The following is a 72,089-nucleotide window of genomic DNA, read 5'->3' as shown; positions in this document are numbered from 1 at the left end:
AATGAAGTATCTTTCACCATTTCTTGTCATTGTCCTAAAAGGTCCACATACATCCCAATGTATGATACCTAATAAGTCTTTCGCCCTTCATTTGTTCCATTAAAGGGTTCTTTGGTCATCTTTCCCAATAAACAAGATTCACATTCATCAAATGAATCAACATTTGATTTCAAAAGACCATTCTTTCGAAGTGTATGAATACGATTCTTGTTTATGTGACCAAGACGACAATGCCAAAGAAAAGTATTACTCAAATCCATTTTGAGTCTTTTGGTGTTAGCTTGGTACAACGAGTTATCAATGTATGAGTCATCATGAATTAATTCATAAATGCCATAAAACGACATCGCTTTAAAATAAAAGACATTATCCATGAAAACATAAATACCATTATCAACAAACTTAAAGTCATAACCAGATTGTCTTAATACAGAAACAGAGATAATATTCCTAGTCAAACTAGGGGAATATAAAATGTTTTTCAAAACAATTTCCAAACCATTTGGAAGCTTTAAAACATAATCTCCTCGGGCTTGGACGTCAACCTTTGCTCCATTGCCCATGAAGAGACTTATATCTCCTTTCTTCACCTCATTTCTTCTTTTGAACCCCTGCAATGAATTGCATATGTGAGTTCCACATCCGGTATCTAATACCCATGTGTTAGAAGAAATAATACTAAGATCAATGTGAATCATGAAAGTTGTACCTGAGGTTTGCCCCGCATCCCTCTTAGCTTTCAACTCCTTGAGATAGGTCGGACAGTTTCTCATCCAATGACCTATCTCACCACAACCAAAGCACGGATCCTCAGCGCTAACCTTTAGCTTCTTTGGCTTTGGCTCCGCCTTTGCCTTTCCCTTGAACCCCTTCTTGACTTGCCCCTTACCAACGACAACCTTTGTTTTTGGTTCCGGGTGATGCCTTTTCTTTGAGCCACCCTCATTGATCGCAAGAACGGGTAAAACCTTTTTACCCATGCCGGCCTCGGCTGTCTTAAGAATTGCGTGAAGCTCACCAATGCTTTTGTCCCATCCATTCATGTTGTAGTTCATGACGAATGTCTCAAACCTTTTAGTTATGCCATTTAGGATTAAATCCGTGGCTAACTCTTTTGAGACGGGACAGTTAAGCCGTTCAAGCCGATCAATGTGGATCTTCATCTTAAGTACATAAGATGAAACAGATTGGGTTTCTTCGATATGACATGCATGAAGCGCTCGAACCGTTTCGAATCGCTCAACCCGAGCTTGAGTAAGGAACATTTCCTTAAGTTGGGTTATCATGTCATACGCCCCATGATTCTCGAAATCCTTTTGGATCTCGGGAATCATTGTTCCCAACATGAGGCAAGAAACTTGCACCGAATCCTCGGTGTATTTTAACCAATCCGCATAGGCATCCAAGTTATTGACATCGGGTTCATCGGGAATAGGATCGTCTAAAATTCTCAGACTTCTTTTCTTGCTTGAGAACAATTCTCAAGTTTCGATACCAATTCATGAAGTTGTTAAAGTTTAGACGATCCTTATCCAGAATGGATCTTAGTGATAGATTATGCACGTGTGGGATAATTGCGTTCGGTGCGTTGTTTGCGGCCATCTAAAAGAATTTTAACAAAGTTCAAATTAGTATTTTCGATATTAATAAAATTTTTATCTTTAATACCCTTTAAATGTCTCCAAGACAATTATTGATTAAAATCTAGAACCCAACGTTTCATTCAAATAGTAGTTAGGTGACCTTTATCCTACTATTCGAATTAACAAGGTAGTCAACGTTTGACAATTGAAACCCTTTGCAACTTCTAGTTTTATGGGATCGGTTAAACATCATATGTTTAGTTGGTATGTTAAATCCCATCAACACCTTTGAACGCCATGTTAAGGTGATCCTATAGTCATGGTTTCAAATCAAGTCGTCCTACTTATACACACGTGTGAGTTTACTCATACAAGTGGTTAGGTGATCCTAATGCCAAAAGTACTTGTAAAATCACCTTAAGATCACAAGTTTTCTTAAAAGTGCTTAGGTGATCCTAACTCACTTTCAAGTCTACAAGTGACTTAAGTGTCGTATAAAAGGATGGTGTTTAACTTGTTTTAAAAAGGGATTTTAGTTTTCTAAATTCTAGATTGGAAAACTATTTATTGTACCTTTCATTTGCATGCATTCAAATGTATGGTACTTAGTTGAAAAACCCATTTTCAAAGTTCCAATTAATAAAACCCATTTTTATTATGAAATCATTAGTTATTAATAAAACCAATTTTTATTACCTAACGATTTCTAAGGAACCAATTTTATGCTAGTTGATTTTAAGTTGTTAAGCAAACCATATTGCAAATAATAAGTAAATCAACCATGCAAGCATAAAATATACACAACCACAAGTTCATAACCATAGCCTCCTAATATTGACCACACTTGTTGACCGAAGACAAGTGTGTCAAAAAGTCTCTCCTAAGGGACCCAAAAGAACATGCACTTGTGTTGGTGAACTCCCACTTGATTCCGCATCCATATGCTCCAAGTGTTTACTCCCGGTGTTGCGGTTTTCATCATTTTATTTGGGCTTCCATCCATGCATCTTCTTTTACAAAATATATCCTAATACATTTTTCTAGTAAAAGAAATACATCTAATCTACTTATTATTACACGCCATATGAATGAATAAATAGATTACATACCCAAATAAATATTACAACCAAATCGAATGAACAAACAACCAACACAATCATTCAACCAAACACAAGGCCATGGCTAGGTTATGAACATCTATTACACATCCAAATATGCAATAATACAATACCAAAATGGTTCCCCTTTTTGCCTCAAAACTTTCGGCCAAAGCTTAAGCAAACCGAAAGTTTCGGGTTTTGTCCAAACAAACTAAACAATCATCCAAATGACTTAGTTTTTCAAGATTACCAAATGCATGTAAAGTATAACCTTGAAAAACCATGGGGTAACCAAAACCCCAAAAAGTTTCGGCCAAATGGTGAAACCCACAATAAACCCGAAAAATTTTGGGTCTAATGAAACATGCATTCGTATAAGCGGCTCTGATACCACTGTTGAGTTTTAACAAGATTATCAAAGTGATAAAATCCCTTTTTTACCAAAAACGCAGCGGATATAAAAGTTTTAAATCTTGTTAATATGATATGTATAAAACCAATTTTAAACATGCAAAACCCAAACCTGGATCCAAATACGAATTACACACTATCAAATACATGCATGTCACTATAAGTCCATGCATGTTACTAATACCTTTCAATATGACAAAACCGGGTGAAAGAGATGATGATTGAAAGGTAAGAACTTGAATATGGAAGCTCCTCAAGCTAGCATACCCCAAGCTTCAGCAACATACCACTTCTAGCTAGGATTTGCACTTGAAATTTTCTTCTTCTTTTCTTATGTTGGATGAAAATACCCAAGAGAGGAAGAGAGAAAAGTTTACTTGAAAATTATGTGTGTTATGAAAGAATGAAAGAGAAAGGCTTGGTTTTATTTAAAAGGCATCTTTCTCTCCACCAATAATAACCATTGCATGTCTCCACTCACCTTGCATGTCTCCACTCAAACATATAATAATATTACATTTGAAAGAGTTATTATCTTTTTCTTTTATAAGACTTTAAACATATATATATATATCCATACATATATACTTTTATAAGTTTATAACTTATAACTTATAAAACCTATTATATGTTAAGAGACATGCTTGGTTATTATTATTCATATATTGTTATTTAACCAACTTAAATAACACTATGTAATGTTCTTTCATAAAACATAAATCATCCATATGATTTGTTTATTACACAAGTACATTTTATTTAGAAACCCCTTTCCAAATAACTCAAGTGTTAATATTCATTTGTTATGATCACATCATATATGAACGAATATTATCAGTGTTTGTCTAGCTTGTTATTGGGTATGACCCGACTTGGATCATAACGTACTAGCCACATCAATTTAATATGTCTCTTGGGCAGACCGAGTCCAACACAAAATTTTTTATAGGGACCTTTTTCGTATTATTTTGATAATTCGTATCAGCAACCTCAGCAAAACCTAGGAGCAGTGTAATGATCAATTTTCTAAAAGCCTTTCTGATGAGGATGTAGCTGCTATGGATAAGATAGAAAAGATGTTGGTCCAATACATGGCTACAGATACCCAAAATATGTTCGTTGAGCATGATACCATCTTCAAAAATCACCAAGATATTATTAAAGATCTCCAATGTCAAGTAGAAAAAATTTCTAGGAGACTGGATGAAGAAGATGAAATGGAGAGGTTGAGATCCTTGGAATATGTTGAGTAGTCAGATGAGAAGATCACTCAAGTAACGGAGACAAAAATGGATGTTGAAGTCCAACCTCCGGTTTCACATGCTATTATTGATTTTTGGAGTGACTCTGATGGTGAGATAAACGAAGAAGAATGGGTTGCTTATCAGATGTCGTTAATGAAGAAAGAAGAGATAGTGGATGAAGTGGATTTGGTAGATTCACTTGAGTTAATGTTTGGTGTTGAGGATATGGTTAAGGTTGATAATGAGCTTAATTAGGAAGATGAATTCTTGAATCTGGAGTTGGATGGATTGTCGGATTATGACGGGGGAGACACATTGGATACATTGGACGTTAATTAAGGTATGATTTGGACGCATTTTTGATCACTTAATGTTTATACAAAGTCAATTCCGTGATTCCAGGCCTTAAATCGTGGGTAATGAAGCAAAAGAAAAGTGTTGGCCGATGGTGGGAGGGAAGAAGAGAAAAAAATAATAAAAAAAATTAAACGAGTCGGGTTTTCGGGTCCGAAAATTGACGAATGTTACAGGATTCACAAATTTTGGAAATTTCGTCCCGAAATTAAATAAAACATAACATAAAGAAAGAAAGTGAGAGTCTAAGAAAGAAATGATTTTTTTATTTATATAAAAAAATAACACAGATCTTCAGGTGACCCAAATAACGCTACAAACAGAAGGCATGATAAGGACACTTATATATAGGATGTATCAGTGGTGTATCCATCATGCCCTTATAAGTTCCATGCGATATTTGTACCGTTAGCCAAAATCACCCTCGGTTCTGAGTTATGCCACACAACCGTATTCACTATGAGTTCCATGCGAGGACTTTGATAATTATGCGTGCACTCATAATTATTTAGGTCGTCACATGATGCACATAGTTCGTCCCGTTTTGCGGGTTTGAAAATGTGGGTAAAAGGAAATTTTTAAATCGATATCATTTGATCAAGATCAATGAACTAAAATTGATGAACATAATTAACTAGGAAAATAATCCAAAAATGACGAAATAGTTGAAGTTAACCATCGAGAGTAATAACAACAAAATGAAATAAATAGATATAGGAAAATTTCGAAGTATATAAGTAACTTAAACATACGATGTAAAGAAAATACTTGAGATGACGACAAAATTCACGCAATAATAAATAGGTTCACACAATAAACGAATCACGTGACTTATGAATACAATAATATATAAGGTTTGAAACCAAGATTATAAGATCGATGAGATGAGGTTAGAATGTGGTGAGTTTGGGGGGTAGTCATGTATTAAAATATCGAAATAAAATTTGTACATATGACTCCTATTAGATAAATATGTACAACACATGTTCATAGTCCCAATTTCCAGAACATTTGTAGGAAATCAGTCATAGGCAGTTTATGATACAAATACGATACTATTTGATAACTATGAACATCACCATGCACATAGTCCCGGTAAGTAACCGGTCATATACCACTTAAATCATGAAAATAAATTGTGTAACAATAAATAGTGCAATAACGACAAGATAGGATTAAATAAGAGATTGAATACCATTATAAATAACCATAATTCTCATTCATAACAAAACTGGAGATTTAAGGAAGTTAATACATTAGATTTAAAAGAAAAGAACTAAATAAAATAAATGTCTTTTGCGTAGTATGTCTTCATTAAGGGTTAGGCTTATACTTGGGAACCATTGATGTAACACACTTTCCCTTGAGTAGCTTGGTCACTTGAGGCTGGTTGGTTGATTGGGGTTTGGTTGACTTGAATTGGTTGAATGGGTTGGACTTGAATTGCTTGGATGGGTTGAGCTTGGATTGGTTGAAGTTGATTTATTTGGGCTTGGTAGGCTTGATATTGAGCGGTTTGAGTTTGGTAGGATTGAATTTAGTTCATGTGTGTGAGTCTTGGGCATGCATTGCGAAAATGGCTAGGGTCTCCACAATTGTAACAAGCTCTAATATTTGAGGGTGCTTGAGTAAACGTTTGAGTATAAGGTAAGGGTTGGATAAGAGGTGAGGTAAATGGTTGCACCAAAGGTTGGTTGCGTTCACGACATGTGGTAACGAGGTGACCAAATCGATTGCAATGGGTGCATTGTCGACACTTTAGGTTAGGCGAATGGTGAAAGTTACACGTATCACATAATGAGTGGGGTCCTGTGTAGGGCTTCTTGGTGGGCTGGGCTTGCGATTGGGCCAGAACATAGTTTTGGGAATTGGACTTTCTTTTGTTGTTGCGATAATGAGGAGAGTTGCTGTGCTTGAAGGATTCGGGCTTAGGATTCTTGGGTTTGGGAGATTCGGGCTTGGGTTCTTTGGTGGGCTCAGATGCAGACTTATCATTGGGCTTCTTGGAATTTTTCCGCGTCAAGGTCCCGGCCTTAACGTGGTTCTCGGTGAGGGTACCGGCTAGGGTGATGGCATCATGGAGCGTTTGAGGGTCACGACTTAAAACAGAGTCTTGGATTTCCATAGGCAAACCCGAGATGTACTTGTCGATTGCACGCTCAAGTGGAGTGACCATGTGGGGAATGAGAAGGCTCAGTTCATGGAAACGATCATTGTAGGCGATGTCATTACCACTTTCTTGTTTCAAATTTCAAAATTCCTCTTCCAACTTCCGAATCTCATGTTTCGGGCAGAACTTCTTGAGCATAAGTTTCTTGAGGTCATCCAATGGCAAGGCCATGGCAACCTCAGCGCCAAGCGTGCGCTTCTCACCATTCCACCAATTGAGGGCATTTTTCTTAAGCTTGCTCAAGGCGTAATTGGTTTTCTTGTCCTCGGGACATTCACATTGGAGGAATATGCTCTCCATTTCTTCAAACCATTGGAGGAGAACGGTAGCACCGTCGATACCGTGGTATTAGGGCGGGTTGGCACTCTTGAATTGTTTGAGGGGGTAAGAAATTGGGTTCGGAGTAGTGGATGATGAAGAAGCATTCATAGTTTGCAATTGAGAGATGATTGTTGGGAGGGCTTCCACAATTCCCTTGGCGATGTGGGATGACATGATACGGCCCGAGTTTTTGGTGCGACGGTTACGGTTGATAAGGCGGGAAGAAGACATGCTACAATGACGACACGTGAAAAATTTATTAAGTTTTTGGAAAAAAGAAAAATTGTATAACTTGTGAAATTTCGAGTTTTGTGAAAATTCACGAGAATACAAAATAAAATTTTAATGACTTAACTTAGGGTATTAATGAAATTGATAATTTGAGAAAAAAAAGTTTCATTCTTAACAAAATAACAAAAAAATTAGGGAAAAATCTCACAATTGATTTAAGAGTGTGATCGTCACATGACCACGTTTGATACAATGAGGGTAGCAGATTCGGGTACGTTTGGTGTGATATGCTTTGGCCTAATAAGTTTCACACCCTTACCGAACACTCCAGGAAGGCAACCCGGTCTCGCGGTTGATTGAGATTTATACGCATTGCACTTCCTTAGGTTCGCAAGCCTTGGTGTCAAGGGTTCGGTAAACAAGTGTGTCCCTCTTACAGTTACTACATATCCGTCCCACGAATCATCCTCAAGGAGAGGGGAATGAAAAGCCGGGATTTCTTAAGGAATTTCCCTTTTTTTTTTTCGTCCTAAAGTTTTTGAAAACAATTTTGAGAGTGAGGCATAGCCTCGGATTAAGTGTGTGATTTTGTGTACAAGAATAATGTTAAATCATTAAATAATATTTAAGCTACTGCAATCAATAATATAATTCAGGGTGCAAACACGTAAAGGCATATCACGTATAGGGACCCTAAGCATGCTACTAGACCGTTATATCTAACCACCTATCTTATAGAACCTGGCTCTGATACCAATCTGTCACACCCCAACCAAAGGCGGAACATGTAGGGGCGTAACGTATTTATTGGACAGTAGCTCGAAAGACACTAATTAAAGTGACAATAATTATTTAATTCATTAATATATAAACAAGTACACAAATTCAATAAACAGAACAACAATTACATCATGTTTTGTATTTTAAATATATCCTAAGGTAAAACTAAATTCTTCGATCTTGAACAATGTAAATTACTTGTACCTGTAGCATGTATAAAAATAGAGTTTGTCAACACGAATGTTGGTGAGAATACATAAGTTTTAGTTGAGATACATATATAGATAAAAACCACAATTCATATGTAAATGATGAGTATTACTATTTCTATGAAAATGTAAACAACTAAATAGAATGGACCTGTTCTTATTGATACGAAATCAATGTACTTGGGTAATGTATGATCATACTAGATGAGGATAGATGAGGATGAGATACCAACCACCAAACATAAAATAAACAATTAAGCACATAGAGCATTATCATAGAGCATGCAATAGTCACATATAAACATATATCGAATTGTGTTTTGAATAGATGTGGAAAAAAAAAATGTGTAATGTAAACATGGTATACATGCCACCCCCAAAACGTAAAAGAGAAAAAAAGGGGGATATGTAAACTCACCTTAGACAATAAGCAACCAAATAATATACGTTAAGATTGGTAGGAGAATAAGCGTCGCACTCGAGAGGTAGCAAAGTCAAAGCCTAACAAGTGTAATAATGGAAAAATACTACAAATTAACAATTGGACTAACAGAGAAACAAGACACGAACGGGTATAGAGAGTATAGCATATTGTATTTAGAGTTTATGATTAATAAAGATTACTTAAAAATTAGTATTTGTATAAAATATAATTGTTTATAAAATATTCGTACTTATATTATTAAAGTGGTAACAATATATATTTACAAAAATGCCATTTGTTTATAAATTACTTAGCCAAATTATTATGTAAATAATTATTATATCCTTAATTTACGTATTCTAAATAAACAAAATCTTTCTAAATATTCATTACAAAAACTCTTATAAACTTTTAATAACTATTATACATATGTTTATATATACATAGATATATGTATATACTAGTTTTAAACGAGATTCGGAAAACAACGAGTTAATATGTTGGTTTTAAAAAGATATAAATTATTTATCATTTATTTAGGTTTTAAAATGATTGAAATTGATTATTGTAACAAAATACCCAAAAAAAGAAGGCAAAACAGGGTGGCAGGGGGTCGAACCCGCGACCTCCACCCCGGGATTCAAGTGTCTTAACCAGCTGAGCCATCCCACATCTTGCAACAATACCCAGAACCCAAATAATATAAACATAAGCAAACATCAACAGATTTGGCTAAGAACCCTAACGAATTCAATTGATCCAAATCTGTTAATGTTTTTCCAATAAACCTTAGGGCTTTTAATCAACACTGGATCGCGATTCTAACCATGTATAAAATTACCTCTAACAACGATCAGAGGTGGGTGAACGAGATCAAGCAGCGCCGACAGTTTAGGGATGAATGAACGAGTTATAACGAGTGAACTGATCTAATTAAGTATAGGGGTTTAGGTTGTGATAGCTTGACTGAGTTGTGGACGAGTTAAATTTAAATATAAACGAGTTTATATAGGGATTTAGGAATCTAATGGTCCGCGGTTCGTTTTTGGCATTGAGCTATCAATTGGTTGTTGATTAAGACAATTAAGGTATGATTTGGACGCGTTTTTGATCACTTAACGTTTATACAAAGTCAATTCCGTGATTCCATGCCTTAAATCATGGGTAATGAAGCAAAAGAAAAGTGTTGGCCGATGGCGGGAGGGAAGAAGAGAAAAAGAAAAATAAATAAATAAATAATAATAAAAAAATTAAACGAGTCGGGTTTTCGGGTCCGAAAATTGACGAATGTTACATTATAAGTTTTAAAATTTTGAATACGTTATAATATGATGCTTGGGTAGGTTTAACGTTAGAGTATGTCGTGTAGCCTGTGATATAAATCTTAAACTGCTAGTTAGTGTTTTACACATCACTGGCGTATGGTTTTATAACCTTAAATCTTGTATTGATGGGATGCTTCGGGTCCGGAGACCATGGGTCTGTATGCAATCTATTCATCTGGGTATTCATGATTCCTAAGTGGGGTTGTGTATATTTAAATATAGCTAAAAAGAGCAAACCCTTATAAGTCTATAAACCATGATCACAAAAGTACAAAAGTACAAATACACTACAGACTTGATCATCCACACTGTTAGCCATGTGGTCAATGAATTCGTGTAACACTGTTAGCCATGATGACCGTCGTTTGAGTCAATCAAAAACCTAATTATTCTAAATAGTTAGAGCAAGTAGGGTATCGTATCACAAGGAGTATGTGGTCAATGAATTAGTGTAACAGATTTCTAATTATGAAGCACTGATTTTTAGTTCTGATCACACAAGCAAATTTAGTGAAAGTAGAGAACTAAGCAACGAACAAATAAACAAGTTGTAAACAGTTAACAAAGCAAATCACACCCGGGAATTCAAGTAAGCAACCAAACAGTATCTCATGCAACCTAATAGGTTGATTATCAACGATTAACTGAAAACTGGTCAACCAGACAAAACCTTAGACGTCAACAATTACTTTACACACGGCTGGTTATCAAACAGTCCTTGCCAGTGTGACTCAGTTAAGGGTAATTGTATGTTTTATCGTATTCAATCTAACCAAACAGTTATATGACTAATTATCTAGCAACTAGTAACAGATCGTTCAGACCAACGTAAACCTAAACCGACCAAACACACAGAAATACTAAATATCAATAATCATATATCAATCATCAATAACAAAACATAAGTATTCTTAACCACAAGAGAAAAAACTGCAAGAGTTACAAACTATACATCCCGGATGCGATTCTAGGCGATTAGCCGAGCCTAGACATAATCGAATCTTCAATATAGATGATATGGATCATATGTATGATCTTCAAACGAGCTAGGATGGTGGAAATCGCCTATATGAACTGCTGGAATCGCCTCTTGGTCGTCAAAAACGAAGTTAGGGTTGTTTAGAATGAAAATTATGCTTAAAACCTAATTTTCCCGTCTTTTGTGTCCATCGTGTATCGCGATGGCCATATGACCATCCCATCGCGTACAGCGACATAAGAAAACCTCATTTTCAGATTCCTCTCGTTGAGAAACCCATAATTCATATATTATGGCTCCCGTAACTCATTTTCTAGCTCAGGATATGCTCGTTTTACTTCAAGGTCGCATTTTGTCAACCCATCTTGTTCAGTTTTAGCATCGACTTATGATCACTCATCTATACTCTTCCCAAATCCTTGAAACACTTCCCAAGACATCAAATAATGCTTCGGTCTTCCCGAGATTTCATTCCATGCTCGTACAAGTCTCCAACTTAGAATCTTTAACGATCAATTACCTGAAATACAAAAGCACGTATGAAGTACCAAAGTTCTAACAATATATTCAATAAAACTACATAATTAATACGCTAATATATATACAAAATACCCGAACATCACATCCCCACACTTATCTTTTGCTTGCCCTCAAGCAAACTCTAAAGCAAACATCAACCACCATAATAGGTATGTAGATTATCGCCATTAATACTAGTAAGGTTTAAGGTCATACCCAGTTTCCCAGACTGACACTTTTTAGATTGACATCCCACAAATAAGGTTAATTGATATTATAAAAACAATAGAGCCGCCCAGACGAGTATAATTTGTTTCCAGTTAAGGCATACATGTTCATACCCCTCACACTATCAACACTCCTCTCGGTTTAATATCTGGACTAGCAAAAGATGTGCCAATATATGTCTCTGCCCTCAAATACCAAATATGAGTTACAACTTAATAAGCTTGCAGGTCAGTCTTATCTCCATCCATTACCCACCGGTTGCATAAAGACTCGGACTAGGGTTTTGCTGAGGCTTAGGTTGGGTGCGGAATAGGCATATTTAGTGACTAAGGTGAATGAAACCCAGTTTACAAATACACAAACAATTAATCAAAAATACAGACTGCTAATTACATAACTGAATAAGAACTGACTTTTTTTTAAACGAACTTCATCGAACTACAGAATACATAACTGAATATAAACATACATCTTTTTTGTCATTTTCTCCATTATTTTTACTAATAGACAATACACTGAAGCATATAATTATACAACTCTGACAAACATATATTTACAAACTAAACCGAGACATACGTACATTGTGTACTATGCTCAACAACTGACTATATACAACTTGATAACAAACTGGATTTCATCACACATGGTTAAAATATAATGAAGGCCAAGGCTGAAATGGTGTGTAAGGTCTGGTTTAGCAAATAAACAGGAATGAGGTCCAAATGGGCTCCTAGGGGGATATTGTCGGGTAAGGAAATTTATTTAGTGGAGGAGAAGTGTATGTAAAGGTTTTCTAAAGTCTTAATCTCCATACAGGTGGTGGTATTAAGATCTTGATAAGCATGTGACAAGCAAGTTCTAACTCTGTAAAACATACCGGTTTCCCTCAATCAATGGTGTAAAACATGTTTTATATCTATTATATAATATGTGTATTAAGTATAGGGGGCCAACTCACAATATGTCTGGAATAATGGGCTGCCGATATGAAACATGTATACCCGTCCCCTTGACTCGTTAGTCCCGCCTAAACGACCCCATTTTCAACTTCTCTTTTTTGAAAACATTTGTGAGTAAGACTAATGAGAAGCTGACAAACCAACCATGACCAGAAACCTATAACTTGGCATTAATGACAATAATTAATAGTTAGCAACTTTGGTTTCTGAACATTCTTCGAGGTACTATCGGACTAAAATTTTTCAAATTTCCCCCATCCCCACACTTGAGGTTTACATTGTCCTAAATGTAAGAACACTTAACATTGTCCTCAAAGTTAAAATTGATAAAACAACTAATGAACATTTGAGGGACGGGGTTGAAATTGAATTTTTGTCTCTTAAGCAATTTTAAAATTTCGGGGCTTATGTGTGGCGGTTCTACTAACAATTATACAATTACACTTTTAACGTTTAAAGCAATAAAAACAAAAATAAATTATGAAACTGAAATCACCTGATATCAATGTGACTGGAGAAGGATCAGTCGGCTCGTGAACTCTCATAACACTCGTATACTCTCGTCCCATCCAATTACCAAACTGACAATCTAACCTGCAAAATCTCGAGACGTGTAGAAGCAAGCTTCTCACAAGTGTAAGACAAAGGTCTTTTAAGAGTTATGAAAATGAATATTTGTTAAATTTATTAAAACAATTACCGAGCCAAATTAAGTCGTTTCATAATAAATTCTGTTAAATTAGTTAAAAACGTTAAAAGACCTAACTCACTTTCGTAGGAATCACGATTGCATTTAGCGTATGCAACAAGCCCTGTAAACCCCCTGGTAGTCCGGGAGGACGAGTGGGGTCTCGTGAGGGTTTATAGTGAACTACACCCACAAAGTTCCAAATACAACAAAATTTACACGTACCTGGATTAACCACAGCGAAAAGAACATGAAAGCACTCTGGATAGCTTAACTGAAACTTCGTTTTCTGATGGTGCGGTATCCCCACACTTAGCTTTTGCTATGTTGGTACGCTTGAAATACAATTAGTAAAATAAAAACTAAAACAAAATGAAAACTAAAAATATACAAAATGTACAATTACCACCCTTGTGAAACTTGTATGCCATTCAAGGTGGGCGTCTGGCCCACTTCCGTGCAACCTTCTCATTATAAGCACGCTTTTCTTCAATCATTTGTTGCCAGTCTTCCGAGAGGCCAGAATCTGTCCCGAACATCCTCAATCTCCATTCTCGATCATTTTGGTTGGGTGGCGGTCTCACTTTCTTCTTCCTTGGTCGGTTACCTTTCTCTTCCACCTACTCACTCTGTAGTTTCTCAAATCCCTTCTTATCTATCCTGTCAATCACAAAACATTCCTCTTTTCTGCGATCCTTGTCCAAGGATACACGCTTATCAACAAGAGGGTTAGTAGAATTTTCAAACAATAATAACCGTTTATCACGGTCTCCACACTTGATTCCCAAAACCCCCTTAGCACAATCAATTACCGCATGTGTTGTGGCTGGCCTACCCAATATGACTTGTGGGTGTGTATTATTCCCACGTTTAGCATAGTCAAGTACAAGAAAGTCAACTGGGTAGAAAAATTCTTCCACCTGAACCATTACATTAGTCACCATGCCCTGGGGAATTAGTCACCTGAACCATTACATGAGTTTGGTCTGCCAACACCACGGTGGTGTTTACCATTTCTAATGGGCCAAATTCATGCTGATCATATAAACTACCGGGCATGATACTAACACATGCTCCAAGATCTAGAGTGCCCGATCAGTTTTAAATTTCCCGATTTGAATTGACAAAAGCGGCACTCCTGGGTCTGGAAGTTTACTTGAGGTGGTATTATTTTCCACCTCCTCATCTCTCGTGTTGGTCAATTTACCATTTAAACATTTTTCACATGTGCAATTTTCACAAAAAGACATTTCATATGTTTTTGGTTCTGATTCATTTTGGAAAATTGATTCATTTTGACCGACACAATCACTCTCACCACTAATATCTTCCACCACCTCCTCTAAAAAATGTGGTGGTGAATCCACTTCAACACTAGAAATTTCAAAATGAGGTAAAAGACTTACAGCATTGATGTGCACATTGTTTCCCTTCTTGGAGTTTGAGCAGTAATGGTTTGGGTTGACTGTAGTATCACTCAGGAGTTGACCTGCACTCTTTTGCAACTTTGCCATATCTGCTGCGAGCTGACCAATTTGCTTTGACATTGCCCCTACTGACTTATCATGTAACTCAAACTGTTTCTTCGTTTCAACCTTATGATCTGTCATAAACTTCATCAATGCATCCAACTTTGAGTGCACCGACTCATCCGCATTTACCGAGGAACCCCTCTGCTGGTCCTGATTACCCGATGAATTTCCACCCCGGTTATCGTCTCTTTTATACCCCCGATTCTGGTCATACGAACCTTGCTGCTGCTGATAACCGCCCTGGCGGTAATTACCCTGCGACCTGTTCTGGCTCGACCCCTGAAAGTTCGGGTTCAACTGTGTAGACGCGTTCCCGTAATGAAAGTTCGGGTGATTCCTCAGGCCCGGGTGATATGTGTTCGAATTGAACCCTTGGCCTTTGGAATCCCCGTGAGTGTAATTAACTTCCTCGGTGTCATCCTCCTCTTCATCACAATACTCGGGGCAATTTTCTGCCTTATGCCCGAGTTCACCACAATCTTCACAAACCGGGAATTTAACACCAACTTTCCTCACTTCTTTCTTCTTACCCTTTCTATACCCAGCCAGTTCACATTCTAACTCAGCAATTCTTTCAGATTCACTCGTGACTGACTTAACTGACCTGGAAGAATTACCACGTCTTCGTCTTTCAGCTGCTGCTTCTGCCTTGGAATCTTCACACATAAATTCCAAAAAATCCCAATCATTTTCCTCAGGCTGATTCAGCAACAGACCATTACACGAGGCCTTAAGATGCTTTCGGTCCTCGTATGTCAACCCATCAACAAAGCACTTAACCAGTTCCCACAGTTCGATCTGGTGATATGGGCATTTCCTGATCATGTCTTTATATCTGGTAAAGGCTTCGTGAAATAACTCACCAGGTAACTGTGAAAAGTGACGAATGTCAGAACGGGCCTCGGTAGTCTTCGACTGTGAATAAAACTCGTTTAGAAAAACTTGTTGCATCTCGGCCCAGTTTCTGTTATTGTGCATCGGTAGCGAGTTAAACCAAAGTTTCGCTTTGTCTTTTAGGGAAAATAGGAATAACCGCAACCGGACTTCGTCTTGATCAAACGTACCGTCACCAATAGACCCGCAAATAGCTGAAAAATCAGTTAAGTGTGAATACGGGTCTTCCGAAGCCATCCCGTTGAAGTGAGGAACGATGTTGATGTAGGATGGCCGTGACTTGAAAGTTTGTCGTCCCTGCACTCGTTCCTGTAGAACCAACGGGGATGCTCCGTCTGAGATAGCCGGTCTGAACCGACTGTTAACACCATGAGTCGGGGCTATGTAATTTCTCCTCTGCCCCCCGGGGTTTCCCATACCGCCCCGGTTAACCGGAATACCACGGACTTTTTCGGGTCGTTCCGCCCGATTCACTCTTTCTCGACCCCTTCCGTTTCTGTCAACTGGTTCAGCCCGTCTTCTATTAACCGGCTCCTCCACCTCATCTTCATAACTATTATTACCCTCAATCTCTGGTTCACCAACCTCGTTCTCGGGCACAACCACCCGATTCCTTCTAACCCATCAATCTACCTCATCATTAGTTGCCCGAAAACCTTCGTTTCTATTATTATCTTCCCCCTCATCCTCATCTTCAGTCGGAACACTCGGTTGAACATCATCAATATTTATCCGAACTCGGCGGTTGGGGTTATTGTTTGGTGCGGATGGTCCGGCTTGGTCAAAGTTTAGGTTTAAGTTTCGGTTAAGGTTTCCGTTTCGGTTTTGATTTCGGGTTCTGGATGCACGAGCTGAGTTATTTTGGGCGTTTTGGTTATTTTGCTCGTTTTGGTTATTGAAATTGAGTGGTGGAAGTATGTTATCTGGGTGAAACTGGTTATTCTGTGGGAGTGGGTATTGGTTTTGGTTCTGGTTTTCATTTTGGTTCTAACTTTGGTTTTGGTCTTCCATCTCAGAATTTCTGTTTTGTACTCGGTTCTGCCGAGCTAACCTCTCGATTTCGGGCTCGTAAATTAATGGAGACTGTCGGCCCGAATGGCGAGTGCGCATAAACCTTTAATCTGCATACTAACACAACCCGCGTAAAATACAGATAAATAAAAATTAAAAGCTAAAATAAAAACTATATTAAACGCAAAAATCAATTAACACAAAAGACACTAAGCGCACTAACTCCCCGACAACGGTGCCATTTTGATGACCGTCGTTTGAGTCAATCAAAAACCTAATTATTCTAAATAGTTATAGCAAGTAGGGTATCGTATCACAAGGAGTATGTGGTCAATGAATTCATGTAACAGATTTCTAATTATGAAGTCATTGATTTTTAGTGCTGATCACACAAGCAAATTTAGTGAAAGTAGAGAACTAAGCAACGAACAAATAAACGAGTTGTAAACAGTTAACAAAGCAAATCACACCCGGGAATTCAAGTAAGAAACCAAACAGTATCTCATGCAACCCAACAGATTGATTATCAACGATTAACTGAAAACTGGTCAACCAGACAAAACCTTAGACGTCAACAATTACTTTACATACGGCACTGGTTATCATACAGTCCTTGCCAGTGTGACTCAGTTAAGGGTAATTGTATGTTTTATCGTATTCAATCTAACCAAACAGTTATATGACTAATTATCTAGCAACTGGTAACAGATCGTTCAGACCAACGTAAACTTAAACCGACCAAACACACAGAAATACTAAATATCAATAATCATATATCAATCATCAATAACAAAACATAAGTATTCTTAACCACAAGAGAAAAAACTGTAAGAGTTACAAACTATTCATCCCGGGTGCGATTCTAGGCGATTAGCCGAGCCTAGACATAATCGAATATTCAATATAGATGATATGGATCATATGTATGATCTTCACACTAGCTAGGATGGTGCAAATCGCCTATATGAACTGCTGGAATCGCCTCTTGGTCGTCAAAAACGAAGTTAGGGTTGTTTAGAATGAAAAATATGCTTAAAACCTAATTTTTCCGTCTTTTGTGTCCATCGTGTATCGCGATGGCCATATGACCATCCCATCGCGTATCGCGACATAAGAAAACCTCATTTTCAGATTCCTCTCGTCGAGAAACCCATAATTCATATATTATGGCTCCCGTAACTCATTTTCTAGCTCAGGATATGCTCGTTTTACTTCAAGGTCGCATTTTGTCAACCCATCTTGTTCAGTTTTAGCATCGGCTTATGATCACTCACCTATACTCTTCCTGAATCCTTGAAACACTTCCCAAGACATTAAATAATGCTTCGGTCTTCCCGAGATATCATTCCATGCTCGTACAGGTCTCCAACTTAGAATCTTTAACGATCAATTACCTGAAATATAAAAGCACGTATGAAGTACCAAAGTTCTAACAATATATTCAATAAAACTACATAATTAATACGATAATATATATACAAAATACCCGAACATCACTAAACCTCATAAACTACCTAGGTCGTTATGAACCTTAGTTCGGTTTGATTTTGTTGGGATTTCTTTTCGTTATGGATTTTATGTTTTAAGTAAAGTGTTGAGTTTGAGTTAATTGATGCGCATGTTTGCTTGGTTTTATTTACTTGGAATTATTGTTTCACATTACCCTTGGTGATTGTTTCATAGGATAGGGTTTTGTTAGGTCATTTACTGTGTGTTCTTGACTAGTTTATGATTGATATGCATTAAGATCATAGAAACAATAAAACTAATTAAATAGATAAAAGTGAGCTGCTAGCCTAGAAAGCTGTAAGGTGATAGGTTATTGATAGATCTTTGTTGGTCAGGATTGCTAGATTTAGTTCTTCGTAAGGAGTCCGTCTAGGTTTGATCGTCAACTTAGTCTATTAAGTCAATTGAGTCTTCTTAACAATCTTTGATTTCCGCGCTGTAAGGTAGGATTTTGTCATAAAGATACTTAGACATAAATTATTAAATAACCGTAATGAAGTTTAATTCATAAAACTGGTGAATCTTAAAACTTGTTAGAAATCCTTAGGTGTCTTCTTGAAGGTCAAGGGTCATGTTCGGATTTTCTGTCAAGGGTCTATTTTATGATCCCAGTTCCATAACTTAAGTTTCTCATTTGACTGATTGCCGTAACATTGGGGATTCTAGCCTAGGTAGTTATTTTCATCATCTGAGTTAATCTAAGTGTTTTATTAGTTTATTATATTTTAATTAATTAGGGTTAAGTTTATAATATTTAATTAATTAGGTTTTAAGTAATGATTATGTTTTATTATATTTTAATCAATTAGGGTTAGGTTTAGTTAATTAATAATTAGTTTAAAACCCCCTTCAAATAATATTATTAATGTGACAATCGTCAATTTCAGGTTAACTCCGTTAACTCAACTCCGTCAATTCAAACTTTAGATCACTGAATCTATAACGCACACCTCATTACATTTAAACTAGGGTTTAAATGACGCTTGACACTTACTACATGTGTAGTCTTTCGGGAATTGCACCGAAACGCAAACGAGTTGACGCAAACGATTGGTGAATAAACGAAAAACGTCAAAACACTAATTATGTGATAATTATGTGTTAGGATTATGTGTTATGTGATAACATGTTATATAATGTTAACTCAATGTGCAAAACTAAGTTAATTAAGCTAGAGATGTAACATTTGGAAGTTTAGGGACTAAAGTGTAACATGTTATTAAATAATATTATTATAAACCCTAACTCCCGTCCCTCTTTCCCTCACATAGCCGATGGCCAAACCCCCCCTCTCCTCACAATCGGATCATACACACACACATACCTCTTGGATTTTGATCTTGTCTTTCACAATTGAAGCATCCTACATCCGTTTCTAGCCATTCTCTACCTTCCTATTGCTTGTATTGGTGTTTTTGAAGGTATAATTGCAAACCCTAGGTCCGATTTTTCCTATGTATGGTGTTCATATGATTCTTGTTGATTTGATGGTGTATTGATGATGATTTGATAACTAGTTTTGATATTATTGCATGTTAATTGTTGTGTCTTTGAGTTTGAGATCAAATAAAACCCTAACTATGTATGTATGGTGTAATTGATATGCATGGATAGTAGTTATGGTATCTAGAATGTTATATGAATGATTTGTGGTCCATAGATAGTTAAATTGTTGAGTTTGGATGCAAACAGTTTCTGGACAGATTGTGTTGTTGATGTTTGATTGACTGTAACGGGGTGTAAAAGTGAAAATTGATTGAGATAATTGATACTACAGTAAACTAGGTTGAGTCTAGTTTCTAAATAATATAAATTTGCAATTTTTGGACGTGTAAAAGTTAATTGTTATGTTTTGACCAATTTGCCCCTGCGGGGAATACTTGCTAAATAGTTGTCGTGTTTTGACCAAATTGCCCTTGCGGGGAATAATTGCTAATTGATTGTCATGATTTGACCAAATTGCCCTAGTGGGGAATAATTGCTAGTTAATTGTTATGTGTGACCAAATTGCCCTTACGGGGAGTAATTGCTAGTGATGTACATTATTAATACATGACACGTAAATAATTGCTCACACACGTATCGTATCACAAATGTACTTGTTAAGTCACACACGATTCACAAACAAACACGAAACGTATCTTGTGATTAGGAATTATGTGCCGGGTCTAGAGACTCGATATTAGTTCCGATACTTAGAAAATCTCCTTGTTGTTTTAGAACACTAGAGAGAGTTTTCTGTGATGCGCATCACTTGGTGATTTATTTTGGGAATTCTTCGCAAACAGTGAGTTCACTTACCCCTTTTTAAACTGTTTTCAAACGCTTTTCACTTGGGGGAGATAACATACTCCGAAAACACATTTAAGATTTTGTTAATATAGATTATATATCACTTGTAAAGACTAAGTGGCAAACGCAATAACTAAAGTCGTTCATTCACATCGAACCGTTTAATATTGGATAATAGCGAGTCATTGTTGAGTAGTACTACTGGGTTTGACAAACCCCACCCAACGCTAAACTCGACTGGAGGTCGAGTGGGTGTAATCTTGGCTAAACACATACCATGGTCGGGATAGACCTGGTGGCAAGGCAAATGATAAACAGTCAGCTTCGGTGTCGAACACTTAGTAATACTTGTTTTATAGGCTAGCTACCTATAGATATATAATTGACATAACACTATCTGGTAACGCAAAACGCTGAACGCAAAACACTGAACGCAAACGCTAAACGCTTTATTTTATATAAACTTGTGAACTCACCAACCCCGTGTTGACACTTTTAGTATGTTATTCTCAGGTAGCCGAGGCGGGCGCGTGGTTTAGGATCATGCATTGCTTGAAACACTTTTAATTATGCAAACTTATTTTAAACTGTTATCATTGGGTTTTTAAGTCGTCCTGCGTGATGAAACATTGGTTTCTATGGTTTTACGCTTCCGCACTTATTTTCATTTAAACGTTTTTATGGTTTGATTATAACTAATGATTCCGATCCTGTTAGTTCACACCCTCTGACGGTAAAACTCCGTTAGTGGATTTTGAGGGTGTGACAATTAAATAGTCGTGTCGGTTAGTTGAGTCTAATTAGCTAGTTTACGTAATTTATAGAGTCTCGTGGGTTCGATATTCGGACTTACTTAGCTGTACTAGAGTCGACCGGTACACTTGCCGGTTAGTAGTTATAGTTAAGTTAAGAGTCTAGAATTATTATTTAATGTCTAGATTAGCTTATTTTTAGTTAAAAATTATTTGACTACTTTTAACGCATCAGCCACCTCAATCCACCACATTCCATCACTAGTGATGGAATTTAGTGAGGTGGTGGTAGTGTGATGGGTTTTAATATACATATATATATATAGGTTTTTGTGTGAGTGTGATGGGTTTTAATATATATATATATATATTTTTAATATATATATATATATATGTAATTGTGATTCGGTCATATATCTAGCGTGACGGCTATCACGCTGGATCCCTCATCACGCGTGATGGGGGCACCGGTGGCGGTGTTGATGGGTATATCTAGCGTGATGGTTGGCTATCTAGCTCCACCCCGTCCCCCCTAATGAGTTAATACTTTATAGTAACACTTGGAAACCATGAATTTTCAATGGTAGAGTAACTAATTTTCTTTTACATCTATGAATGTATAAGTTTTTTTCTTAAACCAAGCAGTATAAAAAGAATAGGACGATTAAGTAACTTAAATAATCTATCAAATAAAATAAATAAATCTACTTTCTTTTCTTTTTCTTTTTTCACTAGATTAGTAAACAATGAACACTTGTTAAATTTCAATCCTTACTTTGCATTCTAATATACTATTCCAATTTCTAAGTCTAAAGGCCACTGTCATTAGTAATCACTTTAATGGGTTTTCGGCTTAGTTTTACCAAAGTTAAAACAGAAAAACTTTGCATATTAATATACTATTCCAATTTCCAAGTCTATAGGCAAAATGGGCTTTTGGGCTTAATATTTCCGAAGTTAAAACAGCCATGTTGGGTTCTTTTTCTTCATGCAAAAATAGCAGCGGCACCTATACACACGTCGCTGGAAAAATAGAAGTCTAGGCACTGACTTATTGTCAACTAATCATATACTAAAGCCTACATATAAATACGACTCTCTGGCAGGCGGACGGTGGACACCTGCCCATCAGAGGAAAGCCTTAAATCCGCCTTAGCATACAGATACATATATATGTATACTGAGAAGAGTTCAAATAAAAAAAATAGTTTCCTAATTAAGAAGGGTAAGAAGTGCATAAAACGTGAAATTAGAAAACTATGTGGGCTTGAAACTATGTAGGTATGGGTTAATTAACGTGGTGTTATTTTCTAAAAAAGGTCTGTGTCGCGAAGACTATGCGTAGACATTGTCATTTGCAGACTGTTTGTTTATTCGAAGACGTTTCATTAAAAAACGTACGCACAAACTCATATTGGTGCAGACTTAGCTCATCCAGTTCTAAGATCTTCTAAGTTTTGTAGATGGTTAAACACAACCACCTACCAACATCCATTGTCCACCACCACCACCCACCGTCCGCCACCACCACCATCCACCACCTACCACCACCGTCCGCAACCACCACCCACCACCATTGTCCCCTGTCACACCCCAACCTAAGACGGAAATGTCGGGGCGTGAGCTAATTGCTCACAGCTCTCAAGGTAGCATCATGCAATAATTAAAAGGTGGCAACATTATTACATTTAATTAAATATTCAAATAAATTTCAAACAACAAAGTACATAAATTAAAAGAAAAGGCAACAATGTTTTTTCTAACATAAGCAATCCTAAGTCTTCACCAATCATGAATCTATTCAAACATTAACCTGCATATGCGTATTAAATAAAATAGTTTTGTCAACACAAGGTTGAGTGAGTAGAACACCAGTTAGTTTAAGATACAATATAATATAAAAATGCAAAATTATTCCTGTGAGATAAACAATTAAGCCAATGAGCAAATAATGAGTGTCGGTAAAACCGTTGTCTTGCGAAGTGGGCATTGGCTACTATGACGGTCGTATGATCATACTATTACTGCGATTATGATGGACCTCTCCGAATGCGGACAATTAAGCAAATAAACATATAGCAAGTTAGGAAAATAATCGTTATGCACACAAGGTTAACAGTTTGCTAATGCGGATATAAAATAATAGGTAAATATATTACGATACACATGTAAGGTCCTGGTGCCCTACTTTGGACGTTGGATTTATTCATAAACAAAGTTCTAAATATCATAGTTAATTAAAACTTTTTGCGAAATATAAACTTCAACCAAAATATTACATATCATTTAATATTTGTCTTATCACCTCGTGTCTTTCAACATTAAAACATTTTAATAAAAACATCACAGGTCTTCAGATGCCAGCTTCTTATTCTTCTACCATGTGTCCTCCTCAAACTAGCTGCCTCATCCTACTCACCTGTGTGCATACTAAAAGGCAGCTACACTGAGTGAGTTCTAGTTAATTAGGCAACATTCATTACATTCACATACTTACATAAATACGTATCCGAAGATACATATTTTCATCTTTCCTTACATATTTACATACTTTCATTCTCTCTTTAATACTTACATACATACATACTTTCATCCATACATATATGTTTTAAAGAGCATTTCGCTCTATAACATTCGCATATATTATGAAGGTCTGTTCCCTACATTCGTAGATATTATTAGGGTTTGTTCCCTACATTTGTAGGTATTATTAGGGTATGTTCCCTACATTCGCAGATATTATTAGGGTCTGTTGCCTACATCTGCATATATTATTAGGGTCTGTTCCCTTTTTAACCATACATACCTTTATTTATATAAACATAATTTCGTACTAACTCATTTCATTATGTACTTTCATACATACATATTTCATACTAGACATACTACACAATACCTTCCCTGACGATACGTGCAATATCTGAATATCGTTCACGCACCGAAAAGCATTCATTCATGACATTCATACATACTATCACATCAATAATCATAGAATACACTTACCATTTAAGGTAAGTGTATTAACATTCACATTGAGTATGGACACAGCCCCGGAAACATAACAAGGAAGTGGGGCTAGAAACTCACCTGGGTCATGTTTCTTTTTGAATTTATAGTAAAATCCTTTCTTTAACTGGGCTCGGCTAACTATATAACAGTTACAAGTATAAATTAACTAGTTCTATCCACATCATATTTCTATTTATATAAACCCTCAACAAATGGAGGTCTGGGGGCAGCGCCCCTGGTAGCGAGGTCTAGGGGCGGCAGCCCCTAGCAGGGTCCAAGGGGCAGAGCCCTTGGCTAGGGCCGAGCTGCCTTAACACAATTTTCATGAGAATTCTTGAATTGTTATTTTATTCGCTCTCACATTCGTTACAACGAATGGTCTCTGATTAAGCCTCATTCGCTATCGCATTCGTTATGACGAATGGTTCCTTTCGTTATAACGAATGGTTAGATTTGTTATATCCTTAAGGCAGATGATGAATAACGAATGAGTAGTCTCTATTAGATGAATGAAGGGTTCATTCGTTATAAAGGCATGCGAGTGTATCTTATAGTGAATGACATTGATTCGTTGTCTTATCATGGAGAATGGATAGGAAACGAATGAATATATCATTCGTGACTTCCATAGGACTTGAGGCTCATCCGTTACCGGACATATGAGTGTGACTCATTCGTTATGAAAGTTCAGCGAATGGCCAGCCATTCGCTTATTATAGCAAATGAGCATCAGTCATATCCAACTTTGACCTGATTCGTCAAGGTCAAAATTGATAAGAACATCAAACAGTCAACCATGCACCAGATTTTCAATTGAACCTCAAAAATCACGATGAAACAGAACGAAACTTGCATCAATTGATTCGTATATCCAGCGCCTTTGAACCCCAATCATCCAAACACTTAAACATTTCGTATAAATGGTGCAGTTAATCGATACATTCATGTGGTTCATCATTCGGCCCATTAACATATCAAACGTTAACGAATTTCAGCAAGAATCATTACGTTTGATTCGTCTTTACCATTTGTATTTAGATCTAGGAATACTACACGATCCGAACAAGTTTTCGTTATAGAACGTACCTTTAAACGAATCGGTTTACTCACGCGATCTAGTCTTGATATCGGTCTTGTCTCGTTACGTTGCTCTAACGCTATCAAGCTCGGGTTCTCACCTTCGGTTCTTGGTTCGGGATATAGGAGGGTGTTTGTGTGTGTTTTTTAAGGTGTAGGCTATGGTATAGAGATGGATAAAAATGGAAAGGATTAAAGTTTAAGGGATATTTATACTCCCTTAAGCCATGGTACTAAGGTCCATTACCATCTCTTATTCTATCTTTTAATATCCAAGTCCACCCTCTTATAGTTTACTTATCCAAACTGAATAACGAAACACTATTAAATAAACGAAATTTATTTTATTTATTCTTTTCAAAAGTAGGTTGTTACAACACATATGTCCCCCAAAATGGTTAAAAATAAGTAAAAAAGGGGAGTGAATACTCACCTTATAAATACGCAAAGTGATAATGATTTGATAAGAAATAGGGGTAGATCAAGCTCTTCGGGAATTATCGACGATAAATCCTAATAAATAATAGTTGCGGAAATAAATATAAATGTATAGTGGATTTATGACTAGATAGAGATTCAGAAATTTGATGGTCAGATATATTCTTACGAGAATTATTTATTACTTTAATTTATTATTAATTTTATTATTTTGGATCATTACTTTTATTTATCAAGATTATAATAAATAGTATATTTTTAATTATATAAACTTATATTTCTAAAATACTTTAAATAAATAGATATTTATAATTTTTGATGAATTAAATAAAGAGATTTGTTTTAAATATTTATTTTAAATTAAAAAATACATTATATTTATATACATTTATATTTGTTTAAAATTCTTGATTAAATCTATTACACACACACATATATATATATAATTATAAACACATAAACATACATATATTTTATGAAAACGTGGCAAGAACGACAATTTAACGATGTCAGTTTAATAAAATAAAGTTTATTTATCATTTATACCAATTATTATATAAACCAAAACCTTCTAAATCCTTAATTTTTAAATCATTAACAATTATTAATAACTATTATACATTCACACACACACACACACACAGGTTGCTAGCGAGGCAATGCTAACTCTACTCGAACTTTACACCAAGCCGACTCAGCCCGGCTCCAAATTAAAGTTGAAATCTTAAAGTCGACTTCTTCTTGATTATTTTGATATTTATGTAATTTAAATATTAGTCATATTTTTGTAAAACATAAACAATGAAAACAAAAAAAAAATAAAAAATAAAGTTGAGTAGTATTTCGATATACACGATGGCTCAAAGCTTTACATTAAATAGTGGAGTAGAATATATTGATAAATGGTGAGAAACTTTTTTAATTGTGACAAGTTTATTATGTTTATATCACATAGATAAAGAGTTAGATGTGTAACTAACAGGAACATCAAATTATAAACATTTAGTATTTAAAAAACTTGTACATTCATGCAGTAATAACTTGTATATTTCAAACCGTCCATCTGATTTGAAAAAAATTTATATCGAACCATCGACAAAAATGAACCCGTTTAAATGGGTATGCTCGGATTTTTTTTAATCATAATTTCATAAAACATATAAGATTAAAATAAAAAAGAATAAAGTTGAGTTAAAAGTGGCTAAACATGAGGGTTCAAAGTTGTAACTATTTCTTAAGTTAACAAATATTGAGTAAAGTTGAGGTACCATCATTGTAATTACATTTGTTGAAATCAAATGAACGTTGGTGAATTGTGTTTAAAAGACAACTTTGCCCCTTTATACACATGTACCTTATGCATTAAAAGTTGTAAATCTCTTAAAATAAACGTCTTAATTTGCCCTTTAGTTATGTATTATATATAGTATACACACACACACACATATATGGTTTTAACAACGATTCGAAAAATGACTAGTTTATATGTCGGTTTTTGGTAAAATATTGATTATCTGTTATCTTTATAATATTAATAATATAACTTAAGTGATTAAATATCCTAATATATTAACTTTAATAAACTATTACAAAAAAAAAGAACAAAAACGAGCTTGGGTTGGCTCGAACCCATGCCCCCAACCAAAGCAGACTCTAACCCACAAATGCACCAGCTGCGCTACCATACCAGTTGGTAATTACTTAAAACTAATTAATTATATCCTGCAGACCAAATACCCAGATCATACAACAAACCACAACAAGATCTGTTGGCCAAATCGTTAATCGTTTGGCCGATTAACCTTGGGCTATTGAAATTAACATCAAGACGAACTAACCAGTGCATTTAGTTACCTTAAACAATGAAAGAACAATGGCTAATTAGGATGACGAATAGCCGACAAGAACCCGATGCAAATATAATACTAACAGGTAACGAAAACTAAATTTACCATAGGGGTATTATTGGTGATGATCATAAGTACGTGCAGGCAGGATTAATTTGATTATAATGGTCTCTAGATGAATAATATCATTTATGCCTAATGATGGGTTAATGTGTTAGCCAATACGTATCGACGAGATACTAATTTCCTAATTGTAACATCCTAAAATTTATAATGTTGAATAAAGAAAGTTACGTTTAGTGATTTCGCGTTATTAATTATTTAATATCTAGTAAGGAGCGGATCATGGACTTAGATTAATTGAGATGGATTAAATGAGAATGGGCCTTAGGTCCATGGGCTTTAAGGGATATAAATATCCCCTAAACCCTAAACTATCATTCATTCCATCTTATCCTCTAACACTCCAAAACACACACACCACACGCCACACGCCACACGCACCGCCGGCGGCCGAGGGAGAGGAACGAACAAGATCCGAGAGAGAGTGAGCGATTAGTTGTGGCTAACAAGTTAAACGAGATCCAAACGAGCACAAAAAGGTATGATTCTTGATCTTTAAAGTTTAAAGATCCAAGCTTTATAGTATATATACGACCGAAAACGGTTGGGGAACGTAGTGGGTGATGTCGAACCATAACAAGAGTGTTAAAATCGCCAAAATGGTTGATAGAAACCAAACAGTGGCTGAACTGGGCAACTTCGCCGCGAACTGGGAAACTTCGCCTTCAAAGCGATAACTTCGCCTTCAAAGCGATAACCTCGCCTGTGGCCAAGTTCGCCTAATTGATAACTTCGCTTACGGCCAAGTTCGCCTAACTGGTAACTTCGCCTGAGGCCAAGTTCGCCTAATTGATAACTTCGCTTACGGCCAAGTTCGCCTAACTGGTAACTTCGCCTGAGGCCAAGTTCGCCTAATTGATAACTTCGCTTACGGCTAAGTTCGCCTGATGACAACTTCGCCTGCAAAGCTAAGTTCGCCTAAGGTTTAACTTCGCCTAAAGCTAAGTTCGCCTGATGACTGCCCCCGGACCCCCGTTCGTTGTGGGTAGTAATTAAGATTAGAAAGATGATATAAGTAGTGATAGTTAATTGATACGTATACTTGTTATACAGTCAGCCGTGCACAACTGAAGAAAGGGATTACGATTAACGGTGAACGTAACCGTGTTCAGGTGAGTTTCTAGCCCCATTCCTTGTTATGTTTTCGGGGCTGTGTGCATACTCGATGTGTTGTTAATACATTTATCCTAAGTGATAAGTGTATGCCATATGTGATGTATGTGATATGTATGAATGATTGCTTGATAGTACGTGAACGATCTTCGGATATTGCACGTACTGTCAGGTTGTAACGCTATGTATAAGGTAAGTATGATATGTATGCTTATGTGTATGAACATGATAAAGTTAATAAAAGAATGAAAGGATGGTTGTATGGTTACGAAGAGGGTACCGGGCCCTAATAATACTCGAGGTATGATGTATGGTTGTATGGTAACGAAGAGGGAATCGAACCCTACTAATATTCGAGAACTAGGGAACCGAACCCTACTAATATTCGAGGAAAGAGGGACCAGACCCTTATAATATCTGTGATGTTAGGGACCAGACCCTTATAATATCTGTGATGTTAGGGACCGGACCCTTATAATATCTGTGATGTTAGGGACCAGACCCTTATAATAACTGTGATGTTAGGGACCAGACCCTTATAATATCTGTGATGTTAGGGACCAGACCCTTATAATATCTGTGATGTTAGGGACCAGACCCTTATAATATTTGTGATGTTAGGGACCAGACCCTTATAATATCTGTGAAGTTAGGGACCAGACCCTTATAATATCTGTGATGTTAGGGACAAGACCCTTATAATATCTGTGATGTTAGGGACCAGACCCTTATAATATCAGTGATGTTAGGGACCAGACCCTTATAATATCTGTGAGGTTATAGGGCGAAAGGCTCTTTAAAACGTATGATTATGTATGTAAAGAAAGTATGAAAGTATGAAAGTATGAATGAAAGAATATAAGTTTATGTGTATTGTATAGTGTATGATTAACTAGAACTCACTCAGCGTAGCTGACTTTTAGTATGCACGCAGGTGAGTAGGATGAGGCAGCTCGCTTGAGGAGACACGTGGCACTGAATAAGAGGCTGGCATCGGAAGACTCAAGACATTTAAGTTTAATGTTTGTTTATTTTGAAAGACAAAATGATGTTTTAAGACAAGATGTGTTTTGTTATGAAATGTTTTATGAAAGCTTTTATATTCAGCGAAGGTTTTAATTAACTCTGATATTTAGAACTGCGTTTATGAGTAAATCCAACACGAAAGTAGGGCTACCGGTAACGGGGCCTTACAAGTTGGTATCAGAGCAAAGTTCGAGAGATTTAAGCATCCTACGTGCTTAGACTCGAACAGAGAATGGGATTTAAGTAAGAAAGGAAAGAAGATGCCAGTTCAAGAATGCCATGTGTCGCTCAAGCAAGATCAGTAAAGGTAAAGTGTATGATTAAATGATACATGTTAATGAGAAAGAAAAGATATGTGAACGACAGGGATAGGAATAATTGATTGTTTGATTTGACTAACTGCTTAAGTTGAACCAGCACAAAGAGACTCATATAGGGAAGTGTATAGGACACGGAAAGCAACGTGATCAGCTAGTCACAGCTGGCCACTGTTATTACCTGTTAGCCTTGCTATCCTTGTACTAAATAGTTCCTTGAGTGATGATGTTTGTGTTTTCCCTTTTGAATACGATGGCTGGAGCTGGAGACATTGTTGGAGATGGAGGTCGCACTGGACGACGCGGCAGGCCTTGTCGTGTCCAGCAAACTTTGGTTGAGACAGCTTCCAACACCGAAGCTGAAGGAAGCGCAGCTGGAAGGAACCCCAAAACAATGAAGGAGTTCAACTGGATCCCGCAATTCAAGCAGCTATTGTTCAAGCTGTAGCCACTGCTGTGAAGAATATTACTCCGAGAGGGTCTGCTGGAAGCCGTGAAAGAACTGTTGAAGGGGCAGGTGGTAATGGTAGGAAAGATGATGAGAGGGAAAAAGGTGATTCAAGTGAGGTGAGGTCTGTGAAAGTTGATGATAGGAAGAGGGGCCGAGGCGGTTGCAATTATAAGTCCTTCAAAGGTTGCGACCCGCCTAAGCTGACTGGTTTAGGAGACACAATGAACCAGAGCCTATATGCTGACCCAGGAACAAGCGAGACAGATTCCTGATGTTGTGACTGGTACGTTCTTAGTAAACGGCATTTCTGCTTCCGTATTATTTGATTCTGGTGCGAATAGAAGTTTTGTAGCTACGACATTTAGTAAACTAGCTAAAATGAAAGGCTGTCGAGTGTCTGAAACTTTTGTAGTAGAAACCGCCAGTGACACTTCGGTTAAAATAACAAAAAGGGCTAAGAATTGTAAGATAGAGTTAGAGGGACATGAGTTCCCTGTTACTTTGTATGTTATGACCTTAGGAGGGTTCGATGTAGTTTTGGGGATGGATTGGTTGTCTGAGTTTGAGGCTCAGATAGTATGTAAGAGTAGGATAATAAGGTTAAAGTCCTTGGATGGTAGTGCGGTGACGGTTTATGGTGATAAGGAAAGTTCTGGGCTTAATGTCATTTCGATGATAAAAGACAAGGGTTTGCTAAGGCGAGGGTGTTGTGCCTACCTGGCGTATGTCGTCAACGCTACGGCCGAGACGAAAGAAATGAAAGATGTTCCTATTATGCGCGACTACCCAGAAGTATTCCCTGAGGATCTTCCGGGGTTGCCACCAGAGCGAGAGATAGAATTTCAGATAGATTTAATACCAGGAGCCCAACCTATCGCGAAAGCGCCTTACCGTCTAGCACCGTCCGAGATGAAGGAATTGATGTCCCAACTGCAAGAACTCCTCGACAAGGGTTTTATCAGACCGAGTGTTTCTCCGTGGGGCGCACCGGTTTTGTTTGTGAAGAAGAAGGATGAGAGTATGAGAATGTGCATAGACGATCGTGAGTTGAATAAGCTTACGGTAAAAAATAGATATCCTTTGCCAAGAATTGATGATCTGTTTGACCAACTGCAAGGTTCAAGTTGGTTCTCACGAATAGATCTCAGATCAGGCTACCATCAGCTGAAGGTGAAGGAGGCAGACATCCCTAAGACAGCGTTCCGAACGTGGTATGGACACTACGAATTCCTCGTAATGTCATTCGGTCTAACAAATGCTCCTGCAGCATTTATGGACATGATGAATAGGGTGTGTCGACCTATGTTGGATAAGTCGGTTATCGTCTTCATTGATGATATATTAATTTATTCAAAGAGCGAGTCTGACCATGCTGAGCATCTGAGGGAGGTATTGGAGACTCTGAAGAAAGAGAGGTTGTATGCCAAGTTTTCGAAGTGCGCGTTCTGGTTAAGAGAAGTGCAATTTTTAGGTCACGTGATTAATCCAGAAGGGATTACTGTGGACCCAGCTAAGATTGAAGCAATAACGAATTGGAAGACTCCGCAGAATCCGACTGATATACGAAGCTTCCTAGGGTTAGCTGGCTACTATAGGAAATTCATCGAAGGTTTCTCCAAGATAGCCGCACCGCTGACCGGTATGACCCGAAAGTCGATAGTATTAAGTTGGGGAAAGTTTCAAGAAGAAACCTTTGAAGAATTAAAGAGGAGACTCACGCAAGCTCCAATCCTTACTCTACCCGATGGTAACGAGGATTTCGTTGTTTGTGCTGATGCCTCACATCAAAGGTTAGGTTGCGTGTTGATGCAACGAGGGAAGGTGATAGCTTACGCGTCTAGACAGTTGAAGGTCCATGAGAGTACTTATCCGACGCATGATTTGGAGTTAGCAGCTGTAGTGCATGCTCTTAAGATTTGGAGGCATTATCTGTACGGTACTAAGTGTACTATCTATACAGATCATAGGAGTTTAAAGTACTTCTTCGAGCAGAAAGAATTGAACATGAGGCAAAGAAGATGGTTAGAATTGATAAAGGATTATGACTGTGAGATTAAGTATTACCCCGGTAAAGCTAACGTGGTCGCTGATGCGTTAAGTCGTAAGAATGAGGAAGTCCTTACAACAGTGAAGTCATACAAGTTGATCATGAACCCAAGTCTTTTTGAAGAAATCATCAAAGTGCAGTCAGAAGTGTTAGTAGATGAAGGGTTAGTAAAGAAAGAAAGGATTTATGGCCAGCAAGATGAGTTGATGGAAAACACTCATGGAGTTAAGACTAGGTTCGACCGTATGTGGATCCCACGCCATGGTGATCTTAGAAGTCGAATCTTAGATGAAGCTCATAAGTCAAGGTACTCAATCCATCCTGGAGCTACAAAGATGTACCAAGACTTGAAAAGAGATTACTGGTGGCCAGGAATGAAAAAAAAAATGTAGTGGATTATGTTAGTAAGTGCTTAACTTGCTTACAGGTCAAAGCCGAACACCAAAAGCCTTATGGGAAGATGCAACCGCTAGAGATACCTGAGTGGAAATGGGAACACATCACCCTGGATTTCATAACTAAGCTACCTCGTACAGCTAAGCAACATGATACCATCTGGGTGATTGTGGACCGTTTGACCAAGAGTGCTCACTTTCTGCCCATACGAGAAGCCATCTCGTCAGAAACGTTAGCAAGCTTGTTCATTAAAGAAGTTGTAACCAAGCATGGAGTACCGTTATCGATCGTGTCTGATAGAGATACACGGTTTACTTCGAGGTTCTGGAAGAAATTCCATGAAGCTATGGGGACGAGGTTGAACATCGGTACGGCGTATCATCCTCAAACCGATGGACAGTCTGGAAGGACGATCCAAACCCTTGAGGATATGCTACGTGCTTGTGTTTTAGATTTTGGTGGAAGTTGGGATGATCATCTGCATCTGGCAGAGTTCTCCTATAACAACAGTTACCATTCAAGTATTGGTATGCCACCGTTTGAGATGCTTTACGGTAGGCGATGTAGAACCCCGGTGTGTTGGGGTGAGATTGGTCAGAAAGAAATGGGAAGCCTAGAAGTGGTACAAGAAACGTCTTCAAAGTTCGATCAGATCAAAGCAAGAATGAAAGCCGCTCAAGACAGACAAAAGTCTTATGCAGATAAGCGGCGGCGACCAATTGAGTTTAACGTTGGCGACAATGTGATGCTTAAGGTCTCGCCTTGGAAAGGAATTATCCGTTTTAGAAAGAGGGGGAAGTTGAGTCCGAGGTACATTGGACCGTTCAAGATTGTAGATCGTGTGGGTGAAGTAGCTTATAAACTGGATTTACCCGATAAGTTAGAAGGAATTCATTCAACCTTCCATGTTTCTCATCTGAGGAAGTGTCTAGCTGATGACACGTCTCACGTGCCATTGATGGACATTGAGGTTGATGAACAATTGAACTACATCGAGCAACCGATAGAGATCGTTGATCGCAAGGAGAAGCAGCTTCGTCACAAGATTATACCTTTGGTAAAAATGATACGGAAACATCGCAAGGGATCAGATGCTACTTGGGAAGCCGAGGATGAGATGCGCAAGTTTTACCCTAGTTTGTTTATGTAATAGTTGGGTTTCGGGGACGAAACCTCTTTAAGGGGGGAAGACTTGTAACATCCTAAAATTTATAATGTTGAATAAAGAAAGTTACGTTTAGTGATTTCGCGTTATTAATTATTTAATATCTAGTAAGGAGCGGATCATGGACTTAGATTAATTGAGATGGGTTAAATGAGAATGGGCCTTAGGTCCATGGGCTTTAAGGGATATAAATATCCCCTAAACCCTAAACTATCATTCATTCCATCTTATCCTCCAACACTCCAAAACACACACACCACACGCCACACGCACCGCCGGCGGCCGAGGGAGAGGAACGAACAAGATCCGAGAGAGAGTGAGCGATTAGTTGTGGCTAACAAGTTAAACGAGATCCAAACGAGCACAAAAAGGTATGATTCTTGATCTTTAAAGTTTAAAGATCCAAGCTTTATAGTATATATACGACCGAAAACGGTTGGGGAACGTAGTGGGTGATGTCGAACCATAACAAGGGTGTTAAAATCGCCAAAATGGTTGATAGAAACCAAACAGTGGCTGAACTGGGCAACTTCGCCGCGAACTGGGAAACTTCGCCTTCAAAGCGATAACTTCGCCTTCAAAGCGATTACTTCGCCTTCAAAGCGATAACCTCGCCTGAGGCCAAGTTCGCCTACTTGATAACTTCGCTTACGGCCAAGTTCGCCTAACTGGTAACTTCGCCTGAGGCCAAGTTCGCCTAATTGATAACTTCGCTTACGGCCAAGTTCGCCTAACTGGTAACTTCGCCTGAGGCCAAGTTCGCCTAATTGATAACTTCGCTTACGGCTAAGTTCGCCTGATGACAACTTCGCCTGCAAAGCTAAGTTCGCCTAAGGTTTAACTTCGCCTAAAGCTAAGTTCGCCTGATGACTGCCCCCGGACCCCCGTTCGTTGTGGGTAGTAATTAAGATTAGAAAGATGATATAAGTAGTGATAGTTAATTGATATGTATACTTGTTATACAGTCAGCCGTGCACAACTGAAGAAAGGGATTACGATTAACGGTGAACGTAACCGTGTTCAGGTGAGTTTCTAGCCCCATTCCTTGTTATGTTTTCGGGGCTGTGTGCATACTCGATGTGTTGTTAATACATTTATCCTAAGTGATAAGTGTATGCCATATGTGATGTATGTGATATGTATGAATGATTGCTTGATGGTACATGAACGATCTTCGGATATTGCACGTACTGCCAGGTTGTAACGCTATGTATAAGGTAAGTATGATATGTATGCTTATGTGTATGAACATGATAAAGTTAATAAAAGAATGAAAGGATGGTTGTATGGTTACGAAGAGGGTACCGGGCCCTAATAATACTCGAGGTATGATGTATGGTTGTATGGTAACGAATAGGGAATCGAACCCTACTAATATTCGAGAACTAGGGAACCGAACCCTACTAATATTCGAGGAAAGAGGGACCAGACCCTTATAATATCTGTGATGTTAGGGACCAGACCCTTATAATATCTGTGATGTTAGGGACCGGACCCTTATAATATCTGTGATGTTAGGGACCAGACCCTTATAATATCTGTGATGTTAGGGACCAGACCCTTATAATATCTGTGATGTTAGGGACCAGACCCTTATAATATCTGTGATGTTAGGGACCAGACCCTTATAATATCTGTGAAGTTAGGGACCAGACCCTTATAATATCTGTGATGTTAGGGACCAGACCCTTATAATATCTGTGATGTTAGGGACCAGACCCTTATAATATCTGTGATGTTAGGGACCAGACCCTTATAATATCTGTGAGGTTATAGGGCGAAAGGCTCTTTAAAACGTATGATTATGTATGTAAAGAAAGTATGAAAGTATGAAAGTATGAATGAAAGAATATAAGTTTATGTGTATTGTATAGTGTATGATTAACTAGAACTCACTCAGCGTAGCTGACTTTTAGTATGCACGCAGGTGAGTAGGATGAGGCAGCTCGCTTGAGGAGACACGTGGCACTGAATAAGAGGCTGGCATCGGAAGACTCAAGACGTTTAAGTTTAATGTTTGTTTATTTTGAAAGACAAAATGATGTTTTAAGACAAGATGTGTTTTGTTATGAAATGTTTTATGAAAGCTTTTATATTCCGCGAAGGTTTTAATTAACTCTGATATTTAGAACTGCGTTTATGAGTAAATCCAACACGAAAGTAGGGCTACCGGTAACGGGGCCTTACACTAATTCACATCGTCGGTGGACTCGTTTAGGCAAGAAGCATAATAATGTCCAATCAATTCCAAGATTAGAACGAGAATTAAGGTTCAAGAAAGCTAAATGGGTCGCTGATAAGGGTATACAGGTTAATGGGATGGCGGGTTTCTAAGTTAATATGATAACTTATACAAATTTTGCAGATTGGTCCTTATATTATAAGGGTGGGACACAAAGGGGTTAAAGTAGTTTTAGGGTTAAAATTGTATATAGTTCAAATTTATTATATATATTAAGTAAATATAATAAACAAATATTAATAGAATAATAAATACTCAATAGACACGATATTTTATGGATAAAAATTTCCCGAACATTGAAGTGGGCCGGGAATCGGTTAACAAAATAATAAATGGAAAATCCGAGTTGTTACAGTATCCTATACTTTTGGGAATTTTGTCCCGAAATTAAAGAATACTATAACAAAACCATTGAATTTTGAGGAAAGCAAATTTTAAAATATAATTTAAAATACATCATAACACGGAATTTTGAGTAGTCGAAACAACGCTACAAATGACAATCCGATAAGAGCACTTATATATAGGTGTAGAAGAGGCGTATCCACCATGTCCTTATCATCTTAACATCTGTATCATTACACAAAACTACTTTCGGTTCTATATTATGACACACAATTGCACACATTATGATTTCCATGCGAGGACTTCGATATTATGTTCCGGACCATAATTACTTGCATCATCGGATGGTCCACATTATTCGTCTCATCGTGTGGATTTACAAAGCGTTTGAAAATATAATTTCAATAGTAAAATAGAAATCTCTTAAGGAAAAGAGTTATAAGTGATACATCTTTTAAATAAACAAAAATTTACAGTTTGGTTATTTTAAATGAAAATTTTTGTAAAACAACCATTCGATATTTTTTTAAATAAGATTACAAGACAAATTTTTCAAGGCGGATAAGAATCAGTGAATAGACATCTAATTTGGGAGGTAGGATAAACTTTACTCGAGAGACAAAACAATAGGAAATAATAACTAGTAATTCAATAATTCATAAAAGCGTTAATCCAAAAATTATTAAAGAGTCGATACAAAGCAAAACTAAAATTAAATAAGATATAATACGACGAGCGACAAAAGTCTTCTAGTAGCTTGAATCCTCAATTGCCCAATTTAGGTGTCTCTTTCTAATGACCCAATAACTAAATACACAACGAGAGAATCGGGCCTAGTTTCACATAATGAATAATTAACGGTTTAGATGGACGTGGTTTTAGGTGCATCGAAAGTTGAATTTTTCTTTCACGTTTCTATAAATATTAATTATACTAGTTTATAAACCGTACGATGCACGAGATGCTTAAAAACACAATTAAGCTAGAGAAATTAAATTATTAAATTTAACTAAAACCCTATATTTGTCAAATTAAATGGTTTTATAAGTTCAAGTTAATTTTCTAATATTCATAAAAATTTGTGGTGTATTCTTACGAAATTTTGTCACAATTACGAAAAGATAGACACGCTAATTTTATAAGTTGTAATTATATATTCTAATGGAATAACGAATTTTAACAAAATATGATAAAATGTTTCATTATAAATGACATAAAAAAGAATAACACATATAAACTTAGCATTAGTAAAACATGCTTTTGTATTATAATTTCGAAACAGATGGATGAAAACTCCACAAATGTATAGAGGTTGATTGAATATGTGAGAATAAAATTGTTATTCATTTATAATTTATTTTTGTCTTTATCATCTTAGACCTATAAATATCGTTAATTAAATGTTACCACATTCAATACCTACACTCAAAAGTGCAGATTTAATACAGAAAAAGTATATATAATTTTATTAAATATTTTGATTGTATTGAAATATATACCAGTAGATATTTAATTCCTTAGTTTAGGTAATTAGTTATTTGATTAAAAGATAAATTAATCTTTTTGATACATTGGCATAAATATGTTTTCATTAAAAATAGTAAAATATTTTAAGCGGGAAATTGTGGCTAGGAATTAGTTTTCAAGTGAGATATAAAGTTATTTTCTTTTATTAAACAAGTAGATACTCATTTAAAGAAGAAAATCGTTATGCTTGATTTTATTTGTTCTTTTTTTACTAAATTTGACTTACAAATGACCGTGTTTTCCAATGTGGTGTAGTGGTAGGAGTTTGAATTTTTCAGTGGAGAACTAAGTTCAGTCCCCACAGACAGTATTTTGGGAGGGGCATAGGTGACTCAATGAAGGAAGACTGAGATCTTTGTGATATCCTGTTCGGTCTTGAGAGCGTCCGAGTTTTACTACCAGTGGGTCTTCAGGCGGGTGAGTTTTCCCTGATACTGGAGATAACTTGAAGGCGTTAAGGCTCTGTACGGTTGTTGGACCAAATGTCGTTAGCCTTTTGCCATTGTATCTCCGCATGAATTACCTAGGCAATTTTGCGTTTGTTGGGCGCTTTTGAAACAATTCATATGGGCCAATCATACAAAGAATGAATATAAAGGAGAGGGATATTAGTGTGACCGATCCATAAAAGTTTGTAACTTACATTTGCGAACTTTTTTTAAGCCTAGTATTTCTTTGTAAAAGAACATTAAGTACACAGTATGTCTACAAACACACTATGCATCACCTAAATTCAGTTTTCATATAGCTAATGCATTGAAACCGTTTAAAATTGGTTTGTTTTGCAAACATGTCGAGGTTGACTCGTTTAAATAGGTTTAGTTTTACTGAAACTCGGTTCGTCAAACTACTTCATATAACGTTTCATCCTTTAAGGCGAGCATATCCATTGAGTGACTGTAACTGCTATCGTTTACACCCCTCACTGGGAATCAGAGAAAGGAGAGGATAGGTAAGAAAAAGAAAAAAAAACTATGAAACAAGTGAAATCTTTGGTGTGTATATTTTATCTTCACGTGTATAAAGGTACACATTTCACAATCTACCTCAGTAGTTTAGTGGTTACATCGTATGAGAATATTCAACTGCTCTCATAAATTTAGTGTTCTTAATTATTCAGTTGTTCTCATAAATTGTCTTAAATATCAAACACTTCAATCGATATCGAAGATCATATAGTAAAGGATAGAAATCTTCATTCTTGACGGCGAACAATTAAAGAATTTACTTGTTTTAAGGTCAAGATTGAAATTTAGCAAATATTATCAAAGTGGAAACGGTAACGTAATTTGCAACTATATTACTTTAACAAGTTTTAATTAAGTTAAAAATATAGATAATCCAAAAGAAAACATCTTTGATGCTTGTGACCCAAGTTGTGTTTTTATAACCGAAATGCAAAACTATTTACAACAAAACCAACTGGTTCAATCGTAGCCCAAGCCCCCAAAACCAAATCGAACTAACCCATACCCGTGACCTATCCCTAAATAATATGAGACATGAGTCAGTGACGACATGAAAGACTCTACCCATATAACTTTATCAGTGTTCTTTGACTTGTCAATAACACAATAAAACCTTACTTGCATAATAGGACTTTTGACATGGTAAGTTATACGTGCGAGAGTTATTTACATGTAGATGGAAGTAAACGCACATGTAATCCATAATCAAAACAAATTGCGATGAAAACTTAAGTTCGATCTCCACTTTGTGCAAGCTTGTCAGTTTGAATCAAGGTTGCAAAAGTCGCTAGGCGCTCCCAGGGCGGTCGACTAGGGAGTTGCGAGTACTCGGTCTAGGGGGGTGTACTCGAACAAGGTATTTTATAAAGAAATTTTTTTTTTTGGAGATTATATATATGTCAAATATGAAAGGTTTACTAAATATTATACAAAATACAAATGAAAAATACAAAAACAATCAACAACATGTACGTATTAAGTCAAGCACATGTCTCAGTTGATGAAAGATTTACCTCAATCGTACTCAAAAAAGAGGTTTGGAGTTTAGAACTTCGAATTGGATGATAACAATGGTGGTTGCGAGTTTAGAACAAAAATTAGGTTGCGTCTTAGCGTGAAAAGGAAAAAAAGCAGTGATAGGCTCTTGGAGAAATTGTGTTTTTTTAATAAAAGTCAAACTTTTGTTAAGACCGAGTTGGACCGCCTAGCCCGAGTAGAGCCGCCTAGGTCCGAGTTGGCCCGCCTAGGGCCGATTCTGAGTTTTTTGATCTTGGAGAAGAAAAGTGGTGCAGTGATGTGCCGAGGAGCGCCTAGGCGCCGAGTACTCGGCCGCCTAGGCCGAGTTTTACAACACTGGTTTGAATCCTAAGTTCACGCAGGTTTTCATCCCATCGTGTGTTATACTAGAGAGTGACATCCAGCGGTATGATTTCCCGAAGGAACGGCCAAGCTAAATTTTAAAGCCAGTGTGAGTCTAGTTAAAACAACGTATTATGATCGGATTGGGGCAAATAAATTTATAGTTTAAAAAAATAAATAATAATAATAATAATAATAATAATAATGATAATAATAATAATAGTTCCTTTTCAGTAAGATTTGATTGATCTCGTTTTCAAGAACATCCATAAGTTTATTTTCGAATCTTTGCCGTGTCGCTTGCTTTGTCCTTTTGCCTTCTGATTCACAAAACCCTCTAAAGATCTTTGCTTTGCTTCATCATCAGGTACTATATTAATCAAACCATTAATTTCACTTTTAATATAACGAATGATTCAAGATCTATTTCCGGTTTTGAGTTTCTCTATATTATTTCATTTGATTTGATTGACTCCTCACCTGGGTTTTGTTTTGCTTATTAGGGTTTCATTCAAAATTCTATTTTGCTCTATTTTATTATTATATCTTTATGTGTCACTAGATATAATTAATTTTAGATTTAGTTGATTGTTTATGTTTATGTTTACCTATCTATACACCACTCATGCGTCGTTTTGACGGCGGTATGTCCCGTATGATGTGACATGTAAGCTGGTGTACGCTTTTGGCTACCACTAGCATAAGTCTAATTTATTTATTTATGTGTTTGTTTTTTTTGGTGGCATTATTCCATTTATATTCTAATTGTATATGTTAGTACCCGGTGTCCAGTGGCGAAGCTTGGACAAGAACACCGAGGGGGGAGGGGGTTTAATTTTTTGGCCGAAAACGGGTAAATTTACACCATGTATAAAAATTTTTCGGGCGAGAAACGGTTAAATTTACACTGCTGCGTGACAAAACCCGCGGGGGGGGGGGGGGGGGGGCTTAATTTTTTGGTCAAAAAAGGGGTAAATTTACACTACATATAAAAAATTTCGGGCGAAAAACAGCTAAATTTACACCGCTGTGCGAAAAAACAGGGGGGGGGGGGGTTAGCCCATGGCCCTCGCTGTGCTTCGCCCCTGCAGGTGTCTAATGGGTTATTATTATATGGTACATGGATACTAATGGTGAATGTGATGTACGGATGGCATCGCAGGCTGCAAGTCCTGCTGCTGTTCTTCATAGTGCTCAAGTTGTTGGCAATGCATTTGTGGAGCAGTATTATCATATTCTTCATCAATCTCCTGAACTTGTTCATAAGTTTTATCAGGATTCAAGCATTTTAAGCAGGCCGGATGCAAATGGTTTCATGAGTTCTGTAACAACCATGCAAGTGAGTTCCTTTTGCTGTTAATAATTTGTTATTTTGTCGAATATTATAATATTAAAACCAAAGTTTGAAACTTTTTTGTCTAATTCGTTAAATTAGGCCATTGATGACAAGATTCAGTCACTTGATTACAAAAACATCAAAGCTGAGATTAAAACTGCAGATGCACAAGATTCACATCAGTCAGGTGTTATTGTTCTAGTGACTGGTTGCTTAACTGGAAAAGACAATGTGAAGAGAAAATTTGCTCAAACGTTCTTTCTTGCGCCACAAGAAAAAGGCTACTTTGTTCAAAATGATGTTTTTAGGTTTGTTGAGGAAACTGCGCCATTGGAGACGACTTCTACACCTGTTGAGAATATTGTAGACAGCGCTCCTGCTGACCTGGCAGCACCAAATTCAGGTATGTTGACTGTGTTTTAATTACTTTAGGGGAAAAAACATATTCTAAGGTATACTTATAGTTATGTGCATATGATTTCAGTGGCGACTCATGTTACAGACAAAAATCCGACACATGATTCTACAGCAACCTTGACAGCTGAGGATGTGAATAACGTGTCAGAAGCTTGTGACCCTGAGGTTAATGAAGGGTCAGGGTCGGGTCTTGAGGAGGAAGTTGTGGATGAGCCTCTTCCGGTTCAAACAAGCCCAAACGAAACGGGCTTGTTACAGAAACCGGACGCGTCTGCAACACAAGAGGAGAAGAAATCATATGCTTCGATTGTAAGGGTACCCAAGAACATCGGATCATCTGGTTCGAGCCATGTTCAGAGCAGCAGTTTAAGGTGGGCCCCTGCTAACACGGATCAACTAAAGTCTAGGACCGCAAAGCCGTCTCCAGAACCAGAACCATCGGTTCCGGTGGTTGTTAACGTTCCTGAAAGTAGCAAAGTTCATGAAGATGGTAACAAACATGCTTTGTGTATTCATTAACATTTTGTTGATCATGCGCTTGCTGACCGTTTATTTGTTTGAAATATTGAATTGAAGGTCACTCTGTATATGTACGGAATTTACCTATGAATGCAACTGTTGCACAACTTGAGGAAGAGTTTAAAAGATTTGGGCCAATTAAAACCAATGGTGTTCAAGTCAGAAGTCATAAGGTTTGCTTCTTAATTTCATGTGTTCGGTCTTGATTTATGTTTAAAAGTCGTCATTTTTTCTTGTTTTCAGCTACAGGATTTTTGTTTTGGTTTTGTGGAGTTCGAGTCATTGGAATCCATGCATAGTGCTATAAAGGTATGACCTTGAATTGACCCATTAGAGATAAATCATAACCTGAGTTGACCCCATGTTTTGACCATTTATAAGAAACTTGAACCCATGCTCAAGATTTAAAATCTTTTACAGGCACCTTCTATCACAATTGGCAACCGCCAGGTGGTTGTTGAAGAGAAGAGAACAACCGCCCGAGGTAACTACAAATGTTTTTATATTCGTCTTTTGTAGAATAATCCGATTCATTAGTGGCTTAACGAGTCCTTGTAAAAATGATTTCTCAGTTGGTGGTGGTGGTGGTGGTGGAAGAGGGCGGTACCCTGGTGGAAGAGGCGGTGGTTTCAGGGGTCGTGGCAATTATTTTGGTGGGCGAGGCTTTGGGTGAAACGAGTTTAGATACCAGGGTGAGTTTTCCAACCGTTCAAGAGGTCCCATGGGGCGAAACACAGAGGTTTATCAACGAGTTGATCAGAATGGCAGTGGGAGATTAAATCATCAACCGAATAAAGAGACTGAATCCGGGCAGTAATCATGTCTGCAGTCACAATTTTGACCATGATTTTAGACGTATCGGCTTGTTTATTTTTTGTGACTTGATTATGTAGCACAAAAGTTGATCTTTTTTGGACTACTGATGTTTGTGTTGGATATTTATAACCATCTTACTAGCAGATTCTGTTTTGGAACTAATTATTCTGCAGTTTTAGTGTTTTATATAATCACGTTCAACACGCACATTTTAGTTGGTTCGGTTTGTTTACACCTTATTTATTAGCCTAATAATGTGCAAATTTCAAGAATCCAAACTGTATACAACAATAATAATAACATGAAAAAACACATATCTGCATCTTCAACTTGACTTTTGCAAATTAGACACAAAATTTGAAGCTGCAAAAGCAGCCGAACCTCCAACAACACTAACAAGAGCCGCCACCACTTGCAGCCCAATCTCCCAAGGGTACTCCTCAGGAAGTAAATACACCAATAATGGACCCAAACCCAATAGGAACAAACTTAAGGTCAATAGAGCCGAGGGTGTTGATGGGTCGGTTGCAGCTGAAAGGACTCCAAGCTCTTCGGCTTTGGAAAGCAGCCCGAGTTTTTCTATTGAAGATAGTGAAAATCCTGCCTTCTCTGCTGCTGAAAGCAAACCTGCCTTTTCGGCTTTTGTTAGCAGTCTTAGTTTTTCAACATTCGTTAGGAGTTTAATGCTTGATGTGGTTGTTTGCTTGCTGCTGCGTGTACCCCTCATTGTTACAGCCTGTGTAGTTTTGGAAAATGTGTAAAGACAATTAGACTGCCTGTTATTATTTTTAACAGCTTTATGCATTGGTAGATAGTAGTGTACAAATAATGATGCATAATCGACTTGGAAATCCCTAAAGATCCATCCTTTTTGTCTTTAAAGTGATCTTAGATTTTAGCATAGTGAAACTAGATTAAACACTTGTTAATTTCTAAACCGGTTTGAACCCGAACCCGAACTGAATCCAATTTCAAAACCGGTTTGGAGCCAACTCGAACCTTAAGGTTGCAATTATTTTGTAATCATATACCTTAAAACCAGTCAAACCCAAACCGAACCAGTTTATCAGAAGAACAAAATCTCCCAAAACAATGTTTCTTTAAGCATTTAAATAAAGATTTTAATTATGTATTGCAATAACAATAAAACTTGTTTTTGCCTTTAAGCGTCTCGCATCGTACGTTAAGCAATTATTGTACTCTAACCTCACCATATATATATATATATATATGCAATATATTTCAAATCTTTCTTCAAGATTCAAGAAACACACACAAGGGTAATCTAATAAAGCATCTAAAGTCTATATATGCACTGAAAACTCAAAACAAAGGCTAACCTTCTTATATCCAGAAGTGTTTAGAGGCTTCTGTGTAGTAGCCATTGATGAAACCAAAGGTGTCATCCTTCTGCTCCTTTTGATTTTTTTTTAATGGTTTTTGCTCTTATTATTTGTTTATTTTTATTATATATTTTGCTTTTTTAGTTGCAGCATTTGTGTGATACAGAAAGAAACTACATGGGTCTTGGATTTGGGTGATTGATATTGGTGTTGTCAACGTGGCATGCTTTTATTGGCTGTTTGGAATTTAGATGGTGGTCTATATATTTATCCTTAATAATTACCCACCATATATTTTGCGTAATTTTTTTTATTGCATTTAGTTATTTTTATATTTTTATATGTTGTGTAGTTTCCTTTGCGTAATTAGTTAATTTTATGCGTAGTTTATTTACTTAATTTGTAAATATTTGACATAATGCGTAATTATGGCGTTAAATGCTTTGTACACTTTATATGGTAAAAAGTCCTTGTATTGAATCTTTTACCATAATAATTACTAATATATATAAAAGAGAATTTTGGTGCCACAAGTGATTGGACCACTTGACGGCACCTTAGTGGTCACGTTAGTTTATTTGTATTGTTTATGTTTTTGTTTGTTAGTCTAGGAAACATAACGAAAATTACATAAATCGATCGAATGCTATTTTTTTTTAGTTCTGGTATCGTAACAAAAAGTGACGGTTGCCGACCGAAACCACGTAGACTCACCGTTTTTTGTTTTAGTTTCAGGGTTGTAACAAACGTAAAGAAAACTACCAAATGCCACATTTGTTTTTTATTTAATTCTTAATTATCGTAACAAACGCGACGGAGACCAAGCGAATTTGCGTAGATTCTCCATCTCAACGCCTGAGATTGACAACGCTAATGTTTTACCAATGCCGAATTTTACCATTACCACCCCATTGGTCAGCGCCAATTTTTTACACTTTTTTTGTTTTAGTTCAGATAAATAAAACACGTAATCGAAACCGAAGGAATTCACGTCGACTTACTGTCTCAACGCCCGGGACCGACAACACTTGGATTCTACCAACACCCGGATTTCACCAATATGCCCCGGCGCAACGTGCCGGGTGACACTAGTTATTTTCTAATCTACAAAATTTATTGTCGTTTTTGCCTTTCTGGCATACCAGTAATTTGTAATAATAAATTAATTTTTGCTCAATCACCTTAATATTTACCGCGTGACATATAAAAAAAATATCTCAATCAAATCCAAACAAACAAACGGTCGATTCAAATTTCAATTTATCTGTAGGATATTCCATCAACCCTCTTTGTTAATTGTAAATACCCGGATTCCCAACACGATCAATCAAGAACAACATTATAAACACAGATTACATGACATGGATTCATCAAGTAAGCACTTCATGTTCTAAGTCTTTGTTCAAATTTTATATTATACTCAATTATATAATATTAAAAGATACATTAACTTCTTCAAATTTTAAGATTTATCTAAATATTATATTTATTTATACGATATTAAAAGCTCAATAAGTTATTAAATACATAAGTAGTTACGAGAAACAAATGTGAATGTAAATGATGACATGTAACGACATTTTTTGAAATGTGTATGGAAATGTTTGTACGTGTTATTTGTGTCAGATTATTAAACAAATTTGTGAATTTTTTGTACTGCATATGCTCTTATAAATAATGTTGCTTAAACTCATAACTATTGACGTTTGTAATGTTTTTGATCGGCAAAACATTTTTCATAGGTTGCGCCATTGTTACTCTTCTGCTACTCTTACATAGAGCAGTTGAAGAAGGTGCTGACTTCATCGAAGCGGATATACTTGTTGGTAAGACGATGTGCTTATGTGTCTCCATGACGTCACACTTGATGGCTCGACTAGCATTGTAGGCCACAAGGAGTTTGCAGACCGAGTGAAAACGTATGAAGTTGAAGGAGTAAATAAAACTGGATTTTTCATATGTAAGCTTGAGTTTCGATTTGAAAATATTGATTATTGTCATTATGTGAATGATTTGCTAATTAATAACTGTTTGTAGTAAAAGAACTAAAAACTTTAGGGACTAAGCAAAGGTATTCGTTCTGCGATCATCAATATAATGGTCAGTTAATTAGTTATCAACATGCGGAAGCCGCATATGAGAGGTGCAACAACGCAACATATTAGGCGGGTGAAAGCCACGCCGTCAACGAACGGGTTACAAACCGTCAAACCCCACATTCGAGACAATCTTACATGTTACTAGAAACGTAAAAAATATGAATTTGCATTGTCAAAGTAAATTATAAAATTTTCACAATATACTGCATTTTCGTTAACATTTTAAATACAAGGTTTAGATTTCTCTATAGTAGTTAGCAAGATTTACTCCCGTCAATTGCGTTTTGCTTTTACCTTCTTTTTATTTATCGATGCATCATAATACAAACAAAATAACACAAAATACAAATTGAGTACAAGATTATTTTTGTATTCTTTTTATTGGTTATGTAGCATAGTACAAGCATTTTCAATCCATCCTCTAAATTATAAGTGTATTCTCGGTTTCATTTTTTTTTTCTTTTTTTCTTTTTCTTTTTCTTTTTTTTTGGCAGTTATTTTGTTGATTTCAAATTATTCAAACTGAAGTGTGTAGTGAACGGTTTAGAATTCGTCTTACATAAAAAAACTGTTCGTATCAAACTGAACCGGAGTGTAAGATTGTATAATTTAGATTGATTAAATATGTATATTTCTCTCTCACACACTCACAACTTAATTCATATTGTCATTCCGGGTAATCTACATAATTTCTTGTCGTTTTTGCCATTTTGACATACCGGTCATTGTTGGCAATTTCCAACAATATCCTTGAAGTGCAATAACTTGGCGTGTAAGGCACAAGTTTCAAAAAAAATGATCAAGATTCTAATACTTTCTAATAGGTGTCGGTTTAGGACATTTGGTTTATTTAATTATTATAATTAATTTACCTAAATCTTAGGTAGATACAAATATGTTTAGGTCTGGTCTATATAAACCGTGTAGAGTTTCATTATGGTAATTAACTTTTGGGTGTTTGCAAACAACTCGTGTCACCGATCTTGAGTCATATACCATGTGACATATGAAAAATATCTCAACCAAATCCAAACAAACAGTCAATTCAAATTTTAGTTTATTTGTAGGATATTCCATCAACCCTCTTTATAAAATATCCAAACATCAATTAAGAACTGCATTATCAAACACTGATTATGTGCCATGGACTCATCAAGTAAGCAATTCATGTTCCATATTTTTGAATTTAACTCACTTATAAAATATTAAAAAATTTAGCAACTTCAAACTTTTTTATTTACTTAAATATTATATTTATTTATACGATATTAAAAGCTAAACTAGTTAGTTATTAAAATATATAAAGTAGTTACGGAAAATAAATGTAAAAGTAAATGATGAAATGTCATGGGAATGTTTGTACATGTTATTTGTGTCAGATTAATAACAAGTTTGTAAATATTTTGTACTGCATATGCTCTAAACAATAATGTATGTAATGTTTTGATTGATGAAACACTTTCCAGGTTGCACCAATATTGTTACTCTTCTGCTACTCTTTATCGGGTGTTCGGCAAGTAGACTCTCTCCGCTTCCAGCTGATGGCAAATTTACAAAAAGGCCCCTACAGACGTTTCGTCCGTTTAACATTGCGCATAGAGGTTCAAGTGGAGTACTCCCAGAAGAGACTACTCCAGCTTACCTAGTAAATTTATTAAACTTTATATTTACGTGTATACAAATACATGAAAGTATAAAACCTCCTCAATCACTTTATTCAGAAAAATGCTACATTAATATTGTAGTATTATATGTTTATAGTTTTACTTCCTACAGAGGGCTATTGAAGAAGGTGCAGACTTCATTGAAGCGGATATATTAGTTAGTAAAGACGGTGTGCTTATGTGTCTCCACGACTTCACACTCGACAGTTCGGCTGATATTGCAGACCACAAGGAGTTTGCAGACCGAGTCAAAACTTATCAAGTTGAAGGGAAAAACGAAACTGGATTTTTCATATGTATGCTTCAGTTTTGATTCAAAATATATTATTCGATTAGTGTCGTTGTGTAAATGATTTGCTAACTAGTTGACTGTTCGCAGTTGATTTCACACTAAAAGAACTGAAAACTTTGAGGACGAAGCAGAGGTTTTCGTTCCGTGATCCACAATATAATGGTTAGTTAGTTAATTAGTTAGTTAGTTAGTTAGTTTAATATAACATAATCAATATGTTATGCGATGATGAACAGGAAAGTTTCCCATTATCACATTCGAAGAGTACATTCAAATCGCGATAAATGCACCAAGGGTTGTTGGAATATATCCAGAAATTAAAAATCCGGTATTGGTGAACCAACATGTAAGTTTAAGTTATTTGCTTATATTCTCGACATCAACACGGGATTTATGAAATTATAACTAATTATTTCAGGTGAAATGACCAAAAGGAAAGAGATTTGAAGATGTTTTTGTGGACATCCTTAACAAATACAGTTACAAAGGTTCATATTTATCGAAAGAGTGGCTAAAACAACCTTGTTTCATTCAGTCACTCGCCCCGTCATCACTTGTTCATATCCATAACCAAACAGATCTACCAAAGATCTTCTTACTCGATGATGTGGACGTGAGAACACAAGACACGAATCAGGTAAACAAAAAGTTCAATAACATACATTTATTTCAAAACAAAAATGTCATTTTTGTAACTTTAATTACTAGTGAATTACATATTATCTAACTATGGTTATTCTTGTGCAGACGTATGCAGAGATCACGTCGGATTACTATTTGAGTTATATTAAAGAATATGTTGTTGGTATTGGTCCAGGGAAAGACACTATTGTGCCCGTAAAATGTAGCAGCTACCTTCAAACGCCTACTGATCTCGTGACCCGGGCCCACGCTCATAATCTACAGGTACATTAGTCACAGTTTGACTTCTCAGGTCAAAGTTTTACTTTCTAAAGTAAAAAATGATGTAGATGAAGTTTGGTAACCAGAATCGAAAACACAAAACGGATTTAGATCATAAACTCGATCCTTGTAACTTTCATTAGCTCGAAAAATTACAATATTTAAAACCTTTAATTCTCTTAATGATATAACCCACAAGCTCGGGTATATATACTAATTTAGATTTCAAAACCCAACTAGACTAGAATACAAATACCACAATCATATTCAAATACTAATTGGTAAAAACAAATCTAAATAATAATTAATAAATAAATTTCTTGTTGTCCAAGTCATTTGCTCGACTTGTTCACCAAGTAATTTATTCCATGTAAACCAAGTCACGTGCTCAACTTGATAAACAAGACACGAACTCATCATAGGCTCGATGAGTCGGCCCAACCCGCCTCATTGACTCGAGGACGGAAATTAAGTCCAACAGTAGATTTTGTTATTAGTTCCTCACAAAAATCTTTTCCCATTTGTATTATGTTAGTAAGTTCATTATGATCATAAATATATTCTTGAAATTTCTTGAAACCTTGTGTAAGTACATAGTTGACTTTCTGATTTTTGACCCGAAAGGTCAACAGTAATTTTTAAACTATACTGTCAAAACACCATATTGAGGTGAATCTGATTATTAGTCATTAACTTTAATTGTTTCTCTTGCAGGTGCACCCGTACACATTTCGCAATGAAAACCAGTACTTGCCTTTTAACTTCAGTCAAGACCCTTATGTGGACTTTGATTACTGGATAAACACAATGCGAGTTGACGGGCTTTTTACTGATTTCCCCGGTAGCCTCCATCGTTACCAGGGATGGACCTCTCGAGCACATTAATCTTATGTTATTAAATATTAGTTAATGTAAAAGTAGGATTTAAGTTAAGAATATGAATAAATTTAAGCGTAAAGTATATATATATATATATATTTAAAAGCTGTCGTGACATGACGTAAGGAATACTACATCATGAATGGTGTTACTAAGCACGGATTTGAGCATCTATATTTCTTATATCATTATCCCTAACAGGAGTTTACATGACACATTTAAAACACGAGATTAACGCGCTAGTCGATTCTAAGTAATACAATTTGAGCTTCCATGATGTTGAGTTACCAAATTTTTGAACATTAACTAAATTAAGTTTTCATGCCTTAGACAACGGTCGAGCCATTGACCAAGTATACATCTCGGGCGGAGGGAGGTTAGTGTTAGAAATCATGTTTTGTGGTGGCACGTAGATATCTGAAACACCAATGGCACGACGCTGAAGTTGATCATGTGTCGCAATCGCTTCTTCTTTCTCAATAGGCAACCTATCAAAAGTGGCATTCATGAAAGTGGCTGCCATGATCACCACAGGGCCAGATGTCATAAGTGGTCCAGCAATAGCGCCACCCACCACCTGGCCCTGTGGGCCCACTAGGTATATGGCTAAACCAGTCACACCTAGTGGAGCAGGTGGCGGGAGTACCGAACCCACCAATGATAAAATCTCAAACCGACCATGAAGAGTGACTACAGGCCCGGAGCCTGGCCCAGCAGACGACATAGACGGTTGACGCAACATGACGTTGCTCACGAACCCGGTGGCGCTTAACACCCATATCCCTTGTTGTTTTCTTCTAGCAAAGGTGGCTAAGCTCTCACCAATGTCACAACCCGGGCTGACCTCCATGGCGTGGGCCCGCAACGTGTTGGGACTGTCTCGGGTGATGATGATAGGCGGTTTGGGCTTGTTTTTGGAACCGGCTGGCCTGCCTCGTGGCTTGCGAACGACGTGTTGGTCGGGTTTTGATGTAATGGCAGTAAGGTCATGATCTCCACCACCAGCCATGTTTGATGTTTTGGGATTAAGTGATCATTGGTGATGCTTAAGTAGGGAGATTGATGTGGATATTATTTAAGATGAAAAATCAAAAGAATGACATATAATTAGGAGATTGTTAAGTAACACAGCAACCTATGTGATTAATGTTTGTTTTTTCTTTAGTTTATGCTTCTAAAACTCCTAATTCTTAGCTACCAACAAATCTAAATGACATAAAATCCTAGGAACTTATTGGTCGGATCATGACATGAGATCAGATTGAAGAACATGACCGGTTTATGATCTAAGTATGTGTGTCGTGTTATTATGCAAACACAAATATGTTTCACAAATATAGTGAGAGAACATAAGTGTATAGTGTATAAGTATACTTAATGTTATTTGTAATGTGAGAGAGAGAGAAAAATGATGGTTCGTCTTGTAACACGTTTAAACTTTGAAGGAAGAAACATGTATTTATACGATTGTATATATGAGGGCTCTCTTTAAATTTGATTTTATAACATGGCCGGCTTTTAGGTAGGGCGGAAAATGACGACCGAGAATTTAAAAAATTATTTATAAAATTTTAAAACAAAAAATTTTAAACAATACCGTTAAACCCACTAATTTTGTTAAACCCGACAAATAATTATCCAATTGTCCAACTAAAACCAAATATTTACAAACATAACACACTGCACAAAATAGTCTATTAAACATAAACAAACATAGACCATTTACCCCTTAGTTCATTAACTAGTTACTGGGTCCCAGGAATTGAACCGTTGTACTTGTAGTGGATGAACAATTAAACATCCATCATAGGGCCTTCATAACAATCAACAAGGGCGATTGCTTGGATTGTGATCGGTGATTGTTGTCCTCGAACCTCGATCACAATCAACAAGGGCGCATGGCGTGAAGGACCGGAATTTGTTTTTTTATTGCTACAATAACTTTGTTTTTTTATTGTCCTATTAATGGAAGAAGATTTAATTGTTGTCACCATAAATAAAAGTTTTCGGAAATGTCTCTTAAAACACGTCTTTTGTGACATGTTTGTGTTGGACTCGGTCTGCCCAAGAGACATATTAAATTGATGTGGCTAGTACGTTATGATCCAAGTCGGGTCATACCTAATAACAAGCTAGACAAACACCGATAATATTCGTTTATATATGATGTGATCATAACAAATGAATATTAACACTTGAGTTATTTGGAAAGGGGTTTCTAAATAAAATGTACTTGTGTAATAAACAAATCATATGGATGATTTATGTTTTATGAAAGAACATTACATAGTGTTATTTAAGTTGGTTAAATAACAATATGTGAATAATAATAACCAAGCATGTCTCTTAACATATAATAGGTTTTATAAGTTATAAGTTATAAACTTATAAAAGTATATATGTATGGATATATATTTATATGTTTAAAGTTTTATAAAAGAAAAAAAGATAATAACTCTTTCAAATGTAATATTATTATATGTTTGAGTAGAGACATGCAAGGTGAGTGGAGACATGCAATGGTTATTATTGGTGGAGAGAAAGATGACTTTAAATAAAACCAAGTCTTTCTCTTTCATTCTTTCATAACACACATAATTTCCAAGTAAACTTTTCTCTCTTCCTCTCTTGGGTATTTTCATCCAACATAAGAAAAGAAGAAGAAAATTTCAAGTGCAAATCCTAGCTAGAAGTGGTGTGTTGTTGAAGCTTAGGGTGTGCTAGCTTGAGGAGCTTCCATATTCAAGTTCTTACCTTTCAATCATCATCTCTTTCACCCGGTTTTATCATATTGAAAGGTAGTAGTGACATGCATGTATTTGATAGTGTGTAATTTGTATTTGGATCCGGGTTTGGGTTTTGCATGTTTAAAATTGGTTTTATACATATCATATTAACAAGATTTAAAACTTTTATATCCGCTGCGTTTTTGGTAAAATAGGGATTTTATCACTTTGATAATCTTGTTAAAACCCAACAATGGTATCAAAGCCAGGTTATACGAATGCATGCTTCATTAGTCCCAAAATTTTTCGGGTTTATGGTGGGTTTCACCATTTGGCCGAAAATTTTTGGGGTTTTGGTTACCCCATGGTTTTTCAAGGTTATACTTTACATGCATGTGGTAATCTTGAAAAACCAAGTCATTTGGATGATTGTTTAGTTTGTTTGGACAAAACCCGAAACTTTCGGTTGCTTAAGCTTTGGCCGAAAGTTTTGAGGCAAAAAGGGGAACCATTTTGGTCTTGTATTATTGCATATTTGGATGTGTAATAGATGTTCATAACCTAGCCATGGCCTTGTGTTTGGTTGAATGATTGTGTTGGTTGTTTGTTCATTCGATTTGGTTGTAATATTTATTTGGGTTTGTAATCTATTTATTCATTCATATGGCTTGTAATAATAAGTAGATTATATATATTTCTTTTACTAGAAAAATGTATTAGGATATAGTTTGTAAAATAAGATGCATGGATGGAAGCCCAAATAAAATGATGAAGACCACAACACCGGGAGTAAACACTTGGAGCATATGGATGCGGAATCAAGTGGGAGTTCACCGACACAAGTGCATGTTCTTTTGGGTCCCTTAGGAGAGACTTTTTGACACACTTGTCTTCGGTCAACAAGTGTGGTTAATATTAGGAGGCTATGGTTATGAACTTGTGGTTGTGTATATTTTATGCTTGCATTGTTGATTTACTTATTATTTGCAATATGGTTTGCTTAACAACTTAAAATCAACTAGCATAAAATTGGTTCCTTAGAAATCGTTAGGTAATAAAAATTGGTTTTATTAATAACTAATGATTTCATAATAAAAATGGGTTTTATTAATTGGAACTTTGAAAATGGGTTTTTCAACTAAGTACCATACATTTGAATGCATGCAAATGAAAGGTACAATAAATAGTTTTCCAATCTAGAATTTAGAAAACTAAAATCCCTTTTTAAAAAACAAGTTAAACACCATCCTTTTATACAACACTTAAGTCACTTGTAGACTTGAAAGTGAGTTAGGATCACCTAAGCACTTTTAAGAAAACTTGTGATCTTAAGGTGATTTTACAAGTACTTTTGGCATTAGGATCACCTAACCACTTGTATGAGTAAACTCACGCGTGTGTATAAGTAGGACGACTTGATTTGAAACCATGACTATAGGATCACCTTAACATGGCGTTCAAAGGTGTTTATGGGATTTAACATACCAACTAAACATATGATGTTTAACCGATCCCATAAAACTAGAAGTTGCAAAGGGTTGCAATTGTCAAACGTTGACTACCTTGTTAATTCGAATAGTAGGATAAAGGTCACCTAACTACTATTTGAATGAAACGTTGGGTTCTAGATTTTAATCAATAATTGTCTTGGAGACATTTAAAGGGTATTAAAGATTAAAATTTTATTAATATCGAAAATACTAATTTGAACTTTGTTAAAATTCTTTTAGATGGCCGCAAACAACGCACCGAACGCAATTATCCCACACGTGCATAATCTATCACTAAGATCCATTCTGGATAAGGATCGTCTAAACTTTAACAACTTCATGGATTGGTATCGAAACTTGAGAATTGTTCTCAAGCAAGAAAAGAAGTCTTATATTTTAGACGATCCTATTCCTGATGAACCCGATGTCAATAACTTGGATGCCTATGCGGATTGGTTAAAATACACCGAGGATTCGGTGCAAGTTTCTTGCCTCATGTTGGGAACAATGATTCCCGAGATCCAAAAGGATTTCGAGAATCATGGGGCGTATGACATGATAACCCAACTTAAGGAAATGTTCCTTACTCAAGCTCAGGTTGAGCGATTCGAAACGGTTCGAGCGCTTCATGCATGTCATATGGAAGAAACCCAATATGTTTCATCTTATGTACTTAAGATGAAGAGCCACATTGATCGGCTTGAACGGCTTAACTGTCCCGTCTCAAAAGAGTTAGCCACGGATTTAATCCTAAATGGCTTAACTAAAAGGTTTGAGACATTCGTCATGAACTACAACATGAATGGATGGGACAAAAGCATTGGTGAGCTTCACGCAATGCTTAAGACAGCCGAGGCCGGCATGGGTAAAAAGGTTTTACCCGTTCTTGCGATCAATGAGGGTGGCTCAAAGAAAAGGCATCACCCGGAACCAAAAGCAAAGGTTGCCGTTGGTAAGGGGCAAGTCAAGAAGGGGTTCAAGGGAAAGGCAAAGGCGGAGCCAAAGCCAAAGAAGCTAAAGGTTAGCGCTGAGGATCCGTGGTTTGGTTGTGGTGAGATAGGTCATTGGATGGGAAACTGTCCGACCTATCTCAAGGAGTTGAAAGCTAAGAGGGATGCGGGGCAAACCTCAGGTACAACTTTCATGATTCACATTGATCTTAATATTATTTCTTCTAACACATGGGTATTGGATACCGGATGTGGAACTCACATATGCAATTCATTGCAGGGGTTCAAAAGAAGAAATGAGATGAAGAAAGGAGATATAAGTCTCTTCATGGGCAATGGAGCAAAGGTTGACGTCCAAGCCCGAGGAGATTATGTTTTAAAGCTTCTAAATGGTTTGGAAATTGTTTTGAAAAACATTTTATATTCCCCTAGTTTGACTAGGAATATTATCTCTGTTTCTGTATTAAGACAATCTGGTTATGACTTTAAGTTTGTTGATAATGGTATTTATGTTTTCATGGATAATGTCTTTTATTTTAAAGCGATGCCGTTTTATGGCATTTATGAATTAATTCATGATGACTCATACATTGATAACTCGTTGTACCAAGCTAACACCAAAAGACTCAAAATGGATTTGAGTAATACTTTTCTTTGGCATTGTCGTCTTGGTCACATAAACAAGAATCGTATTCATACACTTCGAAAGAATGGTCTTTTGAAATCAAATGTTGATTCATTTGATGAATGTGAATCTTGTTTATTGGGAAAGATGACCAAAGAACCCTTTAATGGAACAAATGAAAGGGCGAAAGACTTATTAGGTATCATACATTCGGATGTATATGGACCTTTAGGACAATAACAAGAAATGGTGAAAGATACTTCATTACCCTTACCGACGACTATAGTCGCTATGGGTATGTGTTCTTGTTAAGACACAAAAATGAGGCCTTTGAAATGTTCAAAGTCTTCCAAAATGAAGTACAAAATCAACTCAACAAAACAATCAAAGTACTACGTTCCGATAGAGGAGGTGAATACCTCAATGATGCGTTTCTAGAACATCTTAAGATTTGTGGGATTGTCTCACAACTTACTCCACCTGGAACACCACAACATAATGGTGTGTCCGAAAGGAGGAATCGAACTTTATTGGACATGGTTCGATCCATGATGGCTAGAAGCTCATTACCTCTATCATTTTGGGGTTTCGCTGTGATCTCTGCTGCCCGTATTTTAAATATGGCACCAACCAAAAAATTGGATAGGACACCTTTTGAAATATGGCATGGAAAGGCTCCAAAATTTTCATATTTAAAGGTATGGGGTTGTGAGGCTTATGTTAAGATCTACACCCCTGACAAACTTGAATGTCGATCCACTAAGTGTATATTTGTAGGATATCCCACGGATTCGATGGGATATTATTTCTACAATCCAAGCGAGCATAAAGTGTTTATAGCTCGAAAGGCTAAGTTCTTGGAAAGAAGGTTCCTTATGGAAGGAACTGATAGAACTGTAGAACTCGAAGAGGATCGAGAACTACAAGCCGATACACGTTTGGTTGATACTAGCAATCAACAAGAGGTTGTTGAGGATGATCAAATGGTTGATCAAAACACACAAAACATTCGCAAATCTGGTAGAGTTAGCACCCCACCTGAAAGATATGGATTTTTCATGGATGGATGCTACGTGGTTGATTCGGATGAACCCACCACATACCGAGATGCAATGTCGCAATCTGATTGTGACAAATGGCTAGAAGCCATGAATGCTGAGATGCAATCCATGCATGACAATCAAGTATGGGACTTGGTTGCTCCACCTCTAAATTCCAAGCTGGTTGGAAGTAAGTGGGTTTTCAAGAAGAAAACTGATATGCATGGAAAATTGGATACTTATAAAGCTAGACTTGTAGCAAAGGGTTTCACTCAAACTCAAGGGGTTGATTATGATGAAACTTTCTCACCCGTGGCGATGCTAAAGTATGACTATGAGATATGACAAATGGATGTCAAAACTGCTTTTCTAAATGGGCATCTTAATGAAGATGTTTATATGGTTCAGCCTGAAGGTTTTGTCGATCCACAACATCCTAACAAAGTATGCGTTGAAGATCTATGGATTGAAACAAGCATCCAGAAGTTGGAATCACCGTTTTGATGATGAAGTTAAGAAATTTGGATTCATCAAAAACGCTGATGAAGCTTGTGTGTATAAGAAAGCTAGTGGGAGCATCATAACCTTTCTGGTATTATATGTCGATGACATATTACTGTTTGGAAATGACATTCCAACCTTGGAAGGTGTGAAAGCCTGGCTTGGAAGCTGTTTTTCCATAAAGGATCTTGGTGAAGCCGCCTATATTCTGGGAATAAGAATCTATAGGGATAGATCAAGGCGGTTGATAGGTTTGAATCAAAGTGCATACATTGACAAGATCTTGAAAAGGTTCAAGATGGAAAACTCTAAGAAAGGTTTGGTACCTATTCAAAGAGGAACGATGTTGAGTGCTTCTCAATGTCCAAGCTCAAAGGATGAGCAAGACAAAATGAGTGGTATCCCATATGCATCTGCTATAGGATCCATCATGTATGCCATGATTTGCACTAGACCGGATGTGTCATGCGCCTTGAGCATGACAAGTCGATACCAACAAAATCCGGGAACTAGCCATTGGATGGCTGTTAAGAGCATATTGAAATACCATAGAAGGACTAAGGATATGTTTCTAATATATGGCTCTAGTGAGGAGGAACACGTTGTAAAGGGTTACACTGATGCAAGTTTCCAAACTGATCGAGATGATTCTCGATCACAATCGGGATACGTTTTCGTTCTCAATGGTAGTGCTGTCTCATGGAAGAGTGCAAAACAAGACGTGGTAGCTTTATCCACCACTGAATCTGAATACATCGCCGCCGCCCTGGAAGCTCAAGAAGCTGCATAGATTAGAAAGTTTATTGCCGATCTAGGAGTGGTTCGTACCATTCAGGACCCTCTAGAGATCTTTTGTGACAACGAGGGTGCGATTGCTCAAATCAAGGAACCCCGCGCACATCAAAAGACTAGGCACATTGAGCGGAGATTCAACTACATAAGGGATGAAGTTGAAAAGGGAAAGATATGTATTCGCAAAGTTCACACTGATCAAAACATTGCGGACCCACTCACGAAACTCCTTGAAAGGCCGAAGCATGAGAGTCATACTTGCGCCTTAGGACTTCGATATTCTAGTGATTGGATTTGATCAAAATTTGTATTTGGATATTGGAACAATTTTATTTTAACTCAATCATATGGTTTTGGTTATGGTCATGTTCTTGAGTTATGTTCCATTTTAGTATGTTTAAATCCGTGAATAATTTGAATTATTCTAAACGTCCGTAGTCGTTCATATTTGTGGGAACAAATGTGAAAGTAAGACTATTATGAACTTGGATTGGTAGATATTCATGAGGTATGAATATAGCAAAGGGTTGCTGCCAAGGTTCATAGATATTTATGGGATAAATATTGGACTGACCCGCTCTCAATTTTACTGCATGGAATCCTTGGGATTTGTGATCATAAGTAAATTTGAGTAAAGGCGAACTTCATAGTATCCTCCGACCTGAGATACATATTGGGTCTTGATATTCATCGACTATTATGCTTTGACTTAGTTCTTCGCTGCTCTGAAATATGTCAGTACATAAGGCTAAGCTCAAGTATAGTACAAGGTGATAGTGAGAGACGTATGTAGTCAATAAGGGATTTGTCCCTCTTATTCGTTGAGAGTTAAATGTCTAAGGCCTGACAAGTTAAATCAACAGAGAATGATCACTCTGTGTCTCTGGATTTAACATGACATTTGTGGCAAATGGATAAATGATAGTTTAACCTAAATCATTTTCAAGTATGGGACTTGAAAGGGATAATGTTATTGAACGGCACTTCGTCATACGTATTAGGGGTAGTAACCCTTAGTTAGGCGGTATTTGCTACTTGCATCAATCTTCTATGTATCTTGTGCAAGTGGGAGATTGTTGGACTCGGTCTGCCCAAGAGACATATTAAATTGATGTGGCTAGTACGTTGTGATCCAAGTCGGGCCATACCCAATAACAAGCTAGACAAACACCGATAATATTCGTTTATATATGATGTGATCATAACAAATGAATATTAACACTTGAGTTATTTGAAAAGGGGTTTCTAAATAAAATGTACTTGTGTAATAAACAAATCATATGGATGATTTATGTTTTATGAAAGAACATTACATAGTGTTATTTAAGTTGGTTAAATAACAATATGTGAATAATAATAACCAAGCATGTCTCTTAACATATAATAAGTTTTATAAGTTATAAGTTATAAACTTATAAAAGTATATATGTATGGATATATATATATATATGTTTAAAGTTTTATAAAAGAAAAAAAGATAATAACTCTTTCAAATGTAATATTATTATATGTTTGAGTGGAGACATGCAAGGTGAGTGGAGACATGCAATGGTTATTATTGGTGGAGAGAAAGATGTCTTTAAATAAAACCAAGTCTTTCTCTTTCATTCTTTCATAACACACATAATTTCCAAGTAAACTTTTCTCTCTTCCTCTCTTGGGTATTTTCATCCAACATAAGAAAAGAAGAAGAATTGAATTAAAGTGGAGAAGTAGAATTAAAGTTAAGGATTTTTAGAGAGAATTGAATATCTTAGGGCTTAGACTTGACTTATTTAGGTCACATACCATAATGGTATTTCCCTTACATATATTATTATTATTATTATTATTATTATTATAATTATTATTAGCTTTTATATAGCTGTTAAACTGTGACCTTATTATTAATATTATTATAATTAGTAGTAGTTTTTATATAACTGTTAAACTTTGATTTCCTTTATTTTGCTTCATACACATATACTTAGAGCCGAGGGTCTCTCTGGAAGCCACCTCTTTATTCCTTTGGATAGAGGTACGGTGTGCCTACATCCCACCCTCCCCAGACCCTACCTATAGCTTTGCTGTCGGTGGGATTTTGCTGGGTATGATTGATTGATTGATTGATTGATAAGAAAAGAAGAAGAAAATTTCAAGTGCAAATTCTAGCTAGAAGTGGTGTGTTGTTGAAGCTTGGGGTATGCTAGCTTGAGGAGCTGCCATATTCAAGTTCTTACCTTTCAATCATCATCTCTTTCACCCTATTTGTCATATTGAAAGGTAGTAGTGACATGCATGTATTTGATAGTGTGTAATTCGTATTTGGATCCGGGTTTGGGTTTTGCATGTTTAAAATTGGTTTTATACATATCATATTAACAAGATTTAAAACTTTTATATCCGCTGCGTTTTTGGTAAAATAGGGATTTTATCACTTTGATAATCTTGTTAAAACCCAACAGTTTGGTCTCAACACGTCTTCCACGACGTGTTTTGTCTCAATACATCTTCATGACATGTCTGGTCACCAAACACGTCTTTTATGACATAAGAACTATTATTATTATTATTATTATTATCTAGAAATACTTAAATGATATTATTATGTTAATATTTTGATTTAAATGATATTATTATGTTAATATTTTGATTTGTTTAGTGGAGCTTGAATGATATTATTATGTTTTGACATAAAAGAACCTCATTAAACACATTACATAGGAAAGCAAACAAACACCCTTTTGGGACCACTAGTAACATACCATTCCACATGTTCCTAGTACAAATTTTTAAACAAGAAAAGAAATTAACCACCAATTTGAGAATCAAAATAGAACTAGCTAGCTAGCTAACAAATTAAAAACCCTAAACTCTCTACACACATAAATTAGGCCCGTCCTTCATCAAACCTCAAGTAAGCATCATCGCGACCCCCATACCCACCACGATAGCCAAGATCCCGAAAATGGTGGTGTGTTGATGTAGCCTCACCCCACCATGGCTAACATCATTGGATGCAGACGGACCCATCGCTCCAACTAGCCCGCCATTAATGTTGGTTGGTGAACGTGTGTTTGCGGTCCCAGTGCCACTGCGTATATGATATTTGGAACGAGTAACGTTAATATTAGTTACAACTCTAAACCCTAAACTTTAAACCATGTTAAAAAAAAAAGAATTATTATGATTGTGGCTTATATATATATATATATCAATATATGTGGTGGTAGTGATGGCATCAGGTCATGTCGCTGGTGCGTTCGATATGGACAAATTTATTGGGCAGACGCTCGGTTAAGCCTCACTAGTTAAACCATACAATATGCCCTGTACAAATCACATGTGGGGTTCTTACTAGATCTTTTCACCTAAACCATTTATTTCAAATCATTATAAACAAAATACTTATATTAAATGTGTTGGTAACATTTCAACTAACATTAAAAATTTAAAATAGTAAAATTTTGCTTTTGAGTTGAAACCAGACTTTTTTTCTTTTTCATTTTTATTGAATATATATATATATATATATGTATTGTAAATAGTTGTTCAAACTCAAACACGTCTTGGCCCCGGCTCGTTTATTATTTATATATATACACATTTATAATTATTTTCATATAATTATATTTCTTAGTTATAATATAATATATATTATTTTATATTTTTATTATAGTTTTATATACAATAATAACTAATATGTAAATACATTTTTGATATATCAAAATCAAATGATACAAAAAATAATATCACAAGCTTAAACTCGTTTATTAAACAAACTTATTAATTGCTTGTTTAAACTCGAATCAGTTCAAGTTTATCTATTTGTTTATCTTAATTAAATATAATAATTATGTTGTCTTACATAAAGTCACTTTCATTATTATTAAAAACAAGATTTACAAGAGAACATACCTAGCAGAAGTGGGAAAAGTACACCCATTGGAACCTACACAATAATAAAACCCCAAAAACATGTAAGAAAATAAATGCACACATTAAAAGTAACTAAACAAACAAATAAACCATAAACTGTTACAACAAAAAAATAATAATAATAATATTGTAAGAGAGATTACTAACTGGGATCTGAGGTGACAACAGTGGCTGCACCCTTGAAGTCACATGAGCCAGGTGCTTGAGCTTTGTTCTGGAAATAACTATTAACCGCATAGTTACAGTGGTCCATTATAGTATCCGGGTTAAAACATTTACCACCTTGGTGTGTCTGTGTGCAGTCAGCTCCGTTACCACAAGCATAGTCTATGGCTTGTTGAAGGACTTTGTCATCTCCACCTTTCTTGCACACACACCATGTTGCACCTTAATGTATATAGACATAAGTTAGTACATAGAGTTAAGTACATGTTTATGTGTGTTAGTCATAGATCTACTAGAATAATAAAATGTATATATATATATATATATATATATATATAGATAGATAGATAGAGAGAATGTGAATGTACTTGTGTGAGTGGCCATGGAGAAGATGAGGAGAGAAAGAAGTAAAGTAGCAGCAGCCATGGATGAAGGTAGGAAGTGGTTGGAGAGATGAAGTTAGTGAGAGAGAGAAAGTGGAAGTGGTTTGATGATGAATGAAAATGGGTTTTATTTGAGTTATGGAGACCATAAAAATATAAAGTGGCTTTACTGAAGCTTATTATAAAAATTATTATTATGTAAAAATATTATGTAAAGTTTATGGAGTATTATACAATGACCCATATTTTTTAAGTATGTTTTGTTGCGTTTGCCTCTAGCACTCATCCATTCTAGTGTAATGTTTTCTTATTTAGTTATGATTGAGGACAGAAAACTTTGAACACGTAGAATTAAAGTTATTGACTTTTAAAAGGTTAATATAGTTATACTTATTGTAATGTGTTAGGAGCTTCTCTTTTTACATATGTTTGTATTGTGTTACTCATAGTTATTCATTTGTTTATCTATTCATTTAATTTCTAAATTTAATTCTCATATACTCATACTTCTCCAAGTCTTGTATTTTATACTCTTATATGTGTATTTTCCTTCTTGTCACATACTTTAATAGTACATTTTTATAATATTATCACTATTTTTATTTACCTACTTATTATTATTACTATTATTTATTGTCTTTATTCGTTTTTTTCTCTATGTTATTTATAAGTCGTTTGTTGAACCTTATGTTTCTTTTATACAACTTTATATGCTTGACTTTTTAGCTAAGAGACTCCCTGGAATCAACATCTATATCATTTGAGATAGAAGTACAGTTTGTGTATCCTCCCTAGACTCTACTAATAGACTTGATATTGACGAGATTTTTATTGTGTATGATTGATTTTTATTGTATCCCCCCTAGACTCTACTAATAGATTTTTATTTTAAATATTCCTTCTCATCTATACAAGTTGTAGCCATTAGAAGATCTTTTATCAATTACTAATAACTAATTTATCCATTAAAACCAATTCAGAAATTCAAAATTTGGAGTAATTTATTCGTTGAATATCAATGTTATTTCTAATATAGCTGTTAGCGATTAGCATTTTATGGTGTAATCACTTATGTTTTTTTCACTTTTTACCCTTTAACCACTATTATAAATTGATGGTAATTCTCTTGGTTAGTCACAACACAAGTCACAAGCCTAAAACACTCTTAAATTATAAAACCCGCTCTTGTTATACTACCTCCAAACCCTCAAAAATGCCCCCCAAACGACCTCAATCACCTAATGACTCGCCGTACAAGAAGTTGTTGCCACAAACTGAAACAAAGAAATATGGATCAACTACGATATACGTATGATGACCGATAAATCGTTCCGTGCTCGGTGCAAAAAGTGTGGAGATTTTTTTAAATCCGATTCAAACTCTACGTTAAAAAATCATTCAACGAAATCATGCAACGCATTGAAAAACACTCTCGCTCAAGGTCAAGCATCAATAGCCAAAGATGGAAATATTTGGAACTTTGACGTTCATATGGTGACAGATCGGTTTGCAAAGTTCGTGATTCAAGAGGGTTTGTCGTTCGACCACTTCGACAACCCCTGTTTGACAAAGACAATTCAAGAAACTCTCCAGCTGCTTTACAAACACGTAAGTCGCTCGACTCTCAGACGTCGTTGTTTCAGTTTATGGAAAGATGCAAAAAAAGATGTTTGGTCGGCTCCACATGGTTTGTCGGAATCGTACGCTTGCGTTACCGCTCATTGGGTGAATCCCAAAATGTGGCAAATGATGAAGCGTACGATCGCTTTTGAAATGTTTGAATATCCGCATACCGAAGATAACTTATTTCATATTTTGGATTATGTGATAACATTATATAAATTACAAGATAAAATATTGTCAATCTCGTTTGATAACGCCTCAAACAACACAAAAAGCGGTGGATAAACTAAAATTAAAATATCAACGGATTTGTGACGGTGTTTTTTACCATACGCGATGTGTTGCGCATATTGTTAATTTGGTTGTTCAAGACGGGCTAAAGACGCCCAATTTTCTTGCATTAACCAATGCTTTTCGAACAATGCTAAGTGACATTTTTAAAAGAAATAGATCTCGATACATGAATTATTGAAAATTTTGTGAACAAATCAAATCGGTTTCTTTAGGTCCGAATTGGGATATGCCTACACGTTGGAATTCAACATTTAACATGTTCGAAAGCGGTTTAAAACAAAGGCCAACATTAGAAATGTTTCATAAAAATCTTATTGCAAACCATCGGGTTAAATCCCAAAACTCGTTTTCGGCCTTGCAGTGGTCACATATTAAAGATTTAACCGAATTACTTGTGGTTTTTTAAAAACGCAACCACAAAACTATCGGGGGTTTATTATCCAACGAGTAGTTTAGTACTTTGTGAGCTATATCTAATGAGTGATCATCTAGAAAAATTTGAAATCAGAGGTTCATTTTTAGCGATATGATAAATCCAATGAAAATGAAATTAGAAAAAATATTTTTCCGAGATACCCCCAATTTTTTGTTGTGTCGCGGCTCTGAATCCATGCTTAAACGTTAATGATGTTGAATTGTTAATTCAAGATATAACTAATAATTTGGGTTTATGTTATGGTAATGTTTTTTTTGAAAAAAATGCAATAAAAAATTTTAATGATACTTTTCAAAATATGTATGATGCATATTTGGCAAAATACGGTACCACGTCACCGTTACAAGATTCATTGTCGTCCACGGGTTCTAGTAGTTCGGGAAAAACCGAGGTACCGGGTGGGGTAGTTTTTTCAAAGATTAAGTACAGATAATACTAAACGGGCTCGAGGTAGCACACCAAATAGTGAGCTCGGGAGGTATAGCGGAACAGATTTCTTTTACGTTATGGGTCCCGAAGCCTTGACTGATTTTGATATCTTGGCTTTGTGGAAAGGAAAGGAAGCCTATTTTCCGATCTTATCCTCCATGGCCAGAGATCTACTAACCGTCCAAGCTTCTACGGTAGCTTCGGAATCCGCCTTTTCTACTAGTAGCAGGGTATTATTGATTAGAAGAACAAGACTTACCCCGGCGGCAATGGAAATGTGTATTTGCTTGAAGGACCACTTAGATGCGGCGGAACGCATTCAAAACCATACATCTTTAGAAGACGAAGAACCAACATTCAAAACCATACATCTTTTTCGCCGGGCAACTCCTCTCGGTATGATTTCTCAAAGTCGAATTGAAGACGGATTTGAGGAATGTGTTGCAATATTTGCAACGCGCGTATTTTGAGTCATCGGACATCAAGCATAAGTCATAGTGTTGCCAAATCGTGGGGGCTCGGGTGGTTTTGATTATCATTACAACGTCGTCAGGGTTGGTCATCGTGAATTTGAAGTTTAAAGTTGTAGATTAAAGTTACACTTGAGGAAAAATGGTGTAATGTTTCATATTTTCATAGTGTATTTATACTCAATTCTTAATGAGTTAATGAGTTATAATACTTGTACTAGAATCTTTTAAATTCAAATTTTAAATCAAACGGTGCATTAAATGTAAATTATAGGAAAGCAGTTTTTTGTATTTAATTCATTAATTGTGTCCCAATTCTCAAACAAAACAAAGCATGCAAGTTCCGAATTCCAACATGTAAAACTGGTTTTTAACTGATTCATCAAAAACCGGTTGGGAACCAACCCGACCCAGTTACAGCAGTTTGTGAATTTCATGGTAGAAATCCGGTTCAGGTTCAAACCAGTTTGGACCAAAACCGGTTTTGACTTTTTTGAATGAAAACCGGTTCGATTTAACCCGAAACCGGTTTAGGTTAAAAAACCGGTTTCTACATAATCGATTTCAAACCGGTTCGGTTTCGGTTCGATTTTCGGGTCGGTTCGGTTAACCGGTTTGTTTGCCACCTCTAGTTTAGAAAATGAGAAATAGCAAGGGTAAAACTTGTTCTAACATTTGTGAATAAGTTGTAGTGAATTGATTTGTAAATTTGATAGTTTAGTAAAAATATATACTAATTATCGTGTAAACGTAAATTTTTATTTAAACATGTGAAAACAATGAAAGTAAATTCACTTTTTTGTAAGTGCCAACTATATATAATTCAAAGTTGTCATATATTACACCCTCCAATCTTCTTATCATCTTTGATAACAAATTAACAATCAAATCTGTCATTGCACTCCAGGCATGTTATCTTCGTTATAATCAAGTCGGTCAATAGTTCATTAAAGTACTCCCCAACGATCATCGTCAACTGATTCTTTCAGAAAAGGTAAGTAAAATATTATAATATTGTTTCAGTTCTTGTTTGCTTTCACATTGAAATGATTACCGATTACTCGCTGAGTTTCTTGAACCGTAAGTCGAAACCTTGTTTTAAATGTACTGTTTCTTTGATGGTTTATGATTTCTTCATCATGCATTGAAATGATTACCATATTCTTGATTCAAATACAAATTCTTGGATGATTTACGAGTTTCTTCATCGTGCATTAAATGATTACCTGATTCTTGATACAAATTTCTGGTTTTTCTTATTTGTTCATTGTGTTGAATTGACTATCAAAATCTTGAATACAATACCCGGGTCGGGTTCGGGTTTGGAAACGGTTACGGTTTTCGGGTATTATCGGCCCGGTTAACCGAACCGACCCGAAAATCGAACCAAAACCGAACCGGTGTTTCAACCCGAACCGAAACCGATCATAAACCGGTTTTGACTTTTGTTCACCAAACTGAACCGGTTTGGGTCGGGTTCGGGTTTGGAAACGGTTACGGGTTTCGGGTATTACCGGCCCGGTTAACCGAACCGACTTGAAAATCGAACCGAAACCGAACCGGTGTTTCAACCCGAACCGAAGGCGAAGATATGAGAGGCTGTTTAGAAGCATCATCATGCACACCCTTACCAGGAGGCGTATCCTCTATGGTAATGGGGTCTTTGCCAATCACGATTGGGGAAGTAGGTGGTGTTGTCTCTCTGTGATCAGACGAGTCCTTGACACGTTCCTCCGAGGAACCTACAAAACATCCAACTCCTTCAAAGAGTTGTATTATCAAGGAAAATAATCAAAGTGCGAAATTATTAAGAACGTTACCAGGTACAACAAGAGTTGGTGCAAGCTGATGGATGCGGTCCCCCAATTTCATTCTCTTATGTTTTTTTGGAACAACATGTTTGGATAGTTTCGATTTGCCCTTCCCAACCGGTTTGAAGGCATCCGCATCCATATCCAGATGTTCATCGTCATCAGTGGCACCGTCAGCAGTATCCTTTCTTGCATCCGTAACCTTGTTGGTGGATGGGTTTTGTTTCCGCTTGCAGGTTAAACTACAGTTGCACGCATGATATTCTTGGCGTCAGTAGTAGTATTGACAGATAACTCTTCTTCTTCACGGGGCGGCGACTCCTCACTAGAAGAAAGAAGCACTATCACCCCGCTAGAAGTGAGTGCATTTAATGGACGAGGTTTTAAAATTCTCTCACCTTTAGATAACATCTCCTCACCTCTTGCAAACATCACCTCGGATACCACATGTTCCGGGCTCAAGACGGTGGAAAACAAAAAATTGTTGCGGGTGCGCTCAAGGAAGGGCAGGTCCTTGGGATCTATGGGGCGACGCACCATGAACCCTCCCACATGATCCAAAAGCGTGTTTAGGATGGATCCCTCACCTGTACAAACAAACAAGTTAATACCTAGAACGGATTTTTAATAAGTGAAATTACACTTACTTTTATCAGAATTTTCGTAATATGGCTCAAAGTCCGGGAAAGGCCATAGGTGACTCATATGAGCGCAAACCAAAGCTCCTTCATGAATAGCATGCATGGGAGTAGGAGTTTGAGTTAGCTTCTTAAACCACGGAAGGTCCACCTGAGTGGTAGCGGGGACCTCCGGCATGTTATCGTTAGATTGGCGGTAGGTCATACTGAAAGGAACGACATCCTCCCTAATTCAAAAGAATTTGGGCTTCCATTCATGTAAACTATGATACCATTCGGTACCGATCGGACCCTTCGCGGTGGTAGCCCAACTATACCACCCACCATGGCTGGATATTTTATAAAAACCGACAAATGCCAACTGAAGGCACTATATCGTGGGCGTGGTAGCAGAATTCGAAGTGTCGAATCCTCATAAGTCCGAACGGATGGACTTGTGACAAATGAATTTCGTGCGACGCCAGGACCTTTCCGACGAACTTCGTCAATGGAAATCTAAGATTCCCGGTGGTAAATTCCTCCGCGTATACGGCCATTTTCTTCGCCGAAGGCTGGGAAACAATAGATCCAGCAAACGAATACTCCGGCTCTCATTCCGGTGCTAAGCCAAACACGTTGACGATGTCTTCAAAGTCCCTCCTCTTCCAACTAAAAACAACGTCGTCAATAGAAGAGGTGTTCTTCTTTTCTCCAGCCATTGCTTGAGAAAAAAACGAATGCCAGTAAGTCGTTGGCGAACTTAAATATGGAGATTCAAGAACACAATCAGAAAAAGTGAAAAATTGGAAAGAGATAAGGATGAAAAGAAGGTGGAAATTCCCTATGTATACACATCACAATCAATGCGATGGATGGGATGCCAGTGGAGAGAGAAAGTGTGGCCCAATCAAAGGGTGACACGTTAGGCGGGAAAAGCTGAAAAAGTAAAAAGGACAGAGGATAGCTGGCACTCACATCGTTTCAACTGTCATGTTCTCTCTTTTTTCACGCTTATCCACATTAATGTTAAAATATATTCACCTCCACGTGCAAGATTCAAATATCGTCGAAAATACCTCAAGTCTAAAAAGTTTTATGAATAATACAGAAGGGACCCGCGTGTCCTTAATCAAATTTCCTGGACTGCATGCCAGAAGGGACCCGCATGTCCTTAATCAAATTTCTAGGACCGCGTGCCAGAAGGGACCCGCGTGTCTTTAAACAAATTTCCTGGCCCGCATGCCAGAAGGGACCCGCATGTTCTTAAACAAATTTCCTGGCCCACGTGCCAGAAGGATCCCGCGTGTCCTTGAACAAATTTTCTGGCCACGCGCCAGAAGGGACCCACGTGTCCTTTAACAAATTTGGATAATCTTTTAGTGACGATCAAGGAGATCTTACAATCTATCACTCATAATGTGCACACAAAATATCTTAAGTCTAAAATATCAAAAATATTAAAGGACAAAGATTTCTTATATTCATATCAAAAGAAAGTTACAAAAAATTTGAAATAAAATTTCAAGACGTCAACTAATTTAAGGATCTGGCGCGGACAAGTCTTCAAGGTCTTGAGCCTTTGAAGATGGTGTGTCTGGCTTTGGTGAAGAGGGAGGCCTTGACGGAGTGTCTTCTGAGTCTTCATCCAAGTATTCCTTTAGGCGGTGCACACCATCGCCCGTTGCCGAGAATTCTGGAAGCATGCCCTGAAGAGGGAATGACAGATTGTCATACTCATTCAGGCGCATGTCATATTCCATGTGAACATTGAGGCCATGCAGCGGGTGCTCCTCAATTGGACGGCCAGCCTAAACATACTGTAATCCTTTATTAAAACCCATCAGGCGGCCAGATTGAGAAGATGCGTTGAGCAGGAAGGCGAGACTATCCTTTAGCTTTGGCTCTTCTTTAATATGCTTGATAACCTGCAAAGAAAAAGAGACTCATAAACATTGATGGCATGATCGAGATTAAGAAAAATAATATGGGAAAAAGGGAATAACATACCAAGGCTAGGCCTTTCTCTAAGAGCCAACGTCGTTCTTTTTTAGCTCGCTCGGCCCTCTCCTGAAGCTCACGGAACCCATCAGCCATTCTCTGATTGTCCTCCAAGTGCTTGGCTGCACGGGCTTCCGCGTCTTCACAAGCTTGCAGAAGAGAGTCATACGCGACTTGCATATCAGCAGCCCTCTTCTCCATGAGCTCCGCCTGCTCCTTATGCAACTTAGGCTCCGCCTCAAGGTCTTGAATAATAGTACCTTGGCGGGTCACTTGGGCTTCTAAGGCTGAATTCGCATCAAGAGCCTTAGCCAAGTCCATCTTCTTCCTCTGAGCTTCGTCTCGAGCAACTTGAAGAACGATATTCTGTCTCTTACAAGCTTCTTCCCATTAGCGAGCCGCGGTAGTGTGTTTATCCTTCTCGGCCCTAAGGGCAATATTAGCATCTGTCAGCTCCCACTTGGTAGTGATAGCTTTCAGACGCTGCTCGTCAGCTTCCTTCTTGGCCTCTTCCACGGCCCGAGACATCTCGCCCCACCTCTCCCCCATGGACCGCCATCCCCGCAAGATTTCTTGACCACTAGCCAT

General features: G+C 36.6%; 3 protein-coding genes and 2 pseudogenes across 4 annotated transcripts; 2 read left to right on the top strand and 3 right to left on the bottom strand.

Moving 5' to 3' along the window:
- Nucleotides 1-42,063: 42,063 nt before the first annotated feature.
- Nucleotides 42,064-44,144, top strand: LOC143529662 (nuclear transport factor 2-like). Its single transcript, XM_077025405.1, has 7 exons — nucleotides 42,064-42,304; nucleotides 42,401-42,704; nucleotides 42,786-43,208; nucleotides 43,295-43,410; nucleotides 43,481-43,546; nucleotides 43,658-43,721; nucleotides 43,810-44,144. The coding sequence occupies exons 1-7, from the start codon at nucleotides 42,086-42,088 to the stop codon at nucleotides 43,908-43,910; spliced, it is 1,293 nt and encodes a 430-aa protein (XP_076881520.1). The 5' UTR covers nucleotides 42,064-42,085; the 3' UTR covers nucleotides 43,911-44,144.
- A 172-nt stretch (nucleotides 44,145-44,316) lies between these two features.
- On the bottom strand, nucleotides 44,317-45,565 carry LOC143529648 (uncharacterized). The gene is made up of 2 exons (XM_077025396.1): nucleotides 45,394-45,565; nucleotides 44,317-44,789 (listed from the first exon to the last, which is right to left on the bottom strand). The coding sequence occupies exons 1-2, from the start codon at nucleotides 45,457-45,459 to the stop codon at nucleotides 44,379-44,381; spliced, it is 477 nt and encodes a 158-aa protein (XP_076881511.1). The 5' UTR covers nucleotides 45,460-45,565; the 3' UTR covers nucleotides 44,317-44,378.
- A 1,673-nt stretch (nucleotides 45,566-47,238) lies between these two features.
- On the top strand, nucleotides 47,239-51,287 carry LOC143529660 (glycerophosphodiester phosphodiesterase GDPD5-like; annotated as a pseudogene). The gene is made up of 6 exons (XR_013134708.1): nucleotides 47,239-47,356; nucleotides 49,539-49,613; nucleotides 49,688-49,797; nucleotides 49,870-50,088; nucleotides 50,199-50,357; nucleotides 51,069-51,287. The product of XR_013134708.1 is annotated as a glycerophosphodiester phosphodiesterase GDPD5-like (transcript).
- A 53-nt stretch (nucleotides 51,288-51,340) lies between these two features.
- Nucleotides 51,341-52,471, bottom strand: LOC143529663 (AT-hook motif nuclear-localized protein 16 pseudogene; annotated as a pseudogene).
- Nucleotides 52,472-62,079: 9,608 nt separating this feature from the next.
- Nucleotides 62,080-63,940, bottom strand: LOC143529664 (PLASMODESMATA CALLOSE-BINDING PROTEIN 1-like). The gene is made up of 4 exons (XM_077025406.1): nucleotides 63,809-63,940; nucleotides 63,423-63,662; nucleotides 63,255-63,288; nucleotides 62,080-62,430 (listed from the first exon to the last, which is right to left on the bottom strand). The coding sequence occupies exons 1-4, from the start codon at nucleotides 63,864-63,866 to the stop codon at nucleotides 62,250-62,252; spliced, it is 513 nt and encodes a 170-aa protein (XP_076881521.1). The 5' UTR covers nucleotides 63,867-63,940; the 3' UTR covers nucleotides 62,080-62,249.
- Between the last annotated feature and the right edge of the window lie 8,149 nt (nucleotides 63,941-72,089).

This window comes from Bidens hawaiensis, unplaced genomic scaffold, assembly GCF_021521415.1.
Source record: "Bidens hawaiensis isolate Kalapana, Puna unplaced genomic scaffold, B.hawaiensis_p1.1 tig00008634_1, whole genome shotgun sequence".
Lineage (NCBI taxonomy): Eukaryota > Viridiplantae > Streptophyta > Magnoliopsida > Asterales > Asteraceae > Bidens > Bidens hawaiensis.
Note: the sequence above shows the minus strand (reverse complement) of the source record. Positions and strands in the feature narration are given on the sequence as shown.

What these genes read in the sequence shown, in the direction of transcription:
- LOC143529664 (XM_077025406.1), bottom strand. Translation starts at nt 63,866, where the DNA reads ATGGCTGCTGCTACTTTACTTCTTTCTCTCCTCATCTTCTCCATGGCC. An exon ending in TGTTGTCACCTCAGATCCCA is followed by an intron (nt 63,289 to 63,422) that starts GTTAGTAATCTC and finishes ATTATTGTGTAG; the next exon opens with GTTCCAATGGGTGTACTTTT. An exon ending in ACTTTTCCCACTTCTGCTAG is followed by an intron (nt 62,431 to 63,254) that starts GTATGTTCTCTT and finishes TCATATACGCAG; the next exon opens with TGGCACTGGGACCGCAAACA.
- LOC143529648 (XM_077025396.1), bottom strand. Translation starts at nt 45,459, where the DNA reads ATGACACCTTTGGTTTCATCAATGGCTACTACACAGAAGCCTCTAAAC. An exon ending in ACACTTCTGGATATAAGAAG is followed by an intron (nt 44,790 to 45,393) that starts GTTAGCCTTTGT and finishes AAAACTACACAG; the next exon opens with GCTGTAACAATGAGGGGTAC.
- LOC143529662 (XM_077025405.1), top strand. Translation starts at nt 42,086, where the DNA reads ATGGATACTAATGGTGAATGTGATGTACGGATGGCATCGCAGGCTGCA. An exon ending in TTCAAGTCAGAAGTCATAAG is followed by an intron (nt 43,411 to 43,480) that starts GTTTGCTTCTTA and finishes TCTTGTTTTCAG; the next exon opens with CTACAGGATTTTTGTTTTGG. An exon ending in CCATGCATAGTGCTATAAAG is followed by an intron (nt 43,547 to 43,657) that starts GTATGACCTTGA and finishes AATCTTTTACAG; the next exon opens with GCACCTTCTATCACAATTGG.